This window comes from Petromyzon marinus, unplaced genomic scaffold (genome assembly GCF_048934315.1).
Source record: "Petromyzon marinus isolate PM22_M1 ecotype Great Lakes invasive population unplaced genomic scaffold, UKy_Petmar_22M1.pri1.0 PM_G_Scaffold_34, whole genome shotgun sequence".
Lineage (NCBI taxonomy): Eukaryota > Metazoa > Chordata > Hyperoartia > Petromyzontiformes > Petromyzontidae > Petromyzon > Petromyzon marinus.
The window spans coordinates 1,482,013-1,554,101 of record NW_027422917.1 but is presented as its reverse complement, the minus strand read 5'-3'; the positions used below and the strand labels follow the sequence as shown (position 1 = coordinate 1,554,101).

Genomic DNA, 72,089 nt, shown 5'->3' with positions numbered 1-72,089 from the left:
TCACACTCACACACACACACTGTGACAACCTCACACACACACTGTGACAACCTCACACACACACTGTGACAACCTCACACTCATACACACTGACAACCTCACACACACTGACAACCTCACACTCACACACACTGACAACCTCACACACACACTGACAACCTCACACACACACTGACAACCTCACACTCACACACACTGTGACAACCTCACACACACACACACTGACAACCTCACACACACACTGACAACCTCACACTCACACACACTGTGACAACCTCACACTCACACACACTGTGACAACCTCACACTCACACACTGTGACAACCTCACACACACACACACTGACAACCTCACACTCACACACACTGTGACAACCTCACACTCACACACTGACAACCTCACACTCACACACTGACAACCTCACACTCACACACACTGTGACAACCTCACACTCACACACTGACAACCTCACCCTCACACACTGACAACCTCACACTCACACACACTGTTGTTGTATACGGCCCTTTTTCCACAATTAATATCCATAAGAATATTTACGGATGCATACACCTAGATTTCTTTTTCCTTTCTTTCGTGACAAACAATATATATTTTTTTAATAATGAATCAAATCCGTAAGCCAGAAACACGAAAAACCAGATGTCGGTCATAAACAGACCATTAAGAAATAAAGAAATAATAAAACTCTCGAGGCGAGGATGTAACAGCTATCGGCGAAAATCTCCAGATGAACAAGAGTTGATGGGCCCCTTAGGAAAGGTCCCTCCGAGGTCAGAACACCAAGAGAGCAGACACCAGACGCCAACAGGGTAAATCGTATACATATTCTTTTCCTTATTTTCCAGTAAAACAACAACAAAAAAATTAAAAGGCAACAACAAGAATAAGATAAAAGTAGCGAGCCTAACGCTCACTCCAATTAAGAACAGGCCACCAGACACATCAGTGAATTATTATCCAATGATTAATTCGCTATCAAATGATTTTCACCTTTAATACCTTTACTGTTAAAACAAAGCTTGGAGCAAGAATACCGAGTCACATCAAAGGTTATCGAGAAGGAATGAGACAACGAGCAAACTTGCGAAAGAGTTTAAACAATATTCCAAGCAACCCCGACCACATTTGTCTCTCTCACAGCGCGGAGAAGCAGGAATTACACCTTATCACAAGGGGCCATCTGGAAAAGCCAGCCGGGTTTGATGAGGAGACACACCCCACCCCACACACGGCAACCAGACAAACAAGTTTTAAAGAAATTGCAAAATAACATTAATAATAATGTGTTAACCTTAAACGATATTCCATTATAGAACCTTACAGAACCAAGGGATATGGACTCCAACAATCTGGAAACGGACCTCTTAAACTCAGGATGAAAATTATTTTTCTTTTTAATAATTCCATCATAACAATTCGAACCTCGGTAAAACCGAGAGGTGTCGGGAGGACGCAGTTACAAACACGAGTCTTGGCGAACATGGGACCAAATGGTATTTGAGCAATATAAGTCAAAAGTATAAAGAGGTGCTCCCGGCCACCTTTGTCTTTCCCTGCAGAACGTGATAAAATGCATACGCTCGGAAGAGCATCTTCACTTGGAAATAAATCAAATACTATGAATCACAAGCAGGATCATAACTGTGTATGATAAGATACCAACTGTGATGTGAAATGTTAAACTTAAAAAAAAATCTTAACCATTTCTTTGTGCGTCGGAACGCGTACGGAAAAGGGGGGGGGAACCCGCCCCTCTCTCTGGGTGGAGGGATTAGACAACCAGACGCCACCAAGATGAATCGAGGTGTCTGTTGTCTTGATGTTTATGGCTTGAGGAAAGACCCGAACAGGGCCATGTCATAAATGACACACACACAAACATACACACTGACACACGAACCCCCCCACCACCGACACACGAACCCCCCCCACCGACATACGATCAGATCAAAGATAGCTCCACCTCGTGAGGGGGAGCCGAGAAGGGGAGAGATTTTTGGCATAAAAAGGAGCCGTTTCAGCATTGAAACCAGCTCGTCAGCCCTCGGGGCCAACTCGTCAGCCCTCGGGGGCAGCTCAACAGAAGAAGACTCATCTCAACTCAGCTCAACAGAAGAAGACTCATCTCAACTCAGCTCAACAGAAGAAGACTCATCTCAACTCAGCTCAACAGAAGAAGACTCATCTCAACTCAACTCAGCAGAAGAAAACTTGACCTGTCGCTCGCGAGCGCAGCGTCAGCTACTACAGCAGCGGAAAGAGCGCGCGCCGGCGTAGCTCATCCAGCAGTGGAGGAAACTGCTGTCAGCGAATCAGCACGGGCGCGTTCGCGCATCTTCAAGGAGAAAGAGCGCGGCCAGCAACGCCAAGCAAGAGCGTGCAGCAGCTCAGCCAGCAGTGGAGAGAAACTGCTATCAGCGAACCAGCACGGGCGCGTTCGCGCGTCTTCAAGGAGAGGAAGCGCGCGCCACCAGCGTGCCATCAGCACCAGCCATCAGCACCAGCGCGCCGCTGCGGGCGTGCTTCTAACGCCGTCTACTAGACGGTCATCTCAGCTACAACAACGCATCTACTCGTTCACCAACGTCCGTCGAGTCCGAACCAACTACTGAAAGAAGAATCAACTGATACGTATGATACACTGCCCCCCACTACACACAAACCAGACGTCTGCTTGACGCAAAGAATCGATTCCGAACATTGGCCTACTCTTTCACCACTTACACCATTCAACACACACACACACGGGTCATTAACAAAGCCTAAAAACCTCAAGCCATTGAACCATCCGTGATTGTGGAAACATCGCAACGACCGAGTGAATAATCTATCGTTTTTAAGAGTGTTCATAATTTTCTCTGTAATGTTGTGCTGGGGCTGTACTTCTAACCGCATAAATCACCAACTGACCCATTAACAAGGATTCATTCTTGGCACCTCACCACGGAGCGCCGCTCGCGGGGTTGAAGAGCGGGTTCAACCGGTTCCCTGTCAGGGGTCTGGCCACAATCAATTAAAAGATTGGCCCGAGATAAGGATCTCAAAAGGAAACATCGCCACCCATTGAGTCGCGTTGAGAAGTTGATTAGGAATACTTGAGTCGTTCGTTAATATTTGTCTTTCTGCATAATCTTGCCGGTATCCACGAATGAAATAACGAATTCAGACGCATATTTGTGCCTCCAAGAATAATACTGGTTGGAGTGCCCTGTCAACGAGTAGCATTGCATAATAATCAGTCATCCTATTGTTAACAACGTGACAATAATTGCATTAAGGGCCGCGCATGATCAGTGACCGAATGCTGTTTTGTGTGACAATTCAAGTAACGAAGCATTGCGGCCATCGAGTGGTGTCGATAAGGCAATTAGAAGTATTCCAGTCGAACGCTTTAAATTCATAATCGTTATGAATCAATGAACGAACATCAACGTGGTACTGTGCTGACGATTTCAAGCATAATAACTTCGCATATCAGAATGTATTAAGGATTGGATACGAATCAAAGACCAAGTGCCGTGTTGTGTAACAATTCAAGCATACGAGTTTGCATATTATAAAGTTAAGGTTTGATAGAATAGTTCGCATGTTTTAATCTCTCTCTCAACAACCGATCGATTGCGTTACGCGTCGGGAATTAACCACAGGTGCCGCTATCGAGGTGAAACAACGCAATCGTGATGGTATCATGTTAACGCTGTGTTGAAATTCCAAAATCCCGAGATTGAGTTTTTCATATTATCCAAAAATTAAAGTTAGCTAGGAATAAAATTGATTAAAGCAGAAGGTTTGTGTGTGATTCTTCCTGAAATTCTGCGTAATATTGTTCTGCGTATGAGATCTGAATCCTGGGGACCTATCATAAGCACACTATCACCACACATAATCCATAACACACATAATTCGTAATGTTCAATCGAGAGTAATCGTATCCTTATCGATAATACGGAATTAAAGAGCAGAGTCGAATCGACTCTCTCTCATTCACGCTCACAACGCCTGCGTCACTGCATACGATTAATTGCGTCATTCCAATTCATAACACAATCCTCGTCACCGAGGCTCGACCTTATAATCCATAACGACCTGCATCATCATAACCACGCCCACTCGCATAAATTAATACGATTATCTCTCGAATCAGCATAATTTATGCGCATAATTACACTGATTAACATAATTTCAGATAAATTATGCAAATCTCAAATTTCATTTAATTTTCATTATTTTCATCAATTTTCATAACACCTATATATACAACATATTGGGCGCGTCGTCCGGGATCTCTCGCAGACAGTTTATGCTTGAATTAAGGAACAAATCACTGTTGTATTAACCAAGGTTTTATGATCTAACGTTACCCTGTGACTGTAACGGGTGTAAAGCAAACAAAAAAACGCACTCTGAAGGGAAATTCCAGAGTAGCAGGGTATAACAAAGACAATTGAAGTAAGATTATTTGCTCGAGTCAAACTGACCACATCCTGTGATACAAGTGTTTTTATACGTGCTCTGAAGGGAATACCAGAGTCACATGAGTCGAACTGATGCATTCTGGATACAACTGTTTTGATATGCACTCTGAAGTGAAATTCCAGAGATGCTCGTATTAAGAGTAATTTTTGAGTGGATTGCGGGATATTGGGAACTTGTACCAAAATGGTCAGGCCGATCTGCTACAGAGCAAACAAATCAGGGAGACACATGGAAGGTGAGCTGTATTGATGACATTGGGACACTGCTTAAGAACTGGATAAAATGGGAGAAAAGCGAACACGATGTAAAAACATCAGGAATAGCTACGCTGAACTCAGACCCTCTCGCACAGACAGACAAACAGAGATTATGGGATGAGGAAAATTTCGGAAAAGAAACAGGTGGGACTGATAACCCCGAAGTCAGAGTGAGACAGAATATTAAAACTAAATCACCAGGAGATTATGTACTAATAACGCGAGAAAGGGCGGAGCCGAAGCTCCGAGGCAACTCTCCAGGAAAACGCACACCACGCACAGACGGCCGACACAAACATCGCGACAGGCACGACGCACCAGACAAATATAAATCAAACACCCCACAAAAACCACATAAGTATGAGCCATGGGACAAACATGAGTCACCGAGCAAAGTTGACCCACGTTACAGGCGCAAAATACACTACAAAAATCATGTTAAGCAACGCCACCGTGATGTTAATGACTCATCCGAATCTGACTCGGATGACGATGATCAACTTTCCGAATACTCGTTCAGTAGTAACACTCTGAGATTGATGGACAAAGCTCTCGTCCGAATTCCCTATTTTGATCCACACAATAAGAACAGGGACATTCACACTCACATCGTAACGGTAGAAGCAGAAGCAATGATCAGGGGTCTGAGGAAAACGGATGAAAAAGCGAGTTTGCTGAAACGCAGCTTGCATGGACAGTCCATATCATGGGTAAAGTCGCTACCATACGAGGTTCGGAACGATTTTAAAAAGCTGAGCCTGGCAGTGATTCGGAAGTTTGGAGAATATCTAACACTGTCTGAGGGATTTAACGCTGCAAAATCTATGACCCAGTGTGCAGACGAGGATCCTCGGGATTACCTCATGCGATTTAAAAGAGCGTACTACGCAGGCGATGTGGATCAGTATCACGAAGGTGACAAAAGGTTCAAAATTATGTTTTTTGGATCTTTGAGTCCAGAGATTACAGAAATTGTGGGAATGGTCTTGAGTCCAGAGACAGCCTCCTTGGACCACATAGTGGATCGGGCACACATGGCTTGGCAGTACCGGACTAAAAACAATGATTCCACAGCACACAGAGAATGGGGCAAGGTAACCAGCCTATCAGAGGAAAAGAAAAAACATGTGAGGCATTTGATGCACGCAGGCCCACAGTGCAGAAAACAAAAAGCACCCACGGATTACCAACATAATTACATACACGGGTGGTCAGATAACAATTACACGAGACAATGGCACGCAGACCGGGAGCGATCGCAGCGTGCAGGGACGCGTATTTGCGACAATCGCAACGTGTGGAGACCACGAGCAAAGTCGGACCAGTGCCCAATTCCACGGCACACAGAGCAGGAGCGATCGCAGCATGTAGGGACGCGTATTTGCGAGAATCGCAACGCGTGGAAACCACGAGCAAAGTCAGACCAGTGCTCAATTCCACGGCACACAGACCGAGAGCGTTCGCAGCGTGCAGAGACGCGTATTTGCGACAATCGCCACGGGTGGAAGCAAAGAGCAGGACCATATCTTCACCCAATGCAGCGGCACACAGCCGGCCAAAATTACCCACACAGATGGCGAGATAACAATTACGGTCGACAGTGGCACATAGAGAATGGGCGGCCACGACACACAAAGACACATAATCGCGAGAATCACGGCGTGTATAGGCCAAGAGCAGAATCACGCCGATTCCCCATTCCACGATACACAAGGGGCACACATGGCTTGGCTGTAACAAAGAGGGTGACATGGGCACGTGATAAATCGCTCACACTGGTTGAGAGGAAAATGACAGGGAAAGAGGTGTCCGCTGATCTGAAAAAAAAATCACAGCCCTTGGAAAAAATCAAGCAGGCTGGAGGTTACAAACAGAACCAAGAGGGGAACCATGATTGTGGAAAACTAAATGCGCCATGCACACGCTTTGATGTGGTGGGGAACGCGAGAGTCGCTCCCGTGGTGAACACACCTATTGAACAAGGAAAATTAACCATGAAGCGTGATCTAACAGGAAATGATAACCAACAGGATCGGGAGGAGAAACATGCTTGTTTGGTAAATGGAAACGCGATCAATTGTGTCGCAAAATTGCGTGAGAGTACAGTAAAAGTGCCAGGGAAACGCGTTACGGAGACAAAAATCCATGATGGATTGGGGAATGTGTGGAAATCCAGCACACGCAAAAACATGGAATCGAATCGAGGCACGGAATCGGATCGTGGTACGGAGTCAGCAAATCTGCACATGGCTGCGGAGAAGGCAAATGACCCCAACAGTCGAGCACGAAAACTCGTGTTGTGTACTAATCCTGGTGGCGCTCGACATGGCTTCACGCCACATAAACCCACAGGGAAGGCGAGGGATAAAAAAAATTACCGATACGAACCAAGGAACCGTGCTCATTTGGCTAAAGCCATACCGACGATGAACCAAAACGACGATGTGATGATGTTGCATGGAAAGGTCACAGGTTACTCGAAAATACCTGGTCATGAGAAAAATTATTCTGTACTTTTGACCAAACGTGGCAGTAAGGTTGCCAATAACTTGGTAAACATTAAACAAAGAGATGCCAGGAGGGAAACGGTGTACCACCGGGCTCGAAACCGCTATCCAGTGTTTCCCAGGAACTGAAACAAAAATCAAAGCAATAATTGATAAGACCCGATGTAACATGTTGCCTTAATTTCTCTTTTTCCTGTTCTTTTATTTTCTTATTTCAAATGTAATCATGCTAAGTTGTGACACGTACGCGCGCGTTGTAAGGAAAAATCACAAACTTGAAGACAATCGATAGTTCATGGTGGAAAAAGGCATTTTTCTTTAATATTAAAAATAACCGGTGGCAGACCACCGATCATTTTTAAAAGGGCGGAATGTTGTATACGGCCCTTTTCCCACAATTAATATCCATAAGAATATTTACGGATGCATACACCTAGATTTCTTTTTCCTTTCTTTCGTGACAAACAATATATATATTTTTTTAATAATGAATCAAACCCGTAAGCCAGAAACACGAAAAACCAGATGTCGGTCATAAACAGACCATTAAGAAATAAAGAAATAATAAAACTCTCGAGGTGAGGATGTAACAGCTATCGGCGAAAATCTCCAGATGAACAAGAGTTGATGGGCCCCTTAGGAAAGGTCCCTCCGAGGTCAGAACACCAAGAGAGCAGACACCAGACGCCAACAGGGTAAATCGTATACATATTCTTTTCCTTATTTTCCAGTAAAACAACAACAAAAAAATTAAAAGGCAACAACAAGAATAAGATAAAAGTAGCGAGCCTAACGCTCACTCCAATTAAGAACAGGCCACCAGACACATCAGTGAATTATTATCCAATGATTAATTCGCTATCAAATGATTTTCACCTTTAATACCTTTACTGTTAAAACAAAGCTTGGAGCAAGAATACCGAGTCACATCAAAGGTTATCGAGAAGGAATGAGACAACGAGCAAACTTGCGAAAGAGTTTAAACAATATTCCAAGCAACCCCGACCACATTTGTCTCTCTCACAGCGCGGAGAAGCAGGAATTACACCTTATCACAAGGGGCCATCTGGAAAAGCCAGCCGGGTTTGATGAGGAGACACACCCCACCCCACACACGGCAACCAGACAAACAAGTTTTAAAGAAATTGCAAAATAACATTAATAATAATGTGTTAACCTTAAACGATATTCCATTATAGAACCTTACAGAACCAAGGGATATGGACTCCAACAATCTGGAAACGGACCTCTTAAACTCAGGATGAAAATTATTTTTCTTTTTAATAATTCCATCATAACAATTCGAACCTCGGTAAAACCGAGAGGTGTCGGGAGGACGCAGTTACAAACACGAGTCTTGGCGAACATGGGACCAAATGGTATTTGAGCAATATAAGTCAAAAGTATAAAGAGGTGCTCCCGGCCACCTTTGTCTTTCCCTGCAGAACGTGATAAAATGCATACGCTCGGAAGAGCATCTTCACTTGGAAATAAATCAAATACTATGAATCACAAGCAGGATCATAACTGTGTATGATAAGATACCAACTGTGATGTGAAATGTTAAACTTAAAAAAAAATCTTAACCATTTCTTTGTGCGTCGGAACGCGTACGGAAAAGGGGGGGGGAACCCGCCCCTCTCTCTGGGTGGAGGGATTAGACAACCAGACGCCACCAAGATGAATCGAGGTGTCTGTTGTCTTGATGTTTATGGCTTGAGGAAAGACCCGAACAGGGCCATGTCATAAATGACACACACACAAACATACACACTGACACACGAACCCCCCCACCACCGACACACGAACCCCCCCCACCGACATACGATCAGATCAAAGATAGCTCCACCTCGTGAGGGGGAGCCGAGAAGGGGAGAGATTTTTGGCATAAAAAGGAGCCGTTTCAGCATTGAAACCAGCTCGTCAGCCCTCGGGGCCAACTCGTCAGCCCTCGGGGGCAGCTCAACAGAAGAAGACTCATCTCAACTCAGCTCAACAGAAGAAGACTCATCTCAACTCAGCTCAACAGAAGAAGACTCATCTCAACTCAGCTCAACAGAAGAAGACTCATCTCAACTCAACTCAGCAGAAGAAAACTTGACCTGTCGCTCGCGAGCGCAGCGTCAGCTACTACAGCAGCGGAAAGAGCGCGCGCCGGCGTAGCTCATCCAGCAGTGGAGGAAACTGCTGTCAGCGAATCAGCACGGGCACGATCGCGCATCTTCAAGGAGAAAGAGCGCGGCCAGCAACGCCAAGCAAGAGCGTGCAGCAGCTCAGCCAGCAGTGGAGAGAAACTGCTATCAGCGAACCAGCACGGGCGCGTTCGCGCGTCTTCAAGGAGAGGAAGCGCGCGCCACCAGCGTGCCATCAGCACCAGCGCGCCGCTGCGGGCGTGCTTCTAACGCCGTCCACCAGACGGTCATCTCAGCTACAACAACGCATCTACTCGTTCACCAACGTCCGTCGAGTCCGAACCAACTACTGAAAGAAGAATCAACTGATACGTATGATACACTGCCCCCCACTACACACAAACCAGACGTCTGCTTGACGCAAAGAATCGATTCCGAACATTGGCCTACTCTTTCACCACTCACACCATTCAACACACACACACACACACGGGTCATTAACAAAGCCTAAAAACCTCAAGCCATTGAACCATCCGTGATTGTGGAAACATCGCAACGACCGAGTGAATAATCCATCGTTTTTAAGAGTGTTCATAATTTTCCTCTGTAATATTGTGCTGGGGCTGTACTTCTAACCGCATAAATTACCAACTGACCCATTAACAAGGATTAATTCTTGGCACCTCACCACGGAGCGCCGCTCGCGGGGTTGAAGAGCGGGTTCAACCGGTTCCCTGTCAGGGGTCTGGCCACAATCAATTAAAAGATTGGCCCGAGATAAGGATCTCAAAAGGAAACATCGCCACCCATTGAGTCGCGTTGAGAAGTTGATTAGGAATACTTGAGTCGTTCGTTAATATTTGTCTTTCTGCATAATCTTGCCGGTATCCACGAATGAAATAACGAATTCAAACGCATATTTGTGCCTCCAAGAATAATACTGGTTGGAGTGCCCTGTCAACGAGTAGCGTTGCATAATAATCAGTCATCCTATTGTTAACAACGTGACAATAATTGCATTACGTGCCGCGCATGATCAGTGACCGAATGCTGTTTTGTGTGACAATTCAAGTAACGAAGCATTGTGGCCATCGAGTGGTGTTGATAAGGCAATTAGAAGTATTACAGTCGAACGCTTTAAATTCATAATCGTTATGAATCAATGAACGAACATCAATGTGGTACTGTGCTGACGATTTCAAGCATAATAACTTCGCATATCAGAATGTATTAAGGATTGGATACGAATCAAAGACCAAGTGCCGTGTTGTGTAACAATTCAAGCATACGAGTTTGCATATCATAAAGTTAAGGTTTGATAGAATAGTTCGCATGTTTTTAATCTCTCTCTCAACAACCGATCGATTGCGTTACGCGTCGGGAATTAACCACAGGTGCCGCTATCGAGGTGAAACAACGCAATCGTGATGGTATCATGTTAACGCTGTGTTGAAATTCCAAAATCCCGAGATTGAGTTTTTCATATTATCCAAAAATTAAAGTTAGCTAGAAATAAAATTGATTAAAGCAGAAGGTTTGTGTGTGATTCTTCCTGAAATTCTGCATAATATTGTTCTGCGTATGAGATCTGAATCCTGGGGACCTATCATAAGCACACTATCACCACACATAATCCATAACACGCATAATTCGTAATGTTCAATCGAGAGTAATCGTATCCTTATCGATAATACGGAATTAAAGAGCAGAGTCGAATCGACTCTCTCTCATTCACGATCACAACGCCTGCGTCACTGCATACGACTAATTGCGTCATTCCAATTCATAACACAATCCTGGTCACCGAGGCTCGACCTGATAATCCATAACGACCTGCATTATCCTAACCACGCCCACTCGCATAAATTAATACAATTATCTCTCGAATCAGCATAATTTATGCGCATAATTACACTGATTAACATAATTTCGGATAAATTATGCAAATCTCAAATTTCATTTAATTTTCATTATTTTCATCAATTTTCATAACACCTATATATACAACAGGACGATGGTCTGGGAAAAAACAGACCGGAGCGGCGCCCAACGGAAGATACTCGGCCGAGGCCGCGCCAACCGAGGAGACGGAGCGACGAGTTGAGCCCCGCGTGCACAGGCGCTAAGTGTGGATCGTTATAGATCTGCAGGATCGCGAGAGAGGTGGCGATTGCGCGGGGAGGCCTCCGTCCGGAAAGTGGAATGATTACGGCCGACGGGAGTCTCCATGCCACAAAAACAAGAATGTAGAAGCGTGAAAACGAGGGCTCCAAACGTCTGACACGAACACAATATTATTGCAAACATTAAACAGCGTTTACATAAAAGAGGGGGGGAGGGGGAGCACTCAAAAGCTCCACACTTGATAGATTCAAGAATCCATGGCTGCACTGCCATCTCCTGACCACCTCGTAGGCCAAGCCTGGTAGTCCCCGGCAGTCTCCCATGCAAGTATTGCACCGGCTAAACCCTGCTTGGCGTCTGAGATTTGACAAGAGTGGGCCCTTTTAAAGATCGGTAAAAATTGTTGGCTTGAATTGGGTGGGTGACCGATCGGGTGACCGGCATTGACGCTGCAATACGCGGACTAGGAATGGGAGCGACCATCTAGAAGCAATGCAATGAGATAAGCAGACAATAGAAGTGACGCTGCTATACGTGGACTGGGAATGAGACGCCTAGAAGCAATGCAATGAGATAAGCAGACAATAGAAGTGACGCTGCTATACGCGGACTGGGAATGAGACGCCTAGAAGCAATGCAATGAGACAAGTGGACAATAGAAGAAATAAAACAAACTTTCGTGTTGTTTTATTTTTACCGAAAGAACCAAGAATATGAATCCAATACTATGCAGGCATATCCTCGGCAACTTCGCAGCAACACCTGATATCGTTAGCAGACCCCCGCAAGGTATATTCAACATTTGCCACGAACAATTTTGCCAAAAATTTAAAGTGTAGTGGTAAAGCCTCACTCGGATTGTGTCCGTGTCATCGTCATCGGAGTCACCTGACCCCTCGGCATCACCAAGGTTCTGAGGGAAATGTAAACAGTGATTAGAAACAAATTAACTTGGGCAGCTTCAGAGGTCAAATAAATTTCTAGGTTCACCTCCTCCAACCACATTTTGCCACACCGCGTGCACTCCAGCCACGACCAATTTCATTCCACAAATGCCTCAATGACGTAGCTGCTGCAACTTGGCACAGCCACGTTTCAAAGCTTGCCTGAGTCGTTTCAAGGCCCCGGTTACGGATATTCAGTTGAGGAAATTGTTTCCATTAAAAGTGAAGTCACTTGAAGTAATCAATCCCATTCATTAAAACAGCTCATTCGGGGGGGGGGGGGCGACGGAGCCGGGGGGGGGCGACGTTTCGGCCACAACACAAGCAGCCGTCCTCAGGTGAAGCAACAGAACTGTCGGGAAGACGGCGCTCCAGTGAACACCGCTAAGCTTGGCAGCGTCTTTTAAGCTGGGAGGGAGGAGTAGAGCACCTTGACAAAGGAGTTTACATATCAACAGAAGGATTTAGCATTGAAGTAGCTGTGTTAATGTGTTGGATTAGCAGGGTGTTAAAGTGACAAATTAGCATGTAACTGGGAGATTAGCATGATGTTAATGTGAGGAATTAGCATGTAACTGGGAGATTAGCATGATGTTAATGTGATGAATTAGCATGTAACTGGGAGATTAGCATGATGTTAATGTGAGGAATTAGCATGTAACTGGGAGATTAGCATGATGTTAACGTGAGGGACTAGCATGTAACTGGGAGATTAACATGTTATTGTGAGGAATTAGCATGTAACTGGGAGATTAGCAGGATGTTAATGTGAGGGACTAACATGTAACTGGGAGATTAGTAGGATGTTAAAGTCATAAATTAGCATGTAACTGGGAGATTAGCAGGATGTTAGTGTGAAGAATTAGCATGTAACTGGGAGATTAACAGGATGTTAATGTGATGAATTAGCATGTAACTGGGAGATTAGCATGATGCTAACGTAAGGGACTAGCATGTAACTGGGAGATTAGCATGATGCTAATGTGAGGGACTAACATGTAACTGGGAGATTAGTAGGATGTTAAAGTCATAAATTAGCATGTAACTGGGAGATTAGCAGGATGTTAGTGTGAAGAATTAGCATGTAACTGGGAGATTAACAGGATGTTAATGTGATGAATTAGCATGTAACTGGGAGATTAGCATGATGCTAACGTAAGGGACTAGCATGTAACTGGGAGATTAGCATGATGTTAACGTGAGGGACTAGCATGTGACATAAACAGTTCAGGTTGAACCTGGTCCAGGCACCATTAGTGCCGCATCAGCGAAACCTCGACATCCACATGAGGAAGACGTCGGAGACTCTCACCTTGCCTGCTGCCCTGGCCTTGCCGGTTCGCTTGGACGGCATCGCGCCAGACGCACTTTCTCTCAACTGTTCATCCGCCTAACGAGCATTCGTAAATATCGACGACGATAAATCTTGATGTAAAGCTTTCGTGACTGCAGCGATTCATACCCTTAGCTCTTTCGGTGAAGTCACGTTGAAGGGAAACGATAAAATATACGTAAAACAATAAAAAAAATTCTCACAACGTTTCGACCGTAACGCAAACGGTCGTCATCAGGTATGAAAAAACCAATGGCAAGAAACATTTGAAAGAAGTGGCGGTTTGTATTTATTTATTTATAAACGGTGCTTGCATTTATTTATTTTTAAAACGTTAGCGCCACGGAAAAAAGCGATTTGGCAGTTTGTTTATAAGGAAGAGTCAATCCATGTTCGTAAAAGATCCTACAATTTAACAAAACATATTCGGCCTTGCTGGAATACGGCGTTAAGACAAAAGGCTTCCTGAAATTTTTTTTACGTAATTTACTTTACAAAAAAAAAAATCAGTTCTCCCGTCTGCGCATCGCACGGGCAAATCTGAAATCTGCGTCGAGGTGTTGCACGTTGAGATGTTTGAGAATTCAGAAACCCGTCCCCCTGGTCACGGGCATGCTTTGTGAGCGCTCCGTCTCTGGCACATCCATCCTACGGTTATTTAACAAAATGCTTCAAGCTCGCCACGATGTTTATTCCACCTCCACGCACCCAGTGACCTCAGCCTTTCGTTCCGCTTCATGGTGATGGAGACTAGCATTAAACTGCAGAGTAGAGATTGTTTGTTTTATTAAAAATTTATATTTTAATGCCAATTGTCAAATTAATGCCTTAAGATTCCAATTACACAGCCATGCAATTATCAAGCAACTATTTTCATTAGATTATAGCAAATGTTTAATTATCTGCGGCATGCCAGTCAGCCCCCATAACGGGAAAGGCTCTCCCCCCAGTTGTTCCGGCGTTGAGTGTTTTGACTGCGCGCCGTACATTAGGAGGAATGCCTCGAATCAGCACGAACATCCACAAGTGACCCTGGCATGAGGCGAATCATCCGTGGGGTCAAGCGAGCCGCTCCTTCCCCTACGAGAGTGGATCGAGTCCCATTGCGGCGTCCAAAGAATCTCGATCAAAGCGGTCGCGTTAACTCACCGTCAAATCCATGCCTTCCGAGCTCTCAAAGTCCGACCTGTAGGGTGACTTTCGCTTTTTATTCACCATCTTCGCCGTGGCAAGGGGCTCGCGAACGCCCTTGGAAGCCGAATTGGCCACTGTTGCTGGTGCGGGCAAAGGTGGAGTCTTGCAGATCACACGATACACAGACAAAGATCCCCCATTTAGGTCTCGCAGGCTGTAGGAGTGAAGTCTTGTAGATCACACGACACACAGACAAAGATCCCACATTTAGGTCTCGCAGGCTGTAGGAGTGAAGTCTTGAAGGTCACACGACACACGGACAAAGATCCCACATTTAGGTCTCGCAGGCTGTAGGAGTGAATTCTTGCAGATCACACGACACACAGACAAAGATCCCACATTTAGGTCTCGCAGGCTGTAGGAGTGAAGTCTTGCAGATCACAGGACACACAGACAAAGATCCCACATTTAGGTCTCGCAGGCTACAGGAGTGAAGTCTTGTAGGTCACACGACACACAGACAAAGATCCCACATTTAGGTCTCGCAGGCTACAGGAGTGGAGTCTTGTAGGTCACACGACACACGGACAAAGATCCCCCATTTAGGTCTCGCAGGCTGTAGGAGTGAAGTATTGTAGGTCACACGACACACAGACAAAGATCCCACATATAGGTCTCGCAGGCTGTAGGAGTGAAGTCTTGTAGATCACACGACACACGGACAAAGATCCCACATTTAGGTCTCGCAGGCTGTAGGAGTGAAGTCTTGTAGATCACACGACACACAGACAAAGATCCCACATTTAGGTCTCGCAGGCTACAGGAGTGAAGTCTTGTAGATCACACGACACACAGACAAAGATCCCACATTTAGGTCTCGCAGGCTACAGGAGTGAAGTCTTGTAGATCACACGACACACAGACAAAGATCCCACATTTAGGTCTCGCAGGCTACAGGAGTGAAGTCTTGAAGGTCACACGACACACAGACAAAGATCCCACATTTAGGTCTCGCAGGCTGTAGGAGTGAAGTATTGTAGATCACACGACACACAGACAAAGATCCCACATTTAGGTCTCGCAGGCTACAGGAGTGAAGTCTTGTAGATCACACAACACACAAAGATCCCACATTTAGGTCTCGCAGGCTGTAGGAGTGAAGTCTTGTAGATCACACGACACACAGACAAAGATCCCACATTTAGGTCTCGCAGGCTGTAGGAGTGAAGTCTTGTAGATCACACGACACACGGACAAAGATCCCACATTTAGGTCTCGCAGGCTGTAGGAGTGAAGTCTTGTAGATCACACGACACACAGACAAAGATCCCACATTTAGGTCTCGCAGGCTACAGGAGTGAAGTCTTGTAGATCACACGACACACAGACAAAGATCCCACATTTAGGTCTCGCAGGCTACAGGAGTGAAGTCTTGTAGATCACACGACACACAGACAAAGATCCCACATTTAGGTCTCGCAGGCTACAGGAGTGAAGTCTTGAAGGTCACACGACACACAGACAAAGATCCCACATTTAGGTCTCGCAGGCTGTAGGAGTGAAGTCTTGTAGATCACACGACACACAGACAAAGATCCCACATTTAGGTCTCGCAGGCTACAGGAGTGAAGTCTTGTAGATCACACAACACACAAAGATCCCACATTTAGGTCTCGCAGGCTGTAGGAGTGACGTCTTGTAGATCACACGACACACAGACAAAGATCCCACATTTAGGTCTCGCAGGCTGTAGGAGTGAAGTCTTGTAGATCACACGACACACAGACAAAGATCCCACATTTAGGTCTCGCAGGCTACAGGAGTGAAGTCTTGTAGATCACACAACACACAAAGATCCCACATTTAGGTCTCGCAGGCTGTAGGAGTGAAGTCTTGTAGATCACACGACACACAGACAAAGATCCCACATTTAGGTCTCGCAGGCTGTAGGAGTGAAGTCTTGTAGATCACACGACACATAAAGATCCCACATTTAGGTCTCGCAGGCTACAGGAGTGAAGTCTTGAAGGTCACACGACACACAGACAATGATCCCACATTTAGGTATCGCAGGCTGTAGGAGTGAAGTCTTGCAGATCACAGGACACACAGACAAAGATCCCACATTTAGGTCTCGCAGGCTGTAGGAGTGAAGTCTTGAAGGTCACACGACACACAGAGATCCCACATTTAGGTCTCGCAGGCTGTAGGAGTGAAGTCTTGCAGATCACACGGGCACACAGACAAAGATCCCACATTTAGGTCTCGCAGGCTGTAGAAGTGAAGTCTTGTAGATCACACGACACACAGACAGAGATCCCACATTTAGGTCTCGCAGGCTACAGGGGTGAAGTCTTGTAGATCACACGACACACAGACAAAGATCCCACATTTAGGTCTCGCAGGCTACAGGAGTGAAGTCTTGCAGGTCACACGACACACAAAGATCCCACATTTAGGTCTCGCAGGCTGTAGGAGTGAAGTCTTGCAGATCACACGACACACAGACAAAGATCCCACATTTAGGTCTCGCAGGCTGTAGGGGTGAAGTCTTGTAGATCACACAACACACAGACGAAGATCCCACATTTAGGTCTCGCAGGCTACAGGAGTGATTGTAGGTCACACGGACACACAGACAAAGATCCCACATTTAGGTCTCGCAGGCTGTAGGAGTGGAGTCTTGCAGATCACACGACACACAGACAAAGATCCCACATTTAGGTATCGCAGGCTGTAGGAGTGAAGTCTTGAAGGTCACACGACACACAAAGATCCCACATTTAGGACTCGCAGGCAGTAGGGGTGAAGTCTTGAAGATCACACGGACACACAGACAAAGATCCCACATTTAAGTCTCGCAGGCTGTAGGAGTGAAGTCTTGTAGGTCACACGGACACACAGACAAAGATCCCACATTTAGGTCTCCCAGGCTACAGGGGTGAAGTCTTGAAGATCACACGACACACAGACAAAGATCCCACATTTAGGTCTCGCAGGCTGTAGGGGTGAAGTCTTGTAGATCACACGACACACAGACAAAGATCCCACATTTAGGTCTCGCAGGCTGTAGGAGTGAAGTCTTGAAGGTCACACGACACACAAAGATCCCACATTTAGGTCTCGCAGGCTGTAGGAGTGAAGTCTTGTAGATCACACGACACACGGACAAAGATTCCACATTTAGGTCTCGCAGGCTGTAGGAGTGAAGTCTTGAAGGTCACACGACACACGGACAAAGATCCCACATTTAGGTCTCCCAGGCTACAGGGGTGAAGTCTTGAAGATCACACGACACAGACAAAGATCCCACATTTAGGTCTCGCAGGCTGTAGGGGTGAAGTCTTGTAGATCACACGACACACAGAGAAAGATCCCACATTTAGGTCTTGCAGGCTGTAGGAGTGAAGTCTTGTAGGTCACACAGACAAAGATCCCACATTTAGGTCTCGCAGGCTGTAGGAGTGAAGTCTTGAAGGTCACACGACACACAGACAAAGATCCCACATTTAGGTCTCGCAGGCTACAGGAGTGATTGTAGGTCACACGGACACACAGACAAAGATCCCACATTTAGGTCTCGCAGGCTGTAGGAGTGGAGTCTTGCAGATCACACGACACACAGACAAAGATCCCACATTTAGGTCTCGCAGGCTACAGGGGTGCTGTGCCGATCGCAAACGCCGAACATCGGCGCCTAACGCAGCGGGATTTATTTAACGAGCCCGACTCATCGAGTAGAGACCCAGAAAAATCTGGACTTGAAGTTGTCGCGACCGCAGGGACCCACGCTCTTTGGTTCTTTGGGTAAAAGTCACGCGGTAGGAAGAAAACAAAATAAATTAAATCACGACGTTTCGGGCGCGCGACGCCGGCGACTTCGGGTCGGCTGCGACACGTCAATGTTGGCTTCCCCACGGGGATGAACGCGAGAAATCAAATCGCCACGGCGAAGCTGCGGGCTCATTTGAGGGGCGAGTTCCATCGGCAAGCGGGAGCCAGTATATTTTTTCAAGTAGTGGTACCCCAAACTTTTGCGGCTTCTTAAAAAAATCCATTTTCACACCACCACCAGCATGTGGACTCCACCTTGCCCCCTCGCCAGCCTGCACAGGTTGACCCTCTGCCCACCTTTCATCATGCTAAGTCCGCCTATTAAATGCTAATTTTTACGCTAATTCCTTTGTCAAGGCACCTTAATTACTCTCACACAGCTTAAAGGTCCGCGGTCTGAGCGTGGCTGTGTTTCACTCCAGCGCTGTCCTCGAGACAGTCTGGACCCTTCACCTGATGAAGGCCGCTTGTGTTGTGGCCGAAACGTCGTGATTTTTGATGTTTTATTTTTTTACCTATGTGACTTTACCGAATAGAACCAAAGAGTATGGATCCTTGCAGTCACGAAAGATTCAAATCTAGAAGGGAGCCAGACTCTTTGTGACTTTCGGTAAAGTCACGTGGTGGGTGATAAAAATATGAAATAAAAACATTGAAATAAATCACGACGTTTCGATTGCAACACAAGCAATCATCATCAGGTGTGACAACCACAGCAAGGACATTGTTTACTCAAGTGGGAGAGAGACCAGGGGTTAGTTAACTGCCCGAACCCTGGTCACTCTGTCTCTCTGTATCTGTGTCTCTGTCTCCGTGTCTCTGTGGCTGTCTCTCTGTCTCCGTGTCTCTGTGGCTGTCTCTCTGTCTCTGTGGTTGTCTCTCTGTGTCTCCGTGTCTCTGTCTCCGTGTCTCTGTGGCTGTCTTCTCTATCTCCGTGTCTCTGTCTCTGTGGTTGTCTCTCTGTGAGTGTCTCCGTGTCTCTGTGGCTGTCTCTCTGTCTCTGTCTCTGTGGTTGTCTCTCTGTGAGTGTCTCAGTGTCTCTGTGGTTGTCTCTCTGAGTGTCTCAGTGTCTCTGTCTCAGTGTCTCTGTGGCTGTCTCTCTGTGAGTGTCCGTGTCTCTGTCTCTGTGTGTGGTTGTCTCTCTGTCTCAGTGTCTCTGTGGTTGTCTCTCTGTGAGTGTCTCAGTGTCTCTGTGGTTGTCTGTCTCCGTGTCTCTGTGGTTGTCTCTCTGTGAGTGTCTCCGTGTCTCTTTGGTTGTCTCTCTGTCTCCGTGTCTCTGTCTCTGTGGTTGTCTCTCTGTGAGTGTCTCCGTGTCTCTGTGGTTGTCTCTCTGTGAGTGTATCAGTGTCTCTGTGGCTGTCTCTCTGTCTCCGTCTTTGTCTCTGTGGCTGTCTCTCTGTCTCTGTGGTTGTCTCTCTGTCTAAGTGTCTCTGTGGTTGTCTCTCTCTCTTTGGTTGTCTCTGTCTCCGTGTCTCTGTGGTTTTCTCTGTGATTGTCTCTGTCTCTGTGTCTGTCTCAGTGTCTCTGTCTGTCTCTCTGTCTCCGTGTCTCTGTGGTTGTCTCTCTGTGTCTCCGTGTCTCTGTGTGTCTCCGTGTCTCTCTGTGTGTCTCCCTGTGAGTGTCTCCGTGTCTGTGTCTCCCTGTGTGTCTCCATGTCTCTCTGTGTCTCCCTGTGTGTCTCCATGTGAGTGTCTCCGTGTCTCTCTGTCTCCCTGTGTCTCCGTGTCTCTGTCTCTGTGTCTCCCTGTGTGTCTCCGTGTCTCTCTGTGTCTCCCTGTGTGAGTGTCTCCCCAACTGCGGTTACAAGTTACCTTCCGCTTCAACTCTTCCTTTAACTTCGCTATCTCTGCTCTCATTTCATCAGACTGAGCCTTGTTCTGTTTTTCGTACACAAACAAAAAACGTCACGGTGATTGACATCGCACGCTTGAGTTTTGTACACACGCCAAGAGCCTCGTCTGTAACGCAGGCGCCACTGGGGATATGAACGACACACACATTATAAGCTACACTATGAGACCTCCTTTGCCAGTAGCAAGATATAGTAATAGGTTTTTACCCTTTTATCTGGCACAAAAAACTGACACCTTTATACAAGGCATCATGTTTGCAATAACCACAACACAATCAGTCAAAATGCAAACAAAAAGAGACAACTCTGATAATGATATTGGCACTGTCCTTGAAATTGATTGGTCCACACCCGAAACGGCTTTTCATAGAGCCTAGTCTCCACTGGTGTTGGACCAGATGACGCCTTTTGGCCCTTAGTCTCCACGAAAAGCCGTTTTGGGTGTGGACCAATCAAATTCAAGGACAGTGCATATTATTATCAGAGTTGTCTCTTTTGTTTGCATTTTGACTGCTTGTGTTGTGGTTATTGCAAACATGATCCCTTGTATAAAGGTGTCAGTTTTGGTGCCAGACAAAAGGGTAAAAATCTATTACATTATAAGCTACTCAAGGAAACTTCACGTGCATCTCTGTACGTGTTTCTGTGCCTCCCTATCTGTGTGTCTGTCACGTGGCTCAGTATCTCAGAAGAGTGGGGAGCGGTAGCGTAGCGGTTAGTGCGTCGCGCTACGAACCCCGCGGCCAACACCGTCAGTGACGATTATCTGAACCGGTCCTGGGTCTCCCCTAGGTCGACTCAAGCTCAAATGAGTACCTGGTGTAGCGGTGTGTAGTAAACATCGCGAGCACTGGGGAGACAAAGGCGGTCGGGCGTGGCGCCGGTCACCCACCCCCTCGTGTGCCGTTCCGGCCTTCATAGGTGCTGCTACTCGCTAACAGCACTTGCCCCTGCAGTCTGTTAAGGCTACACGGTGGGGAATCTCTGTCTCTGTGTCTCTGCGTGCATCTCAGTGTCGACTACTTTCACGATAATTGAACTGCAGATCCGTGGAGTGTTTCACGGGTAACGCAACTGAGCGGACCGTCTCTCGGTTAGATTTGTACGCGGTGTGCGACCGTGCAAAACGGAGCGCTCGCTCTGCCTTCACCAAATTGTCACCGTTCTGATTTAAAGCTTTCGTGACTGCAGTGATTCACATTCTTGGTTCTTTCGGAAAAGTCACCACGTAGAAGGGAAACAATAAAAAATATATAAAAAACAAAATTATTATTTTATTGTTTCCCTTCAACGTGACTTTACCGAAAGAACCAAGAATATGTCACCGTTGTGTTTCTACGATGAGTCTTTAATCTGCTGCGTGACTTGGCAACGTGGCTCGCCTGCCACAGCGTCACCGGGGATCGTGAGGCTGGGGTGAACGTGAGCGCGGCGACTCCCAACGACGATTCACCGAATGGGGAAGATCCAAGCAAATGGTGCAACAAACGGGAAACTTACCGACGTTCGCGCACGTTCAAGTGCTTCCTGATATTTGTGGTCGAGAGAAGAATAGTCTTTGTCTTTAGCTTCCAGCTTCCGGTCACACTCGCGCTTTACGTCAGGGATCGCCGCGAAAAACAAAAAAAATAATCGCGAAACATTTTAACGGCATTTACCAACTGCACAAAACACTCAGGAAATGCTTGTAGATGTGTGTGTAACACTTGTAGATGTGTGTGTAACACTTGTAGATGTAACACTTGTAGATGTAACACTTGTAGATGTAACACTTGTAGATGTAACACTTGTAGATGTGTGTGTGTGCTTGGGCTACGGTTAAAATTGCGTCTCGATGTTATCTTGCTAACATGTCGCGAACACTGTAGGGGCGGAAGACGGCGCTTCGAAAATTCTAAGACGGACTCGCCGCTGAAAATAAATAAATAAACCTGCAAGATAAGTAAGTTGAAACATAAACACCGGCGAATGTACGTTCACAGAGCTCCAACGCATCTGTCAATAAAACCGCCCCAAAGAGGAACAAGATAAGACACGAAGGGGCCGTCTAGAACGCTCTCCCTTTTGATATTAGGAAGCTACCGGAGCGACTCACTTTGAAATCTAGATTCGAGGAAAAACTAATTTCTACCGGACATCTTTGAAAAAGAGCTTTACGGCTCATCTGATTCCTCCTGGAGTATAAAGAAATATTCAAATTGTTGCTGCTTAGTCTGTTGTCCTCCCACCTACGCCTGCGGTAAACACGGGTTGGCTACGTACGGTGCAAAAGATGTTCAGCATTAATCGGATGGTAACACCGGCATATAATATATATAAATATCGATTTAAAGCTTTCGTGACTGCAGGGATTCATATTCTTGGTTCTTTCGGTAAAGTCACCACCACGTAGAAGGGAAACAATAAAATAATAAAAAATATAAAACAATAAAATTCTCACGACGTTTCGACTGCAACACAAGACGCAATCATCATCAGGTGTGAAAACCACAGCAAGAACAATTTGAAATTTTCTTGCTGTGGTTTTCAAATGTTCTTGCTGTGGTTTTCACACCTGATGATGATTGCTTCTTGTGTTGCAGTCGAAACGTCGTGATATATTTTATCGTTTTATATTTTTATTATTTTATTGTTTCCCTTCTACGTGGTGGTGACTTTACTGAAAGAACCAAGATTATGTTCCTGTTGCTGTTAAGAAGAGGGCCATTGCAGAGCGTGCTAAGTTATTTTACAATCCACCACTGCCGATGAACTATCAGAAGACAAAAAGGCATTTCCTTATTTTCCTTTTACAAACTTTGCAGTTATTTTGAAGCAGCTTAAAAACACACGTGAGGGCGTATCCAGGACGAAGTGCCAACTTCCGCACGTTACCTTCCACTCTTCCACCACCGCAGTCATTTCTGTGATTTTGAACTGTGCGGTTTCTTCCGCTCTGATTTTCGCCTCCTCAATCTCAGCTGAAATGTTCCGGGATCTTATCTGGAAGAGGGAGATTTCAACAACGGTCACGCTATGCGCCTCGGATTTTGACTCGGTTAAGAAATTCATTACGAAATGCCGTGAAGGCAAAATCTTTGCCGCTTTTTTATATATATAACATCGACGCAAGTTGACGCTCCGCGTGTAGAAACGTAACATCTGCCACGGCACCATTAGGCTCCACCGCACTTGTGTAAATCACAGCTCGCACGCGACAACACGCAGCATCCTCTTCGTCATGAGCGGTGGGTTTGGCTGTCTGCGAATCCGGCACCCTTCGAAGCAAGGCCAAGGTCGTTGATCGTTTGCAGAAACCCCCCGAACCCAACTTCTGTTGATAAGGAGGGGTCAAGAAAATACACGGAAATCAGGTTGCGCAAACCTGCGAATGAATTGCCCTCATGTGAGCGGCGAATCTTTGGCCGGACGCTCCGGTTTTGATATACCGGACGCAAAACGCTCACGGATGATGGGGACGTGGCCAACGATCTCCAAGCAGAACTCTTACGTGATCGGTGAAAAGAGCTCGAGACTTGGTGAGGTTTTTACTTAATAAATGGCACTCTTATTAGTTTTAGCATTAACTGCTTTTTGTTGTGTTTAGGGTTGTTGTCCTGTCCCCCCCCCCGCACCTCCGATCAGCACGGTTGGCTACGTACGGCGCGGAAGAAGTTCAACGTACATACGAAGACTCGCACGTAAACCCATAGACTCACACAGAAATCCACAGACTCACACATAAACCCATAGGCTCACACAGAAATCCACAGACTCACACATAAACTCATAGACTCACACATAAACCCATAGACTCACACAGAAATCCACAGACTCACACAGAAACCCATAGACTCACACAGAAATCCACAGACTCACACATAAACCCATAGACTCACACAGAAATCCACAGACTCACACAGAAATCCACAGACTCACACAGAAACCCATAGACTCACACAGAAATCCTCAGACTCACACATAAACCCATAGACTCACACAGAAATCCACAGACTCACATAAACACACAGACTCACACAGAAATCCACAGACTCACACAGAAATCCACAGACTCACACAGAAATCCACAGACTCACACAGAAATCCACAGACTTGCACATAAACCCATAGACTCACACATAAACCCACAGACTCACACATAAACCCACAGACTCACATAAACCCACAGACTCACACATAAACCCATAGACTCACACATAAACCCACAGACTCACACATAAACCTATAGACTCACACATAAACCCACAGACTCACATAAACCCATAGACTCACACAGAAACCAACAGACTCACACAGAAATCCACAGACTCACACAGAAACCCATAGACTCACACATAAACCCACAGACTCACACATAAACCCATAGACTCACACAGAAACCCATAGACTCACACATAAACCCATAGACTCACACATAAACCCACAGACTCACACATAAACCCACAGACTCACACATAAACCCATAGACTCACACATAAACCCACAGACTCACACATAAACCCACAGACTCACACATAAACCCATAGACTCACACATAAACCCACAGACTCACACATAAACCCACAGACTCACACAGAAATCCAGACTCACAGAAACGCATCATTTGCTGTCTTTCCCCCGCACCTCCGATCAGCACGGTTGGCTACGTACGGCACGGAAGAAGTCCAACGTACTATACATTATACTCGATGCGATTTTTTTTACCAAGACTAAAACTGGAGGTAAACAACATTTGTCAATATACATTATTGGAAACCTCATTTGCCAGTAACAAAATATGATAATTGTTTTTTTACCCTTTTATCTGGCAACAAAACTGACACCTTTTTTACAAGGAGTCATGTTCACATTGACCACAATACCTGCGGTCGGAACGCGTCTTCTGGTCCAACACCAATGTGAGACGAGGCTCTAAAGAAAGCTGTCTCGAGTGTGGACCAATCAATTTCAAGGACAGTGCCACATACATTATCAGAGTTGTTGTTTGGTGTTTGCGTTCCGACCGCAGGTATTGTGGTCAATGTAAACATGACTCCTTGTAAAAAAAAAGGTGTCAGTTTTGTTGCCAGATAAAAGGGTAAAAAAACAATTATCACAACAACATTTGTCAAGTTCATTTCGCAAACCTCCTCCAAGTGTCTTATCTGCTCCATGTAGTCCGCTAACTCCGCGATCGCGTTGTCGCGTGCTCGGTCGTCCTGCCGCTGCCGCTCAAGCGAGTCGATCTCAGACTCCAAATCCTTGATCTGCAAAGTGAAGTGAACTCGGTCAGGGCGAACATTTGCAGTCACGGTAACGACTGCTTAGGTTTTTAGATGTTAAAAAGGGGGTTGTTTTAGAAGTGCTGTCAACGTTAATAGGTCACCACGCCCTGTCTGCTCTTTATAAAGTCAACAACAACAACAACAACGCCGGACTTACACATTCTGCGCCTACAGTATCGCACGTAAACCGGCTTCAGACATTGACTCACAACGGCACACGTCACACAAAAACCCCTGCCACCTTCGGCATGAACCACTAACAACTTACTGTTAAATTTTGATTTAAAGCTTTCGTGACTGCAGTGATTCATATTCTTAGCTCTTTCGGTTAAAGTCACGTTGAAGGGAAACAATAAAATAATAAAATATATATAACAATAAAAAAATTCTCACGACGTTTCGACCATGACACAAACGGTCGTCACCAGGTGTGTCGGTTTGCATAAATTTATTTATTTTTAAACGGTGTATTTATTTATAAAAAAACGTCAGCACCACGCGCAGCGATTTGACAATTTATTTAGAAGGACTAGTCCATCTATGTTCTGCAAAGAGGAGGGGGGAGACGAAAAATTAATGAATGCTGTCTGAAAGCCACCATAAGCGTGAACAATCAATTAAGACCTGAAATGGTTTATCAAATCCTTCCAATGATTGCTAAGCCAGAATCCATCTTCTCGGTTGAACTTGTCTCTGTGCTTGTATATGTGGATAGCCTCATGAACGAATCTCTCATGGCAGCCAGATGGCTTAAATAAATAAAACACCGTCCGGAGATAAATAAATAAATGCGGACCACCACTTCCTTCAAATGTTTCTTGCCGTTGCTTTTCACACCTGATGACGACCGTTTGTGTTATGGTCGAAACGTCGTGAGAATTTTTTTATTGTTTTATATATTTTTTATTATTTTATTGTTTCCCTTTAACGTGACTTTAACCGAAAGAGCTAAGAATATGAACTTACTGTTAAATGAAATACAGTAAGCTTTATCCACGGTTGTCCTTAGCCTCCCCCGCACCTCCGATTAAGAACGGTTGGCTATGTGCGGTGGGAAAGAAGTTCAATATACGGGTGGAGGAGTCCATGTTATAATCCGGGAAATACGATATACAATTTTTTTTATCAGCCGGTGTTAGTGAAATAAGAAAGTTGGTGTCTTTTTTTGGTATGAAAAATAACAAGAATAGGTTTTACCTTTTCTGGGTATATACAACAGGAGGTGTTTTTTATTGTTTGCATTTTTACTGCAGGTATTGTGGTTAATGCAGCGACATGAAAGCTCGTAAAAAGGTTTCAGTTTTGTTGCCAGAAAAAAGGGGGAAAATCCCTCTTATTATATTTTGGTACTGGCAAAGGAGGTCTAATGATGATGTAGATGCTCACCCCGAGCCCTCATTACTTTGATAGTGGCATTGTCTTTGAGCTGTGTGACGCCTTTTGGCGTCATCTGGTCGAGCACCAAATGGGTCGAGGCTCAAAAGAAAGCCGTCCCTTGGTGTGGACCAATCAGTTTCAAGGACAATGCATCATATTATCATAGTGTGTGTTTTAATAATGATGATGATGAAGTATGTGTTTTGTTTGCATTTCGACTGCAAGTATTGTGGTTAATGCAGCGACATGAATCCTTAATAATAGGGTTTTTCCCCTTTTATCTGGCAACAAAACTAAAACCTTTTTACAAGGATCCATGTCGCTGCATTAACCACAATACGTGCAGTCAAAATGTTTGCATTTTGTGTTATGGTCGAAAAATGTTTGCATTTTGACTGCAGGTATTGTGGTTAATGCAGCGACATGAATCCTCGTAAAAAGGTTTCAGTTTTGTTGCCAGAAAAAAGAGGAAAAACCCCTATTATTATTACAGCAGCAGGTGTTTAAGATGTTCCAACTCCAAGTAGACACCTTCTGCAAGGTCTCAAGCACCGCATTAACCACCATGTACCTGCGGCGAACACATCGAACGCAAAAACGCTCCGGTAATGATACATGCGTTGCCACGGAAACGTTTTGGCGCTCACCTTGTTTTCATTGCGGCTGTCCTTCCGGCGGTGCGCCTCCCGCTGCTCGTCCAGCTCGTGAACCTGTTGCGGTTCGCGTGCAACAGACGTGTTGGGGGTTGATGACCCTCACCTCCTGATTGAAACGAGGCTCGCAAACTTCTTCTTAAAACAGACCGCGCGGCAAAACACTCCCACGGACTGCGTTCATCGCCACCGTGCGGCCGCTTTGCCACCGACCAACGAGCGTAACTGTCCGAGGTGACCGACCGGTACTATTCAAGCGCGGCGTCTTTAAACGTTGAATGTGTCAGGTGACACAATTAGTGCTGGAAATGTGCACCGGTCAAGCCCTTATCAGTGTATACCTTATCACAGACCAATTCAGACCTTATCGGTCACCCTGTGCCTTTATACATCTCAATGTTCATCCTATACACTACACACGACACAATACACTACACACCAGTCAAGCCCTTATCAGTGTCTACCTTATCACGGACCAATTCAGACCTTATCGGTCACCCCGTGCCTTTATAAATCTCAATGTTCATCCTATACACTACACTACACACTATACACAACACCTTACACTACACACCAGTCAACCCCTTATCAGTGTCTACCTTATCACAGACCAATTCAGACCTTATCGGTCACCCCGTGCCTTTATAAATCTCAATGTTCATCCTTTACACTACACTACACACTATACACAACACTATACACTACATACCAGTCAACCCCTTATCAGTGTCTACCTTATCACAGACCAATTCAGACCTTATTGGTCACCACGTGCCTTTATAAATCTCAATGTTTGTCCTATACACTACACTACACACTATACACTACATACCAGTCAAGCCCTTATCAGTGTCTACCTTATCACACACCAATTCAGACCTTGTCGGTCACCCCGTGCCTTTATAAATCTCAATGTTCATCCTGTACACTACACACTATACACAACACTATACACTACACTACACACTATACACTACACTACACACTATACACTACACACCAGTCAACCCCTTATCAGTGTCTACCTTATCACAGACCAATTCAGACCTTATCGGTCACCCCGTGTCTTTATAAATCTCAATGTTCATCCTATACACTACACACTATACACGACACCTTACACTACACACCAGTCAACCCCTTATCAGTGTCTACCTTATCACGGACCAATTCAGACCTTATCGGTCACCCCGTGCCTTTATAAATCTCAATGTTCATCCCATACACTACACACTATACACGACACTATACACTACATACCAGTCAAGCCCTTATCAGTGTCTACCTTATCACAGACCAATTCAGACCTTATTGGTCACCACGTGCCTTTATAAATCTCAATGTTCATCCTATACACTACACTACACACTATACACGACACTATACACTACACACCAGTCAAGCCCTTATCAGTGTCTACCTTATCACAGACCAATTCAGACCTTATCGGTCACCCAGTGCCTTTATAAATCTAAATGTTCATTCAATACACAGCACTACACACTATACACTACACTATACACTACACACCAGTCAACCCCTTATCAGTGTCTACCTTATCACGGACCAATTCAGACCTTATTGGTCACCACGTGCCTTTATAAATCTCAATGTTTATCCTATACACTACACTACACACTATACACTACATACCAGTCAAGCCCTTATCAGTGTCTACCTTATCACACACCAATTCAGACCTTGTCGGTCACCCCGTGCCTTTATAAATCTCAATGTTCATCCTGTACACTACACTACACACTATACACAACACTATACACTACACTACACACTATACACTACACTACACACTATACACTACACACCAGTCAACCCCTTATCAGTGTCTACCTTATCACAGACCAATTCAGACCTTATCGGTCACCCCGTGCCTTTATACATCTCAATGTTCATCCCATACACTACACACTATACACGACACTATACACTACATACCAGTCAACCCCTTATCAGTGTCTACCTTATCACAGACCAATTCAGACCTTATCGGTCACCCCGTGTCTTTATAAATCTCAATGTTCATCCTATACACTACACTACACACTCTACACGACACTATACACTACATACCAGTCAAGCCCTTATCAGTGTCTACCTTATCACAGACCAATTCAGACCTTATGGGTCACCACGTGCCTTTATAAATCTCAATGTTCATCCTATACACTACACTACACACTATACACGACACTATACACTACAAATCCTCGACTCACTGAGAACGAGGTAATGCCCCCCATTAAAGAACTAGAGGAATCATAAATTGATCAGAATAGACTACGTGGCAGTCTGCGTAACAAAAATATACAGGGTGCGTATCTTAAAACTATACTCAAGTTTACTGAGACGCAAAACTTGGGTACACTTTTAAGACGAATTTCAGAATAGTCCTCATTGTTTCAACTGTCACACCAGAGGATTGATCCGTCTACTTCTGGATTGGAAACCTAGTGTGCTAACCAATACATTATGATAATCAATGATTTAAAGCACTTCGTAGAGTACTGTTTTATGTTTCGTATTTACCAAGTTTGTATATTTCTGTACGTGGGCTTCAAGCTGTGCATGATGTTGCGTTTTGGCAGATTCCAACTCTTCCCTGGATTAAAAGAAAAAAAAACATCATTGCAGGCGTAGTGATCGTCCCACACGATTCCCCGGAACAGAGTAATCAAGAAGGCGGGAGCAAACACATCCACGCGACGATTGGTTAGGGAACGGGGAGCCAAGAGGATTGGCCCGGAACATTCAAAAGGTAAAAGAGCGAGAGGGTTGGGTGGGCGTCAGGTGGGACGGTTAGGCCAGGTTCCATAGTTCCATTTGCATTTATTTGGTATAGCCCTGTGAGCCATTCGGCTCTTGAATCAGGTGCAACCACAACAAACAAAAAACATGAACAAGAAAACATCTTAAAGTGATTATGTGACTGTGCAAACAGAAAATCCAGGAAAAAAAACATCAAAATATTCCTGAAATAGCACCGTACACCAACTCTGTGTGCAAAAATCCCAGTGGGATGCAAGTCAAACAACAACAACCACAATACAACTTAGATTAAGGCCATCAGTCTAACTCCGTACTACAATAAACAAAAACATGGCCAAACCAAATAAACTTTTCAAAATCACCAAAATAAAAGCCATAAATGCAATGTAACAGTGATCATAGGGACTGTGACCGAATTTTTTACAATAAACTACATAAATAACATGCAACACCAAACCCTAGAGCCATATTTTAGGCCACTGAATAGCAGTGGCAGCTAGAGGTGTACAACTCCTCCAGAGCAGTTTTGAGTGAAGATCTCATAGGTAGTGATGGAAGTTGCAGGTGAGGGTGAGAGAGAGGTGACGATTGGTGGAGTGCAACGAGGGGCGGAGCCAGGAAGAGGTTAAAAGAGGGGGCGGGAGGCGGAGTTGGGGTCGTTGCGGGAGAGAGAGAGCGGGGATGAAGGTGTGGACCCATGCCGTGAAATAAAGACCTTACCATGTGGATAAAGGGCCAGAGTCTTCTTTCACAGAGATGGGAGTTGTGTTTGTAACAAAAGTATGTCATCCACAAAAAGGAAAATATTGTGAATTGAAAAGCCCCCCCAAAAAAATAGGCAGGAACAACTTACTTTAATATTATTATTTGGTTCTTTCGGTAAAGTCACCACGTAGAAATAGAAAATAATAAATTACATAATATCATACGACGTTTCGATTGCAAAGCAAGCAATCATCATCAGGTACAAATGAAAGAGAAACAATTCCTAGTAAACTTAGAAATATAATGCAATACAGCGCAGAATGTCGGCTGACATAACAGTCAACACCCTACCTGGTTGATTACGTTTAAGAGAGAGATAAGACACAGAACCGGAGACACATACATATACAGACGCATAAGCGGAAAGAGTTAACACAGAGACAGAGAGAGAGACACATGTATGGGCATGGTTCTTTGCGGTAAAGTCACCACGTAGAAGGGAAACAATAAAATAATAAAAATATAAAACAATATAATTCTCACGACGTTTCGACTGCAACGCAAGAAGCAATCGTCGTCAGGTGTGAAAACCACAGCTGGAAATTTTCAACGAAGTTTATGAATCAGAACTTACGTTAGGTTTTTATTAATCGATTCCAACTTTTGAACTTTGACCTGTAACGCAGCTTCGTTGCGCTTTGTCGTCTGAAAACGAGAGCGTGGATCATTTTGTAAAAACAGTTTTGCGGTCTGCAATGTCCCACAAAGATGTGCATCGTGCGTACGTCCGAGCCAGAATACCTCAATGATGTCGGTAAGTTCCTCGTTTTGTTTCGCCACGCGAGAGAACAGCTCGGTCAGTTTCTCGTTTTCCAAAATAACCAGCCCCAACCTGTTTCTGATGTCAAGGCTGCATATTCTGTTAAAAATTTAAGATCGTTCGGGTACTTTTATTTCACACGCGGTTACTTAGCTCCAGGATATAAAAAAAAACCATAAGCAACAGTTGTGTAAATCCAAGAGAGGAGCAATTTATTCTCTGCATTGTACGATGCTGTGGAATGTTTGATGCACCATAAACCTTGGCCCAGTGTCAATAAAGCTAACAAACACACACATCGATATTGGGTAACATTATACTATAATCAGTAAGAACTTGTTTGCGATATCTACTATTTTCAGGTTTTATTTTATCTATCGTTTGAGTCAATTGACAAGCATTCATCCGAGAAAAAATAAAACCATGATTTTTAAACACACTGCCAAACTGTCTCAAAGCTTCACGATTTTTTGTCCGAAAGCTATTTATGGAACCAACGCTTAAGCTACACACACACACAGACAGACGACATTGCCTGGGACTTGACACCTGTCAAGCACGCCGATTATTCACCGGCGTTTTATATCTTTAACCCGTCGATGCCATGCGTTTCAATAAACTCTACTTCCCTGGTGTCTACTTCCTGAACTCGGATAACCCTGTAGGGCAGTGGCTCTTCACAACCTGAGGGTGCGAGATTCCCTTTCTGGGGGGGTGCGAGACACGGCCAGATTTGTTTTCTTTAGAAGGTGAAAAAACAAAACGCAAATTTAGCGCGGATACGTTAGTACAACTACTTTGTTTCATCAACCCCTGTGTATTTATTGTGGCCTTACGTCCCACAGCGGGTGCAGAGGAGTTGCTGTGTACAGTAAAACCTTGGATTGCGAGTAACTTGGCCTGCGAGTGTTTGGCGAGACGGGCTACATTTGTAAATAAATATTAACTTGATAAACGAGCGAGGTTCTCGCAATACGCGCAGCGCACGTGTAGACACGCTTTGTACTGCCGGGCGTCACGTGATCACAACTGATGTACCGAGTGCTCTGATTATACGCGAGTGCTTTGGATTACAAAACACCTTTCCGGAACGAATCGTGCTCGCGATCCCACGGTTTCTACCGTATCGACGTCGTACGACGTTGTTAACGGCTGAGAGCCACAGGGGGTGGCAGGCTGCGGTCAAGGTGAAGAGACACCGCTCTCGGGGGAAGGACGGCCGGGGGTCGAAACGATAAAAGGGAGAGAGGGCGAAGGGGGAGGAGGAGGGGAACGCCTAAATGCGCCCGAATGAGCGAGCTGAAAAATAACGCTCCAACATTTACCTCTCCTGAGACAGCTCTGATTCCAGGACGTTCGCCGCGTTCAAGGCGTCTCTGAGGTCATTCTCCAAGACGCGCTCTTTTGCTTTCGCTCCGTTGAGTTCGCTCTGGAAGTTAAACGACGCCCCAAGATGCGGCGCCGGGCGACGCGAATTGCCACATTTGTGCGCGCAAAAAAGAGCATCCGCAGCGACGACAATTGACGCAATTCTACACGCGTTTGCAAACGATAACGCTCACAGGGAAGTGTTGCGCGGGTTATTATTTTACCCGTAGATTTAAGAAACGTTCGAAATACCTTGCTTTCGTTTTTCAGCGTTTCCATGGCGGCTATCCGCTGTTCCATTTGACAGACGGCTTCTTGGAGTGAAGCTCTCTCTCGTTTGAACGCGTCTAAGGATTCCTTCACGCAAGACACGACACGAGACCAACACCTCCTACGATACCCCAAGATGTGTTTATTGCACCACGGTGGGCGTAAGCTCTCGGATGCCGTAGCAATAGGTTTTACCCTTTTAACTGGCACCAAAAACTGACACCTTTATTCAAAGCATCATGTCTGCAATAACCGCAACACAAGCAGTCAAAATGCAAACAAAAAGACAACTCTGATAATGATATTGGCACTGTCCTTGAATTTGATTGGTCCACACCCGAGACGGCTTTTCTTAGAGCCTAGTCTCCACTGGTGTTGGACCAGAAGACGCCAAAAGGCGTACAACTCAAAAACAACGCACTATCAGAGTATTGAAGGCTCGGGGTGAGCATTTACATTATGAGACCTCCTTTGCCAGTAACAAGATATAGTAATAGGTTTTTACCCTTTTAACTGGCACAAAAAACTCAAATTCAAGGACAGTGCCAATATTATTATCAGAGTTGTCTCTTTTGTTTGCATTTTGACTGCTTGTGTTGTGGTTATTGCAGACATGATGCCTTGAATAAAGGTGTCAGTTTTTCGTGCCAGTTTGAAAGGGTAGAACCTATTACTATATCTTGTTACTGGCAAAGGAGGTCTCATAATGTAAATGCTCTCGGATGCCGTCTGAACGTTCCCTTTCTCTCCCCCCTCCCCCCCCCACGTGCTCCCCGAGCCTCTCGGGAGCCCAACGTGAAACGCCTTGCCAAGCAAAACAAAAAATATTGGGACGCGACCCAAAGGCCGTTGTGAGCACAGCGACGGAGACCGACGCAGTGGCCGGCGTTCCGTGTTTGATAAAATCGAAAAGCATCGTTAGACCTCCTTTGCCAGTGCCAAAATATAATAATATAATAGGGGTTTTCCCCCTTTTTTCTGGCAACGAAACTGAAACCTTTTTTTACAAGGATTCATGTCGCTGCATCGACCACAATACCTGCAGTCAAAACGCAAACAAAAAAACCTACTATGATAATATATATGTGGCATTGTCCTTGAAACTGATTGGTCCACACCTAGGGATGGCTTTCTTTTGAGCCTCGACCCAATTGGTGCTAGACCACATGACACCAAAAGGCGTCACACAGCTCAAAGACAATGCACTATCAAGGTAATGAGGGCTCGGGGTGAGCATCTACATCATTGGACCTCCTTTGCCAGTGCCAAAATATAATAATATAGGGGTTTTCCCCCTTTTTTCTGGCAACAAAACTGAAACCTTTTTTTACGAGGAGTCACGTCGCTGCATTGACCACAATATACCTGCAGTCAAAATTCAAACAAAAAACCTACTATGATAATATATGTGGCATTGTCCTTGAAACTGATTGGTCCACGCCAAAAGGCGTCACACAGCTCAAAAACAATGTACGCCTTTTGGCGTCATCTTGTCGAGCACCAATTGGGTCGAGGCTCAAAAGAAAGCCGTCCCTTGGTGTGGACCAATGAGTTTCAAGGACAATGCCACATATATATTATCATAGTAGGTTTTTTGTTTGCATTTTGACTGCAGGTGTTGTGGTTAATGCAGTGACGTGAATCCTCGTAAAAAGATTTCAGTTTTATTGCCAGAAAAAAGGGGAAAAACCCTATTATTATTATAAATCGAAAAGCGATTGTTTTTTTTTTTGGGTAACAAAGTGCGAGCCCCAATACGGCAACGCTGCATAGCTTGCTCAAGCAGGTGACTTCGCTGGCGGAAAACAATCCCAACGAAATTGAACCATTTCAGAGAAGTGGGGCGGGTGGGAAGATAAATCTAAATCATTTAATGTAGCTGCTACAAAGCTTTGGAACCATCTAGCATCGTCTCTTAGCACCTTCACTCTGTCATCTCTGTCCTCACCTAAACCGACTGTTAAGATCACAAAAGTTTCAAATGTGAATGTAAATAGTACAATCTAATTGATTTATTTTAAAAATGTAAACCTGTGTAATTGTTCAAATAGAATGATTTGCTGAGCCACCATTGACAAAGGAGCTTTTTTGGCTCATTGGGCTTTACTTGGCTAATGAACTTGTGAACTACAATCGCGACGTTGAACGTCGTCCGCTCTTCTGGCTGATATTGCGATAGACGACATTGAAATGTGCTCACCAGCGTTTCGCGATGTTTCACGTCGTTATTGTCGCTTGCAATCTTCAAATTATCTAAAAATAATAATCGAGTGATAATATTAATTAAGGATTACCAATAAACGTTGGACAACGATGAAAATATATTAAACAGACGTTAACAATGTACACTCCTGATAGAGGTCAAATGTCGCACGTGCGATAAATAATTAACACTCGCAATGGTCACTGACACTCTCAAAACGTTGCCTACCTATTTCTGTATTTTTTTCACGAATATTTCTTTCAAGCCTGCTACGAATCTCAGCTTCTTCGCTGCGCCTGATAAAAAAAAACATAACAAGACATCTGCCTCATTTAATTGTTTAAAAAAATGTCATACGCAACGCAGCACACAATCAATGCAAGACGAAAATCGTCCCCGTGTAGCCTTAACAGACTGTTGGGTCAAGTGCTGCTCGCGAGCATCATTGAAGGCCGGCACGGTACACGAGGGGGTGGGTGGCCAGCACCACGCCCGGCCGCCTTTGTCTCCCCAGTGGCGATGTTCACACACCGCACCAGGGTACTCATTTGAGGCCGAGTTGAGTGGAGGCCCGGGACCGGTTCGGATAATCGTCACGCGGACGTTGTGTTCGTGATGTGCGGCAGAAGCCAGATTAAACGATGCAGAAAACTGCATCGGTGAACAAACTGTACTCTATTATTGGTTCTTTTGGTAAAGTCACCACGTAGAAGGGAAACAATAAAATAATAAAAATATAAAACGATAAAATTCTCACGTGTGAAAACCACATATCAAGAAAATTTTCTTGCAGTGGTTTTCACACCTGAAGACGACCGTTTGGGTAATGGTCGAAACGTCGTGAGAATTTTTAATTGTTTTATATATATTTTATTATTTTGTTGTTTCCCTTCAACGTGACTTTACCGAAAAAACTAAGAATATGTACTGTATTTGTTTTGCTTTACAGATACAACAACAGTCAGAGATGTTCTACGCAATGCAGCGCCTTCCCCTTAGTAGCTCCCAACGTCTGAAATTCACAAACTTGAAAACTCGCTAATAACTTAATTGGGAGAAACACGAAGCAACTGTCGCCCCCTACTGCAAAATAATTGCAGACCCAGCGCATCGTGGCTGCTTCTCCCTCTCCCCCCTCCTCCGTTCCGAACAATGATGGACTCGTCCGTCTGAACAAAGCTCGTCGCTTTCCGTGGTGCTAACGTTGAAACAAGGAAAAAATAAACCGGCATGCTAATCCCTCACACTAACATTCTGCCTTTAACATTCTGCTAATCCAACACATTAACACAGCTATTTCAATGCTAAATTGTTCTGTTGATATGTAAACTCGGACTTTAACACCCTGCTAATCCAACACATTAACACAGCTACTTCAATGCTAAATCCTTCTGTTGATATGTAAACTCTGATTTTAACATAGCTACTTCCGTGACCAGTCACATGCTGATCCCTCACACTAACATCATGCTAATCTCCCAGTTACATGCTAATTTCTGACTTTAACATCTTGCTAATCCAACACATTAACACAGCTACATCAATGCTAAATCCTTCTGTTGATATGTAAACTCGGACTTTAACATAGCTACTACCGTGACCAGTTACATGTTAATTCCTCACATTAACATCCTGCTAATCTCCCAGTTACATGCTAATTCCTCACATCAACATCATGCTAATCTCCCAGTTACATGCTAATTCCTCACATTAACATCCTGCTAATCTCCCAGTTACATGCTAATTCCTCACATTAACATCATGCTAATCCAACACATTAACTTAGCTACTTCAATGCTAAATCCTTCTGTTGATATGTAAACTCCTTCGTCAAGGGGCTCTGCTCCTCCCACCCAGCTTAAAAGACACTGCCAAGCTTAGCAGTGTTCACTCGAGCGCCGTCTTCCCGACAGTTCTGTTCCTTCACCTAAGGAAGGCTACTTGTGTTGTGGCCGAAACGTCATGAGAATTTTATTTTATGTTTTATTTTTATTATTTTATTTCCATTCTACGTGGTGGTGACTTTACCGAAAGAACCAAGAATATGAATCCCTGCAGTCACGAAAGCTTTAAATGGAAATTTAAACTGTACTGTATTTGTTTTGCTTTACAGATACCACAACAGTCAGAGATGTTCTACGCAATGCAGCGCCTTCTCCTTAGTAGCTCCCAACGTCTGCAATTCACAAACTTGAAAACTCGCTAATAACTTAATTGGGGGAAACACGAAGCAATTGTCGCCCCCTACTGCAAAACAATTGCAGACCCCCTTCTAAACGTGAACACTGTGGGGCAGTGTCCTTCACTGCAAGGCCGGCGGGCCACGAGCGGCCCCTGGTGGCCTCTTGTGCGGCCCCTGACAATACCCAGATCTGAAATCACCTCCCCATCGTCGTCGTCGTCGTCGTCCTCGTGTGCTGCTGTCAAACCCAGCGGTGTTAAAACGTGTGGCGGCCCTCACGCTGTACCGTGTCTTATCGGCGGACGTGCCCCACCCCCCCCGACCCGCCCTCGCCCTCCGCCACCTCTGAAAATGAGTGAAGAACACCGCCGTGGGGCTTTCCTGCATCAACCAGCGTAGTACGTGACAATAGCGACGCAACGATAATTAATGTCTTCTTTGGTTCTTTCGGTAAAGTCACCACCACGTAGAATGATAATAAAATAATAAATTGATAAAATGACACGATAAAATTCTCACGACGTTTCGGGCCACGACACAAGCGGCCTTCATCAGGTGAAGGGACGAGAATGTCTGGAGGACAGCGCTGGAGCGCTGAGGCAGTCTCGTCCCTTCACCTGATGAAGGCCGCTTGTGTTGTGGCCGAAACGTCGTGAGAATTTTATCGTGTTATTTTATTTTATTATTTAATACAATTAATCCTTGCAGTCACGAACGCTTTAAATCGATGAATAACGTCTCGGCACGCGACACGTGCCGTGTTGTAAAAGTTCACCACTTGCCTCTGGCTGGCTGCTGCTGTCAACTCTTCGTTTGCCTTCTCCAGGTTTTGCACAATCACGTTCAGGTCCCGACGTTCGTGCTGCAGCTTGTCGCACGACAGCCGCAGCTCCGCGGTGCTTGCGGTGAACTCTCGCTCCTTCTCCACAAAACTTCTCTCCGCGTTTTGCATCCCAGCCTGCATTCAGACCGTACGATGATGAAATCGATGAGGCGGGTGACCCGCTGCATTTGTTCAGATACAGTGAAAAAAGCTTGAGACTTTTCCAAAAAGGCTAAGAGAAAACCATTCCTTATTCGTGGTTCTTTCGGTAAAGTCGCCACGTAGAAGGGAAACTATAAAATGATTAAAATATTAAACAATTAAATTCTCACGACGTTTCGACGGCAACACAAGCAATCATCATCAGGTGTGAAAACCACAGCAAGAACATTTGGAATAAGTGGCGGTGAAAATTTTTTCTTGCTGTGGTGTTCACACCTGATGATGATTGCTTGAGTTGCCGTCGAAACGTCGTGAGAATTTTATTGTTGCATATTTTTATTATTTTATTGTTTCCCTTCTACGTGGCGACTTTACCCGAAAGAACCAAGAATATGAATCCCTGCAGTGACCAAAGCTTTAAATCAAAAAGAAAACCATTCCGTTAAAAATATCCAGTTAAGGAATGCAGACAATATTAGCGATGTAATAAATATGAACGGATACATATTCTTAGCTTTTTCGGTAAAGTCACGTTGAAAGGAAACAATAAAAATAATAAAATATATAAAACAATAAAAATTCTCACGACGTTTCGACCATAACACAAACGGTCATCATCAGGTGTGTCGGTTTGCATTAATGTATTTATTTTTAAAACACCGTTTAAACACCGTTTAAAAATAAATTAATTAATGCAAACCGACACACCTGATAACGACCGTTTGTGTTATGGTCGAAACGTCGTGAGAATTTTTATTGTTTTAAATATATTTTATTATTTTGTTTCCCTTCAACGTGGTGACTTTACCGAAAGAGCTAAGAATATGAATCGCTGCAGTCACGAAAGCTTTAAATAAAAAAAAATGAACGGATAGGTCACCTGCAGCGTGCTTTCAACTTCCCGACGGCGATTTACTTCGAGTTTCAGGGTACCACTTTCTTTCTGCGTTTGCTCAAGCCGTGCTTGAAAGTTGCCTGTTAATTCATGCAAAACAAACGAAATCGGGATCGACTTTCACGGTCGGGACGTGCAGACATTTGCCCACCGCGCACACGCACAAACACATCCGGGCTCGTTGGCAATAAAAAGCGGGCAACTTGAAGTGTGCTCTCACGCTCTGTTTCTTCGAGTCGAGCGCAGCTTTCAATGGAATCTTGCAGCTTTTGCGAGGCCGTTTTGAGCTCTTCATTTTTTAACTCCAACAGCTCGGACATTTCTTTGGCCTAAGAGCGATGAGACGGAACTCTCTGTTTGCTAACTACTGAACGACAATGATAATAATACGACTTTACGCACGGATCTATGAAATGACCTACTGCTGGGCAAGGCGAGTTTTCTGGTTTGCAAGTCATCATTGAAGTCAGATAAGTTGTGTTTACCAGACTGAAATGAACTTGAGAAATCAAGACAAAGAGGTAGAAATGTGCACATCCCATATATTTCGTTGAACAAATGCGTTTAGGGCACTGAATACGTTCTAAAGTGGAAATAATTCACATTTTAAGCATTATATTGTTATACAGACGTTTGTAAATTGTAAAAGCAATGTATGAACACTGTACACAATGGCAATAGTAGGCATTAAAGGCAATAGTTTGGGATAGGAACATTAATATATCAGTTTTTATTTGAAGGTGATCTTGATCTTCAAAGGATATTTTATGATTGAGACAGGCATGCCTTTAGGAGCTACATTTCTTACATTTGAAATCAACAAAAATGTATGAGCCTGAATTATAAAAGACCCTTGGGGTTTGAGCTATATATACACACTGGTTTGTAAAAGGTAATGCGTGGTCGTTTAATCCAATATTTTTTTTATCCCAACGTGCATTTAAAATGTGAGCAAAAGCGATCAGCTCATGAATTCACACGAACCTGGCTTTCTTTAATCGTCAACTTGTTTACAAAGTCCCACCGCGCTCTTCCCATCGCGTCCACAGCTGCTTCCACTGCGTACGACACACGCGTCGTACGTTCAACAAAGTGGCTGAGCGCGTCAATATTCATCCAGTAAAAACCACAACGGTCATCGATCATCATCGACGGTGCTCTGCGTATCACTGAGCAGCCGTGCATTGCGTCACCCGGCACGAGACTCACCTTTGCCCAACGCAATATTCTTGTCATTTTGAGACTTTAAATTCAATTCGCTGAAAGTCACCGCAAACGTCTTTAAGAGAGGATGACAGCGGGGATCCAGCATCAATGTTAAATGTGCACGTGCGTACGTTTATACCGTTACACGTTTCTCAAGAAATACAATTAAATGAAAACAAAATTTAAAAAGCATCACACATTTTACCTTCAGTTCTGCTTTCAGCGACGAATGAACAGCTTCCACTTGTTCCTGTTCTGTTTCAGCTGCCATTATCACCGTGCAGACGTGACCCACGTGAGTCAACGACAAGCAAGTTTAATCACTAAACGTGTTACACCGTCAACGTCCATTATCACCGTACGCACGTGACCCACGTGAGTCAACGACAAGCAAGTTTAATCACTAAACGTGTTACACCGTCAATGTCCATTATCACCGTACGCACGTGACCCACGTGAGTCAACAATAAGCAAGTTTAATCGCTAAACATGTCACACCGTTAATGTCATTATCACCGTGCGGACGTGACCCACGTGAGTCAACGACAATCAAGTTTAATCACTAAACGTGTTACACCGTCAATGTCATTATCACCCATAATAAAGGTTTTTGGGTTAGATCGCGTTTATTTATAAATGTGTCGTAACCCTCCACCACCCGACACGACCAATCAGCAAAGAAAAGTGTCACGTTGACAAAAGACAAATAATTCACTACTTCAGCCCACCGGTGTGTTGAAGAGTTAATCCACATTTACAGTTTGAGTACGACGTTTCGCTGGTAAATACTTCCAGCATCATCGGGCAATTCGCCAGAATGGTAAAGCCCTCGCTTGCTCCCGGTTTTATATAGAGCAGAAGAGTGACGTCATCACTTAACTCATCAGGTGCAGTGATTAGAGGCGGAGGGGGGGGTAATGTAATTATATAATCGATTAGTAATCAGTCATTGGTTATGATTAGTAATGAGTTGTAGATTAGTAATTCTTTAAATCAAAATGTAATGTGTATTATTTAATAATACGCTTCCAGGCCGCACTGAGCCGGTAGCTGTCAGAGCGATTAAAGTTATTCTTGTTCCTCTCAATTTCAATGGATTCTCTAATTAGTCTTTGCCAGTAATAATTAGTTTTACACACCACTGCAACATTGTCAAAATCAATTGAGTGTCCTTGTTGACAAGCATGTTCTGCCACTGCCGACAGTTGTGTTTGAGATAATTTAATATTTCTCTGATGTTCTTTTAGTCTTACGCTGATGTTACGTCCCGTCTGCCCAATGTAGCAGCTGCCACATGAACAATTAATCCGATATACACCTTCTGTTGATAGTTTAGGTAATGCGTCTTTAGTGCAAGATACTAGTTTTTGAATTTTGTGTACTGTACCAAATCTTACTGTAATGTTTTGCTTTTGCAAAACGCGGGCTAATTTGTCAGTTACTCCTGAGATATATGGAATTTTTATTGTTTTAACAATCTGGTCGCTTTCAGTAGTATTGCTTTGCGATCGTGATTTGGCATTCAGTGCTCTGTTAATAATGAGGCAGAGATGACTAGACATGAGGTTGCTAAAATAATTGAGAATAGCAAAGTTCCAAAAGTAAATATTAGCTCTAACGAGGCAAAAGCCTTAAGAGAGCTGCGTGTAAATAAGGATATCCAAATCCTAGCAGCTGATAAAGGCCGCACTACTGTACTGATGTCACGAGCCGATTATGATAATAAAATTAGAAATTTACTAGAGGAAAGTACCTACATTAAAATTAAACGAGATCCAACTAATACTTTAGAACGTAAGACCACTGCAATAATTGCAAATTCATTAATCCCTAAAAATGAGCAATACCTAATTAAGCCAAGGGCCTCAAAACCACCTAGACTCTATGGGCTACCAAAGATTCATAAAATCGGCATCCCATTACGACCCATAGTCAGTACAATTGGCTCTGCCACATATCAATTAGCAAAATATATAACCAAACAAATACAGCCCTACATCGGTAAGACATCTTCATTCATAAAAAATTCAGAACATCTTGTGAATGTGATTAAAGATATTAAACTTACTCCTGATGATATTCTGGTAAGCTTTGATGTGATTTCTCTATTCACTAAGGTTCCAGTGGACGAATCGCTTAAATTACTTGATACACTAGTAAAGAATACCGGTTTACAAAAAGATATTCCGAAACTTGCTGGCCATTGCTTAAATAACACTTACTTCTTATGGAGAGGGGATTTCTTTAAACAAAAGGAAGGAGCAGCAATGGGTTCTCCTTTATCCCCTGCTATAGCAAATTTGTACATGGAAAACTTTGAAATAAGAGCACTTGCCTCGAGCACATTAAAACCATCCTTTTGGTTTAGGTATGTGGATGACACTTTGGTTGTCTGGCCACATGGTAAAGATACACTTAATGATTTTCTAAATCATCTCAATGCACAAAACCCGGCCATCCAGTTCACCATGGAAATGGAGGTGAATAATACACTCCCATTCCTAGATATTTTGCTTGGACATGGCCTAAATGGTAAAATAACACACAGCGTTTACAGAAAGCAAACGCACACTGATGCCTATCTGAATGCAGAATCACATCATCATCCAGCTCAAAAATCCTCTCTTATTAAGACGCTCGTGCATCGGGCGAAAACAGTGTCAGATGGTGAGAGTCTAGTGAGAGAGATTAAACACGTTAAAGACGCACTACGACAGAATGGCTACAATAATGCTCAAATTAACAGAGCACTGAATGCCAAATCACGATCGCAAAGCAATACTACTGAAAGCGACCAGATTGTTAAAACAATAAAAATTCCATATATCTCAGGAGTAACTGACAAATTAGCCCGCGTTTTGCAAAAGCAAAACATTACAGTAAGATTTGGTACAGTACACAAAATTCAAAAACTAGTATCTTGCACTAAAGACGCATTACCTAAACTATCAACAGAAGGTGTATATCGGATTAATTGTTCATGTGGCAGCTGCTACATTGGGCAGACGGGACGTAACATCAGCGTAAGACTAAAAGAACATCAGAGAAATATTAAATTATCTCAAACACAACTGTCGGCAGTGGCAGAACATGCTTGTCAACAAGGACACTCAATTGATTTTGACAATGTTGCAGTGGTGTGTAAAACTAATTATTACTGGCAAAGACTAATTAGAGAATCCATTGAAATTGAGAGGAACAAGAATAACTTTAATCGCTCTGACAGCTACCGGCTCAGTGCGGCCTGGAAGCGTATTATTAAATAATACACATTACATTTTGATTTAAAGAATTACTAATCTACAACTCATTACTAATCATAACCAATGACTGATTACTAATCGATTATATAATTACATTACCCCCCCCTCCGCCTCTAATCACTGCACCTGATGAGTTAAGTGATGACGTCACTCTTCTGCTCTATATAAAACCGGGAGCAAGCGAGGGCTTTACCATTCTGGCGAATTGCCCGATGATGCTGGAAGTATTTACCAGCGAAACGTCGTACTCAAACTGTAAATGTGGATTAACTCTTCAACACACCGGTGGGCTGAAGTAGTGAATTATTTGTCTTTTGTCAACGTGACACTTTTCTTTGCTGATTGGCCGTGTCGGGTGGTGGAGGGTTACGACACATTTATAAATAAACGCGATCTAACCCAAAAACCTTTATTATGAATAATATTGGTCGCGAAAGCCTACGTGTTAAACTGTCATTATCACCGTACGCACGTGACCCACGTGAGTCAACGACAAGCAAGTTTAATCACTAAACGTGTAACACCGGCAACGTCCAATGGTCGGCGAATGTTGAGAATGTACCTCTGGTTAATGTTTGTTGCACTGAAGAGGACTGGCCCTTCAGATCGTCACACATCTGCCTGGTGGCACGGATCCTTACGGACACGGGCACATTGCAAGGACGGCGGGTCAGAAAACCTTCGTAGGAACGTATCCGCCATTTTAAGGCAAAGCGCATTGCAGATGAAGATATTCTTGGTTCTTTCGGTGAAGTCACGTAGAAGGGAAACAACAAAATAAAAACTCACCGTGATTTTGTTGTTTTCTGTGACTTTACCGAAAGAACCAAAGAACGTGAATTCCTGCAGTCGCGAAAGTTTTTAAAATGAAAATGCAGAGAGGATGTTGGTGTCATCAACAAGTCGCTCGTTTGTTCTGCCGGCGTGACCTCTGACCTCCACCCAGTAGTCCACTCAGGGGCGGAGCAACAGGGGGGAATGGGGGGGGGGTCAGCCCCCCCCCTGAAAATTTGGGGAAGTCGGTAAATCGGGATAACCGGATATCCGGCTGCTGCAAAATGCCGCAGGCTGCCACCTTGTGATGCCACCTTGTGTGCTGCCCTGCAGGCTGTCACCTTGTGCTGCCCTGCAGGCTGTCACCTTGTGCTGCCCTGCAGGCTGCCACCTCGTGTGCTGCCCTGCAGGCTACCACCTTGTGTGCTGCCCTGCAGGCTACCACCTCGTGTGCTGCCCTGCAGGCTACCACCTTATGATGTCACCTTGTGCTGCCCTGCAGACTGCCACCTTGTGCTGCTGCCCTGCAGGCTGCCACCTTGTGATGTCACCTTGTGTGCTGCCACCTCGTGCTGCCCTACAGGCTGCCACCTTGTGCTGCCCTGCAGGCTGCCACCTTGTGTGCTGCCCTGCAGGCTGTCACCTTGTGCTGCCCTGCAGGCTACCACCTTGTGCTGCCACCTTGTGATGTCACCTTGTGATGTCACCTCGTGCTGCCCTGCAGGCTGCCACCTTGTGCTGCCCTGCAGGCTGCCACCTTGTGCTGCTGCCCTGCAGGCTGCCACCTTGTGTGCTGCCCTGCAGGCTGCCACCTTGTGTGCTGCCCTGCAGGCTGCTTGAGCGGCAGCCTTGCGAACTTATCGAACTTACTGGCCACGTCGGCGGCTCCGACCTATTAATAAACTCCGCAGCTCAAATCCAATAATAAGTTTTATACATTTGTGGTGCCCATTGGAAAACACAAACACACTGAGATATCTCAGAATGTTGAAGTCAGCAACCCCCCCAAAGTCAAAATCCTGGCTCCTCGCCCCTGAGTCCACCGGACATCTCTGAAATCTACCGGACATTTGTTACAAAAAAAAGAGCTTCATTGCTCTTCGGGTTTCTCCAGTAAGTTGAGGAACCTAAACAGAGGACAGAGATGAAATTCGAGGGAAATTAATAACTTCTTACTTCTCCATTAAATCTCCTTTGATGTCAATCACGTCTTGAAGTTGCGCGCTGAGGTGTACATTTTCAAGCTGAAAGGAAACACGACACACACACTTCGCTGAGGTGACGCATACCGCTTCAACACAGTTGTCTGATAATTGTTATCTGACACACAGCACTGATAATGATGTTCGGGTTTCATAAAGCATCGTCAATCATGCAGACAAAGCGATCGCTGAGGAACCACAGACACGAATCTTATTGCTGTCCAGTTGAAGCTACAAACAGATCAGAAGCACCTTTAAATCATTGTCTTGGCAAACCAAGTGTTTCTCTATTTTAGTTAACAATGACGAATGATGAGTGGACACAATTACCAATCATAATGATGACTATGGGGAATCCACAAAAACAACCTAATCGTGATTATAACCAGACGAAATTAATGAGTTTGAAACAATATGCAGACTAAGATAATGTAGCAACGTTATTTGAGATGCCACTGCATCTCCCATTGAGCACGGTTGGCTACGTACGGTGTGAAAGAAGTTCAACATACACACACGCAGCACGGTTGGCTACGTACGGTGTGAAAGAAGTTCAACAAACACACACGTAGCACGGTTGGCTACGTACGGTGTGAAAGAAGTTCAACATACACACACGTAGCACGGTTGGCTACGTACGGTGTGAAAGAAGTTCAACATACACACACGTAGCACGGTTGGCTACGTACGGTGTGAAAGAAGTTCAACATACACACACGTAGCACGGTTGGCTACATACGGTGTGAAAGAAGTTCAACATACACACACGTAGCACGGTTGGCTACGTACGGTATGAAAGAAGTTCAACATACACACACGTAGCACGGTTGGCTACGTACGGTGTGAAAGAAGTTCAACATACACACACACATAGCACGGTTGGCTACGTACGGTGTGAAAGATGTTCAACAAACATACACATAGCACGGTTGGCTACGTACGGTGTGAAAGAAGTTCAACATACACACACGTAGCACGGTTGGCTACGTACGGTGTGAAAGATGTTAAACATACACACACGTAGCACGGTTGGCTACGTACGGTGTGAAAGAAGTTCAACATACACACACACATAGCACGGTTGGCTACGTACGGTGTGAAAGAAGTTCAACATACACACACATAGCACGGTTGGCTACGTACGGTGTGAAAGAAGTTCAACATACACACAGTGCACTGAGGAAAACCAAACCTGATCATTGGCTACGTGTCTACGTCAAAAGATTGATGAAGTTTACCGATTAGCTGACAATAAATGTTTGGGTTTGGAGAAATGAGGAGCCACTCACACCAACATTGAATGAAAGCGTTCCACTGCTTTAGTCGACAAGACTAAGAGATATATTTTTGGTTCTTTCGGTAAAGTCACCACGTAGAAGGGAAACAATAAAGTAATAAAAATATAAACAATAAAATTATCACGACGTTTCGACGGCAACACAAGCAATCATCGTCAGGTGTGAAAACCACAGCAAGAAAATTTTTAAAAAGTGGCGGTGACATTTTTTTCTTGCGGTGGTTTTCACACCTGATGATGATCGCTTGCGTTGCAGTCGAAACGTCGTGAGAATTTTATTGTTTTAAATTTTTATTATTTTATTTTTTCCCTTCTACGTGGCGACTTTACCGAAAGAATCAAGAAGAAGACGAAGAAGAGATTTGAAGTTTACGTCACTGCAGGAATCCATAATCGTTGGTTCATTCGGTAAAGTCACCACCACGTAGAAGGGAAACAATAAAATAATAAAAAATATAAAACAATAAAAGTCTCACGACGTTTCGACTGCAACACAAGCAATCATCATCAGGTGTGAAAACCACAGCAAGAATTTTTTTTAAAGAGCGGCGGTGAAAATTGTTTTCTTGCTGTGGTTTTCACACCTGACGATGATCGCTTGCGTTGCAGTCGAAACGTCGTGATAATTTGATCGTTTTACATTTTTATTATTTTATTGTTTCCCTTCTACGTGGCGGTGACTTTACCGAAAGAACCAAGAATATGAATCCCTGCAGTCACGAAATATTTAAATAAAAATTTAATAAGACTAAGAGATTTGAAGTTTTTCGTCACCGCAGGAATCCACAGTCTTTGCTTTCATTCAAGTAAAGTCGCGTAGCGCGTATAAAAATACAACACAAAATAATGAATCAAATCACGACGTTTCCATCGCGACACCACAGGCGGCGGTCGTCCTCAGGCGAAAATAAAAAATAAAAATTAAACCTCTTGCTGCTGCTGCTGCTGCTGTTGTTGTTGTTGTGACAGGACTCTCTCGCTGGTTCAGCAGTTCCACTGCAGGGATTACTTTTTTTACCGCCCGAGGACAAAGCGCTTGAGGTGTTGCGATCGAAACGTCGTGGACATTTTATCATCTTTATACCTACCACGTGACTTTACCGAAGTAACCAAAGATTAAAGGCCAAGAGAATGACCGCGCGCAATGCACAAATACTCCGCGGAAACTCGACAAGTCGTCGGCCCGCAAACCAACTCAGCCACCCCTAGCGACAAAATGCATTTGCTTGTTTCTCTAAATAGCAGTAACACTAAATCACTCATATTACGGGAATACAAACGCTTTATTTTTTTAAACGCAGCTACGAGGTTTTTTTTTAGGGGGGGCGCATTTAGACCCGAGGGTTAAGGTCGTTTTTCCTCACCTAATTTTTGAATATCACGAGTTTAATTTAATAATTATAATGACGTACATTGTAATTACTCTCCGGATCAGCCTGCATCACAACCCCGCGAACCACCCGGAGGAGCGTGGAGGACCACCGGTGGTACGGGGGAGGGAGGGAAGGTGACCACACTGTGAGAAGCACTGCTTTAGAGAAATGAGACCACTTACTGCTGCTGCTGTTGCCCACCTGTGTTACTCACAGCCCTGAGGACCACCCGGAGGAGCGTGGTGGACCACCGGCGATACCGGGGGTGAGTGACCACACTGAGAAGCACTGCTTTAGAGAAATGAGACCACTTACTGCTGCTGCTACCCACCTGTGTTTGTCGAGTTGATTTCTGCAGAGCGTCGGCCGTCTCCTGGGCCATTCTGACAGCTTCCTCCTTTTTGCTGAGCTCAGAGTGAACTCTGACCTTCCACATGTTCAACTTGTTCATTTCACAGCGCAAATAATTGTACGTCCTTGACACGTGATCTTTATTCTGCGAAGAAAAAAAACCAACCAAACACAACACACGGCATGAGGAGCGTGTGTCAGCAGCTTCCCAAGCCGTAGTGTCGTGAACACATCAAGATTTTCCGCTGCCCGATGACCGATTATTCGCGATAAACGTTCTTGGGTTGGCTCGCGTAAGTGTGTGTCGTTACCCTCCACCACCCGACCCAGCCAGTGAGGTTTGTCACGTAAACAAAACGCGCCAGTGAATTACTACTCCGGCCCACCGGTGTGTCGGAGAGTAAATCCACAACATTTACACATTCATACTTTACGCGATATAACCAAAAAAACATTTATTATACGAATATAATTGGTCGCGAAAGCCTACGTGTTGAACTGATTATTATTACTCCATTTCAACCGAAAACTCGATCAAGTCATGTACAAGCACAAATACACGGTTTTTTATTTTTTAAATATACTTTCCCTCAAAACGTCTTTGCCAAGTGCTGTGAACGTAAAAAGGTTTAAGGCACAGATCTGAAATTGTTTGATCGTAATCACTGCTGGCAAAAGGGCCTCCACTAGAGGGCGCTCAGTAGAGGCTGAACTCTTCCACGCTGTTCAAGACGTCTTGGAAGAGAAACCCTCACTAGGGGCTGAACTCTTCCACGCTGGGGAGACGTCTTGGTAGAGAAACCCTCACTAGGGGCTGAACTCTTCCACGCTGTTCAAGACGTTTTGGAAGTGAAACCCTCACTAGGGGCTGAACTCTTCCACGCTGTTCAAGACGTCTTGGAAGAGAAACCCTCACTAGGGGCTGAACTCTTCCACGCTGTTCAAGACGTCTTGGAAGTGAAACCCTCACTAGGGGCTGAACTCTTCCACGCTGTTCAAGACGTCTTGGAAGTGAAACCCTCACTAGGGGCTGAACTCTTCCACGCTGTTCAAGACGTCTTGGAAGAGAAACCCTCACTAGGGGCTGAACTCTTCCACGCTGTTCAAGACGTCTTGGTAGAGAAACCCTCACTAGGGGCTGAACTCTTCCACGCTGTTCAAGACGTCTTGGTAGAGAAACCCTCACTAGGGGCTGAACTGTTCCACGCTGTTCAAGACGTCTTGGAAGAGAAACCCTCACTAGGGGCTGAACTCTTCCACGCTGTTCAAGACGTCTTGGTAGAGGAACCCTCACTAGGGGCTGAACTCTTCCACGCTGTTCAAGACGTCTTGGAAGAGAAACCCTCACTAGGGGCTGAACTCTTCCACGCTGTTCAAGACGTCTTGGTAGAGAAACCCTCACTAGAGACTGAACTCTTTCACGCTGTTCAAGATGTCTTGGTAGAGAAGCCCTCACTAGGGGCTGAACTCTTCCACGCTGTTCAAGACGTCTTGGTAAAGACACCCTCACTAGGGGCTGAACTCTTCCACGCTGTTCAAGACGTCTTGGTAGAGAAACCATCACTAGGGGCTGAACTCCTCCATGCTGGGGAGACGTCTTGGAAGTGATGGTAGTACCCACACTTTACCCCACCACATGCGGCCTGCCATTCAACTGCGGTGTACCAATATATACTGCAGAGTGGACAGAGGTGGGACATTGTAGACACGTGCCTATTAAACCTGGCACGCCTGGACATCACGACCTTGTGGACCGCAAGTCCAACGTGCTGAACCATTGCGCACCGTGGCAGCAGCCCCAAGCTTCGTGAAACTAAATAAATTTTCACTTGAAGCTTTCGTGACTGCAGTGATTCACATTCTCGGTTCTTTCGGTAAAGTCACCGCCACGTAGAAAGGGAAACAATAAAATAATAAAAATATAAAACAATTGAATTATCACGACGTTTCGACTGCAACACAAGCAGCGATCATCGTCAGGTGTGAAAACCACAGCAAGAAAATTTGAAAAAAGTTTTTTTTAAACGTCAGTACCACGGAGAGCGATTTGGCAGCTTGTTCAGATGTCTGAAACGTCGCGAGAATTTTATTGTTTTATATTTTTATTATTGTATTGTTTCCCTTCTACGTGGTGACTTTACCGAAAGAACCGAGAATATGAAACTAGATGAATCGGTATTTTCTTAGAATGACCGTATTATTAATGTGAAATAACGATGCACATCTGTGGGCACGTTTCAATGTGATCAGCGAGTCATCTTGCCTCTTGCCAATCAAGCGGCACCGGCGGCAGCGGCGGCGGCGGCGTGCTCTGCCGAGGTTGATGCTGCTCAGTGATGTTTGCTTGAGCTGCGAACAAAAATTGCGCACAATTAAGTTAAAGTACATCCTAGATTTAAAGTTTTCGTGACTGCTAGGATCCATACTCTTTGGTTCTATTGGGTTTATTTTCACCTACGTGACTTTACCCAATAGAACCAAAGAGTATTAAAGTACATCGTTCATAATAGCACCGCACGAGATGTACATTGGTACACGTTGACACACGTATCGCTTTTTAGAACTTTCCAACTGAGGTTTAGTGCTCAGCTCAGTCGGGGTGTCTGTCGGCAATGAGAGGTTATGATGAGCATCATAAATATGAATAAATCTTCAGTAAAATTGCGTTCTGATATAAAGTGCTTGCCCTGTAGAAAAATCGGCGAACTGACCAAAAGTTTTTTTCCAATGTATATCAGCCGTTTTTTTCCAAAAAAACTTTGGAGACAAAAGCCAGCGTTAAAGGAACCCATCAACTAAACGAAACTAAACTTGTTATTTTACCACGTAAGAGCCTGCTCAGATACGTAGCTCTTGTTCAGAAGCGACCTGGCCACAGTTGATAAGCTCAACAAAGTGGTTCCTCACCACGTGTCAATGTATATCAGCCGCATTACTCTTAAACGTCACGTTTTTCTAAATGCGCGGGGAAACAATGCAGGGCATGGAGCAACATCAACACCGCCGTGGGGAGAACGCGCAAACTTTCAAACGCACGGGCGTCAGGGGTCGGGATCGAACCCACGACCCTCCTGCGTACCAGGCGAGGTAGTTAACATCTCCTAGCCACCGTGATGATGATGATGATGAGAGAGAGACACGCAAACTCCAAATACACAGCAACAGGCGTCAGGGGTCGGGATCGAACCCACGACCCTCCTGCGTACCGGGCGAGGTAGTTAACATCTCCTAGCCACCGTGATGATGATGATGATGAGAGAGAGACACGCAAACTCCAAATACACAGCAACAGGCGTCAGGGTTGGGATCGAACCCACGACCTCCTGCGTACCGGGCGAGGTAGCTAACGTCTCCTAGCCACCGTGATGATGATGATGATGAGAGAGAGACACACAAACTCCAAATACACAGCAACAGGCGTCAGGGGTCGGGATCGAACCCCCGACCCTCCTGTGTACCAGGCGAGGTAGTTAACGTCTCCTAGCCAACGCGGTCCACCTGCCCTAGGCACGCACACCTAGGACGAGCCGCTTTTCATCGCGACGTGACGGACGTACCGCCTCTTGCGTTCCTGGGGCAAGCGCTGCCTAACCATCGTTATCGTCAATGACTAAGCAGAGCGCCGCACCGTACTTCTGACGTCAAACGCCGGTTGAAAAGCGCAAGCGGAATTCGTGCTCGGCGATCAATGTGGACATCGGAGGATTGAGATCGTTTTAAGTAAAATAAGCGGCGCGATTGGTTTACAGATCGGAGCCAGGCGATACACGGGGCCATGATCCACAGCTGAAACGAATACCTTGACCTTGGCGGTGTCACTTGACCATGACCAAGTTGACTGACCTTGCAATAGCATCCTCTATGCTTGACCTTGTTGAACCTGTCCAGTTTCACCACGACCCACTTGACCTTGTCCAAGTTGACCCCAAGCGTGACCCAATGGCTCCTGGACTTGGCCCAGTGGACAGAGAGATTGCCTTGGCTGACTCAGGCCCTGATTAGGTTGACCTCGGCCTTGCCCCAGCAGACCATGGGCGTGCCCTGACAGTCCCTGGCCCTGCTCGGGTTGATGCTGACCCTGTTTTGGCTGAGTCTGACCTCGGCCCAATTGGGGTTTTTTTTTCCCGTCGTGATATTGGCTCTGCCCTGGCTGATTGTGGCCTTGAATTGCCACTCCGTCACCTTCCCCCGGCTGACCCTGCCCTTTATTACCCCAACCTTGAGTCGATGGCCCCTGCCCTGGCTGATTGTGGCCTTGAATTGCCACTCCGTCGCCTTCCCCCGGCTGACCCTGCCCTTTATTACCCCAACCTTGAACCGATGGCCCCTGGATTTGCCCCCTAGATTGACCTTCACCTTGTCCCATCTGACACCACCCGTGACCCAACATCACCTGGAATGGCCCCGTTTGACCGCGACCTTGCCCTGGCTGACTCTGGCCACGGCTCGATGGCTCCCGGACCTGCCTAGATTGACGGTGACCTCGTTCATTCTCTGAAACACTGCCCAAGATGCACCGTATTTTGAAGTCGGGGAGCGTGGAAAAACTGCTGCCCAAATTTCGGCCGAAGGTTTCATTGTCGTTCCCCTCCATGTTGTATTCTTTGCACACTCCTCAGATAGCCGTCTTCCTGCATGACGCACAGACACCGTGTACGTGCACGCAAGAAAAAAAACAAATGTGGAATTTATTAAGACAGCACCACTGCTGCAGAGCAATCCAGATGGCACCAGCGAGATCTCTCGGCAAAGCAACTTACAAGTTTAAATGGGAATCATTTTTTTTTTAATTGCCACCGCCCGTCTGTTTACGCTGTAGCGTTAATGGAGGTGGGGGCAAACAGCGTTGTTGCTGCAATTTTTACATTTTTTAAAAATACGAATGCAACAAGTTTCCCAATACGTCAATCGGTAATTGTATTTTCATGGTGTTACTGTATTGATTTTGTGCTTTGCTGCACTGACAATGAGAATCTAGATTCATTTGTCGATTTAAAGCTTTCGTGACTGCAAGGATTCATCTTCTTTGGTTCTTTCGGTAAAGTCACCATCACGTAGAATGAGAAAATAATAAATTGATCAAATAAAATAACACAATAAAATTCTCACGACGTTTCGGCCACAACACAAGTGGCCTTCATCAGGTGAAGGGACGAGACTGTCTGGAGGACAGCGCTGCAGCGAGCGCTGTCCCTTCACCTGATGAAGGCCACTTGTGTTGTGGCCGAAACGTCGTGAGAATTTTATCGTGTTATTTTATTTTATTAATTTATTATTTTATTCTCATTCTACGTGGTGGTGACTTTACCGAAAGAACCAAAGAAGATGAATCTAGCTTAACATCAAAGTTCTTCAACTGGAGTTCCCTCAACGTAAGGCCTACCCCGTGCTCCTGATCATTGTGACCACACAATGCTATAATTAGCTGACACGTGCCTATTGATCCAAGAGCCACATCGAGTGAAACATTTTTTTCTTAAGTGTCCTGCATTTAGTTTTTATTTTATTTTAAGATGTAATAACAGTTGTGCTTATTATTGTTATCATACACGTGTGGGAGGAAATCGCAGCACCGGGAGAAAACTCCACGTGGCGTGCGAGGGGGAAACACTCAATCCCCCCCCAAAGAGATGGAAAGTGATGGCGATTTGAATACTTGCTGCCACTGCCTTCACCTGGCGTGCCCAGGGTATGGCCATCCCCTCGACGCCCACGGGAATAGAATTTCACAACATGTTGACATGTTTACACCAAACAATAACACAAAGATCCCACACCGTGTAGCCTGTAACAGGCTGTAGGGGCAAGTGCTGTTAGCGAGCAGCAGCTATGAAGGCTACCGGCACTGTGGCACACGAGGGGGGTGGGTGGCCAGCACCACGCCCGGCCGCCTTTGTCTCCCCAGTGCTAGCGATGTTTTACTACTACACACCGCTACACCAGCTACTCATTTGAGGCTGAGTCGACCTAGGGGAGTCCCAGAACCGGTTTAGATAATCGTCGCCGGCGGTGTTGGAAGGCCCGAAGTGAATCACTCAACAACAACAACACGGTGTGGTGATTAGACCACTAAGCTAGACACATTGTCAAGGCCCCAAGGGAATCACTCAACAACAACAACAAGGTGTGGTGATTAGACCACTAAGCTAGACGCATTGTCAAGGCCCCAAGTGAATCACTCAACAACAAGGTGTGGTGATTAGACCACTAAGCTAGACACATTGTCAAGGCCCCAAGTGAATCACTCAACAACAACAACACAGTGTGGTGATTAGACCACTAAGTTAGACACATTGTCAAGGCCCCAAGTGAATCACTCAACAACAACACGGAGTGGTGATTAGACCACTAAGCTAGACACATTGTCAAGGCCCCAAGTGAATCACTCAACAACAACAACACAGTGTGGTGATTAGACCACTAAGCTAGACACATTGTCAAGGCCCCAAGTGAATCACTCAACAACACGGAGTGGTGATTAGACCACTAAGCTAGACACATTGTCAAGGCCCCAAGTGAATCACTCAACAACACGGTGTGGTGATTAGACCACTAAGCTAGACACATTGTCAAGGCCCCAAGTGAATCACTCAACAACAACAACACCACGGTGTGGTGATTAGACCACTAAGCTAGACACATTGTCAAGGCCCCAAGTGAATCACTCAACAATCTCTCTCTGTAATGATGATGATGATGATCGTGAACAATGTCTCTCTGTAATGATGATGATGATTGTGAACAATCTCTCTCTGTAATGATGATGATCGTGAACAATGTCTCTCTGTAATGATGATGATGATCGTGAACAATCTCTCTCTGTAATGATGATGATCGTGAACAATGTCTCTCTGTAATGATGATCGTGAACAATCTCTCTCTCTGTAATAATGATGATCGTGAACAATCTCTCTCTGTAATGATGATGATCGTGAACAATCTCTCTCTGTAATGATGATCGTGAACAATCTCTCTCTGTAATGATGATGATCGTGAACAATCTCTCTCTGTAATGATGATGATCGTGAACAATGTCTCTCTGTAATGATGATGATCGTGAACAATCTCTCTCTGTAATGATGATGATCGTGAACAATGTATCTCTGTAATGATGATGATCGTGAACAATGTATCTCTGTAATGATGATGATCGTGAACAATCTCTCTCTGTAATGATGATGATCGTGAACAATCTCTCTCTGTAATGATGATGATCGTAAACAATCTCTCTCTCTAATGATGATGATCGTGAACAATCTCTCTCTGTAATGATGATCGTGAACAATCTCTCTCTCTGTAATGATGATGATGATCGTGACGTCTGGCACAGATGATGATAGAGTTAGGCCCAAATCAACCTTCGGCGATGCTTTGATCCGCCGGCGATTGTAAGCGCAGGAGTCGCCTCGATTGTTGCGGCCTGTACGCCTTGCGGTATACTTCGTACAACTACAGACTCCTAAAGCAACTTAACGAGACGTGAAAGTTAAAACTTTTAAAAATAAAACCAAGCCGCGCTGCGTGAGTAGAATAGTGACGCTCGCGCGCCAAGAATCGACTCTTTAAATCGAGAGCAAAGGAATCGAAGGTTGTAGATTCCTTTAGAATCGGCCTATTCCCGTTTAATCGATGCCACAGACGCTCACTGGATATCGATTCTCGCCGGTCGTGCACCGTGCGATAAAGGTCCGTTACCCGAAACGTCGCCTATTAAATATTATTCCCCCCCTTTTTAAAGCCGGAGTTAACGACGACTGACGCCGTTGAGTTCGGGTTTGGCTAATTGTGTTGTGTGCCCGTTGCCCCACTGCCAAACGCAGCGCCACCAAATCACGTGGTTAAGTAATCGATTTCAAATCGATAATCGCAAATCGAAACGACGATTTTCCAGCAGCGGCTTGGGGGCCATCGACTGAGGCGAACGTCACCGGTGGCGTTCACGTTCTGTGTGTGTGTCTGTGTGTATGTATGTGTGTATGTGTGTATGTATGTGTGTGTCTGTGTGTGTGTCTGTGTGTATGTATGTGTCTGTGTGTGTGTGTCTGTGTGTGTGTGTCTGTGTGTATGTGTGTGTCTGTGTGCGGTAGTGTAGCGGTTAGCGCGCTGCGCTATGAACCTGGCGACCCGGGTTCGATTCCCGCTCACGGCCAACACCAGTGACGATTATCTGAACCGGTCCCGGGCCTCCCCTAGGTCGACTCAGCCTCAAATGAGTACCTGGTGCGGTGTGTAAACATCGCGACTGGGGAGACAAAGGCGGTCGGGCGTGGTGCTGGCCACCCACCCCCTCGTGTACCGTTCCGGCCTTCATAGGTGCTCGCTAACAGCACTTGCCCCTACAGTCTGTTGAGGCTATACGGGGGATCTTTGTCTTTGTTTGTGTGTCTGTGTGTGTGTGTCTGTGTGTATGTATGTGTGTGTGTCTGTGTGTGTCTGTGTGTGTGTATGTGTGTGTGTATGTGTGTCTGTATGTGTGTCTGTGTGTGTGTATGTGTGTGTCTGTGTGTGTGTGTCTGTGTGTGTGTGTATGTCTGTGTGTGTGTGTGTGGTTAGTGCGCTGCTCTACCAACATAACGACCCGAGTTTGATTCCCGCTCACAGCCAACACCCAGTGACGATTATTTGAACCGGTTCTGGGCCTCCCCTAGGTCGACTCAGCCTCAAGAGAGTACCCGGTGTGATGTGCAAACATCATTACTGGGGAGACAAAGGCGGTCGGGCGCGGTGCTGGCCACCCACCCCCTCGTGTACCGTTCCGGCCTTCATAGGTGGTGCTGCTACTTGCTAACAGCACTTGCCCCAACAGTCTGTTAAGGCTACACGGGGGACCTTTGTCTTTGTATTACCACCCGGAAGTCACGGAGCTTTTGAGGCTCCGAGCCACGTGGGGATCCACAACAGCGTCAGGTGGTGCCACTCACAGGTGAGACTCGGGGATATGTGATTTCTAATCGATAGCCATCCGTCGGTTAACCCATCGCAACTGCTGAGTCTGTCACGCGACTTCCTCCTTCCAGCGAGCCTTTGACGCTTCACGTGGCCTCAAAGTGTACACAGTGTGTACGTATACACAATAATGTCCACGTTGTTGTTGCTGAGTTCACGCACTCAAGGGAGGGGGGAATGGAAAATGAATCTAAATCAACTTAAACTCCATCCCCATGACCTCATCGGCATGAAGTGCCAGCGGGAGGTGTACCTCGCTAGTGACGTCATGTCACCAAGGTATTCACACTCCCCCAACCCCGTCCACGGCGCTCTTGAGCGTGACGTCACCTCCGCTTGGGTCACTGCCGATATTAATCCAGTGGCAATCCTTATTTGGGCAAAGCTACGCCCAGTGACTGGCGGTTCATTAACATAATGTGTTCGTTGAAGCCGTCGAGAGTTGATTGGGAGGCGTTCAGCACCCACGCCCCATCCCTCGACATATGGGCTGGGCTCATTAACATAATTTATTCAATTACAGCGCTGCTCATGGGAGGGGCGTGTCTCTTACCCTGGAAGGACGTCATGTTACCTGTTTACCCGCGTGACGTCGCGAAGTAAGAGGAGGCTGCCGATCCGCGCTTGCACTGAAATCCGAGGTCAGAAATTATCATGGTGGTGGTGGAGGTGGTTGTTGTTTACCAAGGTAGAGCCTCTCTCTCTCTCGTAGGGATGTCAGTTGAGTAGCAGCGAGCATGGGAATCGATGTCCAGGTTGGAACTTTACAACGCGGGGCCTAGCCACGCGGGGCCTTGCCTCCTGCCCTCGCCTGATTGCATTCACTTTAATTATCTGGCTTAAGTTTAATTTGTCTTCACCCGGCTCGCCACTTTGTAACTTTGTTTTATTGTAAATATTCACGCAGTTTTTATTTTCTTTTGTTAGCAGGCCAAGCCCGCTTGAGCTGCTATACCGCTCTTGTTATCAGAAGCGACCTGCCCACAACAACACAAGGTGAGGCTTTGTCAACGTGTGTGAATGTTTTGACTTAAAACTTTGGTGACTGCAGGAATTAATATTCTTGCTTCTTTCGGTAAAGTCACGTAGATAGAAAATAAGATAAAAATAACGGATACTAAATTAAATGAAAAATCATTTTTTTAAATTAAGCAAAAACCCACGAGGTTTCGATCGCAACACAAGTGGTCTTTATCTTATTAAATTTAATCTGTTATTTTTATTTTCTATCTACGTCACTTTACCGAAAAAACCAACAATACAATGTATCTATCGGTCAAAGACGCTAAGCGCGTGCCGCTGTTGACTCTGAATGTGTGGAGGGGAACACCTTCACCACGGGGAGAGAGAGACAGAGACACGGATAGCCTCGGCTGTGTTGATTGATCCTCGATTCATTACTTGGTGGAGTGAGGAAGAATTAATGCTGAGCAGATGAAGGTGGCCAGGCATGGTTCTGGTCACACCACCACCTGTTTACTCATGGCAGTGTGTGATACTGTCAAGTTTGTGTTTGCAGTAAAGTCTATTAACTCTGTTGAACACGGAGGTTATATCAAAACAATAGTTTATTTTTGTTTTCCTCTGGAACTCTTACTAAGAATGGAAACAGGAGGTGAACACAGCACACACATGCAGCTGAATTCGGAACTGTTCATCCCAGCATTCAAGGACATCTGAGCCTGGATTCACACCTCTAAGTTGCGATTGAACATTAATTCATGCATTTCTGCAAAACACAAATAGTATTGTTTTCAACACCCTTTGCTATGTCAGCTGAATTTAGCTTTCATAAATATTCCTTTTGTAGTCAGACAGCCGAAATTGTGTGCTTAGAGTTTTTGGTTAACATTCATCTTGAAGATATGAAGGCTTCCAGGCATATTAATGACATTTTCCCTCTCAATGCGTGCCATAACAGCCCGTTGAGAGAAACCCTTCAGGTGCACTCTGTACGTGAAGGCGTTTTCACGTTCATCAAATCTGATGAATTTGGGAAACTTTTTCACTACATCATGAATATATTAATAAGTATAGACGTGTAAGTCACGTGTGCATTCCTCTGTGCCTGACGTGTAGATGGTGTGGATATTCTTTTTTTTCTGTCTGCAGCTGACGCTTCCTCTGCAGAATTGGTCTGATGGAGCAAAGGCACTCAGCGCAGCTCGGTACGACAAGTCAACAATGCGACCAGCATGCATACGGCACGGATCGGACTGGAAATTTGACACGGCACCAGAGAAGACACACAGGAGAGAAACCCTTCAAATGTACTGTGTGTGGGAAGGCATTTTCATGGTCATCTGCTCTTAAAAAACACCAGAGAACACACACGGGAGAGAAACTCTTCAAGTGCACTGTGTGTGGGAAGGCATTTTCAGATTTATCTACTCTTAAAAAACACCAGAGAACACACACAGGAGAGAAACCCTTCAAGTGCAGTGTGTGCGTGAAGGGATTTGCACAGTCATCTGATCTTGTAAAACACCAGAGAACACACACAGGAGAGAAACCCTTCAGGTGCACGATGTGCGGAATGGCGTTTAAACAGTCATGTAATCTTGTAACACACCAGAGAACACACACGGGAGAGAAACCCTTCAAGTGCAGTGTGTGTGGGATGGCATTTTCATGGTCATCTGCTCTTAAAAAACACCAGAGAACACACACGGGAGAGAAACCCTTCAAGTGCAGTGTGTGCATGAAGGCGTTTGCACAGTCATCTGCTCTTGTAACACACCAGAGAACACACACGGGAGAGAAACCCTTCAGGTGCACGATGTGCGGGATGGCATTTACACAGTCATATAATCTCGTATTACACCAGAGAACACACACGGGAGAGAAACCCTTCAGGTGCACGATGTGCGGGATGGCGTTTACACAGTCATATAATCTCGTATTACACCAGAGAACACACACGGGAGAGAAACCCTTCAAGTGCAGTGTTTGTGGGAAGGCATTTGCACGTTCATCAAATCTTGAAGTACACCAGAGAACACAGAAGCATCAGAAGATCTGCAAGGAGTGGAGTCTGAAATCAGCTTGTGAAAGTCAAAGTGCCGCAATGAGCCCATCCCTCATGAAACAAGAACCGGAAGAAAATCCCAGCTTGGACACTTTTAAAGTTATCGAGGTGATATATGAAGAGGTGATGGTGAAATATGAAGAGGTGATTGTGAAATGTGAAGAAGTGATGGTGAAATGCGAAGAGGTGAAGGTAAAATGTGAAGGTGAAGATTCAACTCCAAAATGGGACCTTCACATCGTGAATCAGGAGGAGAATTCTGACTGTGAGGCAGAGCGAGGCAACTCCCAGCAGTTTCTGGAAGTGGAGGTGTGGGTGGACTTCCTCCTAGACAATACAAAGTCAAGTGGAGACCCGGTAGATGTGTAAGCCAGAGACGATGTCACTACAATAGATGCACCTTTGTCACAGGCCTTTAATGACAAGAATGTGAAGTTGAACACTTTGTGGGCCCGTGGGTTGGGTCGATCTCTAACCAGGAACAAGAGCCAATAAGCTCCCAAGCATTCACTATCTTATCATAATAATTGCTTTTACATGGTGCTTGCTTAATCGCCTCCGCAACTCAGAGTTTTGTGTCGTACCTCGTCTGAAACACTCGAAGAGCATCCCCAAGTAGCAGCTGCCCCTGTGTGGCACAAGGTGGTGGCCCTGCACCGGCCTGCATGTGGACAAGAGCCTGTCAGTAGGGGGCGATGATTGATGTGTCATCTCAGTTGTGTAGTTTGTAGGTAATGTTTAGAATTTGCTACATTTTCACTCAGACGCCAGCATGCAATGGCCTACTCGTTTTGAATGACACAATAGTATGTTTTACATACACTGTGAAGCAGACTGTGCAACTTTTTTGTAAAAGCTTCTTGTTAATACGATGTAACGTGATGCAGTATATTTCACTGCAGTAATCCAATTTTGTTAATATGGCTGGCAATAATTTAGAATGTATACTTGTCTGGTTGTGTGCATACTTGTAACATTTTATCTGTAAGGGTCAAACATTGAATAAGTGATGTTAGGACAAAGTGTGTGTGCGTGTTTGAAAGTAACCTGTACAGAGAACTCAGGTGAGACCCGTTGTACTTGTGATACAGGTCAAACGGTATTTTTGTGTTCCACGAAGCATCTGGAGCAAATCATTGTCTTTGAAATAGGTAGCACACTCGGATCATTCATCAGTTACAAGGCATACCACTTAAAAGTTACACGTATAGGAGGAGGTACATTCTCTACAACACGAATTATAGTTTTGTCTTACGTGTTGAGGCCACGTGATGTGTCGAAGGCTCTCTGCCAGCTCACAGGACAGACCCAAGTTGCCATGTGCTCAATAAGATGACTGACAGAGGCACCACTGCACCGACTTGGTGTGGCTGACGCTCCGCTCGTCGTGAGCGTCGCTCATCCGCCCTCCGTTGTTACTGGAGGGCGACTGCCTCCAATTGCCCAGCAGCGTGCTTCACGAGCCTCCTCCACAGAGGCCGATCTTGACACCGCTGGTACCGGTCATCGGCAAGTCCACTCAGCTCCACATCCTGTACAGCATCAGTCCATACATCTTTAAGAGGGTTATCGAAATGCCATGCTACAGACAGATGGGCAGATATGAACGAACAGAGCTAATGCATTAACATCTCAACCTTGGAAGGAATGTCTTGACCTGAACTGCATATTGTTTGATTTGAGTTAAGGACAATAAAAAAAACATACAGAGATCGTGCACTCATACCAGTCTGGGTTAGCGCATGAGAGGACCTCCTGTAATACTATGATCTTACCAGAAACGGAGACAAATTGGCATTAATGCAGATTTGAGGCTATGCGGATGGCTTTGAACCCAATGCACCCTTCTTTGGTAATGCACATAATAGAGACATGCTTTGTTCACTTTTCTAAACCCATGCTTTTAAAATAATCTCAAGCAATTTTCTCTGCCAGTCATTGCCTGATCTTATTGCACACAAACACACTCACACACACTCACACACACACACCCACACACAAAGATCCCCCGTACAGCCTTCAACAGACTGCTGGGGCAAGTGCTGTTGGTGAGCTATAAACGCCGGCACGCACGGCACTCGAGGGGGAGGGTGGCCAACACCGCACCGGGCCACCTTTGTCTCCCCTGATATTTACACACCACACTAGGAAGTAATTCAAGACTACATCAATGTAGGGAAAACCCAGGACTGGTTTAAATATCTGCCACTGTTGTGTGTCATGAGCAGGAATCCAATTTGGGTCACCGGGTTACGGAGTGCAGTGCGATAGCCACTAAATTACCGCTCCCCACTCGTACACAACAACAAGAACAAAGATCCCCGGTAGAGCATTAACAGACTCTAGGGGCAAGTGCTGTTAGCGAGCACCTATGAAGGCTGGCACGGCACACGAGGGGGGTGGGTAGCCAGCACCGCGCCCGGCCGCCTTTGTATCCCGAGCGGCGATGCTCACATCACACTGGGTACTCATTTTTAGGCTGAGTCGACCTAGGGACGGCCCAGGACCGGTTCAGATAATCGTCACTGGCTGTGTTGGCCGTGAGCGGGAAACGAACCTGGGTCTCCGGGTTCGTAGCGCAGCGTAGCGCTAACCGCTGCCCTACCGCTCGTACAAAGATACGTTTAAACGCGCACGCAAATACACATTCTGTTTGACTAACACTTCTTTCAAACCAAACGTAGCCAAACATTTCCGTTGTAGAGTTTCTGGATAATGTTTGGAATTACCACAATTTTGACCGTGACACCAGCATGCAATGACCTGTGCGTTGTGAGTGACACAATACTCTGTTTTACATCCGCCGTGAAGCTGAACAGCGCATATTGTGGTGAATGTTACTGGGGTGGCCAGGTGTGCCTGTCGGATTTGAACTTTGAACCTCTGCAACAAATAGAGAATGCGCTACCATATTCCTGGTTCTTTCGGTAAAGTCACGTAGATAGAATACAAAAAATAAACAAAATAAAATAAAATTAAAAAATACGAATAAATAAAAATAATACAATTTTTAAAATAAATTGATAAGATGCCATGGGTCGACTGACTCAGATGACTGGCTAATGCACCACCTTTGCCCCCCACTACCCCCACACACACAGTGTGTATGTACACACACTGTATGTGTGTACGTACACACATACAGTGTGTACATACACACACACAGTGTGTGTATGTACACACACAATGTCCACGTTGTTGTTGCTGCGTTCACGCACCCAAGGGAGGGGGCAATGGAAAATGAAGCTAAATCAACTTAAACTCCATCCCCGCTCTGCGACGTCACCACTCAGCATGACCTCATCGGCATGAAGTGCCATCGGGAGGTGTACTTCGCTAGTGACGTCATGTCACCAAGGTATTCACACTCTGCCAACCTCGTCCACAGCGCTCTTGAGCGTGATGTCACCGCTTGGGTCACTGCCGATGTCAATCCAGTGCCAATCCTTATTTGGGCAAAGCTACACCCAGTGACTGGCGGTTCATTAACATAATGTGTCCGTTGAAGCCGTCGAGTTCAGCAGCCACGCCCCATCCCTCGAGATATGGCCAGTTCACATTAACATAATATATTCAGTTGCCGAGCCGCTTATTATGGGAGGGGCGTGTCTCTTACCCCAGAAGTGACGTCATGTTACCTGCTTACTCGCGTGACGTCGCGAGGTAACAGGAGGCTGCCGATCCGCGCTTGCACTGAAATCCGAGGTGAGAAATTCTCATGGTGGTGGTTGTTGTTGTTGTTTACCAAGGTAGAGCCTCTCTCTCGTAGGGATGTCAGTTGAGTAGCAGCGAGCATGGGAATCGATGTCCAGGTTGGAACTTTACAACGCGGGGCCTAGCCACGCGTGGCCTTGCCTCCTGCCCTCGCCTGATTGCGTTCACTTTAATTATCTCGCTTAAGTTTAATTTGTCTTCACCCGGCTCGTCACTTTGTAACTTTGTTTTATTGTCAATATTCACGCAGTTTTTATTTTCTTTTGTTACCAGGCCAAGCCCGCTTGAGCTGCTATACCGCTCTTGTTATCAGAAGCCACCTGCCCACAACAACACAAGGTGAGGCTTTGTCAACGTGTGTGAATGTTTTGACTTTAAACTTTGGTGACTGCAGGAATTAATATTCTTGGTTCTTTCGGTAAAGTCACGTAGATAGAAAATAAAATTAAAATAACAGATAATAATTTTTTTAATGAAGCAAAAAACCCCACGTTTCTATGGCAACATTAATGTTGAAGATGCGAGGGCTTACAGGAATATTTATGACATTTGCCCTCTCATTGCGTGCCATGACAGTGCTGTTTGCACAGTCACACATAGTCACTGTAAGATGTTTTTCTTGGTCGTGTTTTTGTTGTGTTGCTTGTTGTGGTTGCACCCGATTCAAGAGCCGAATGACTCACGGGACTATAACCAAAATAAATCAAACTGAAAATCAAAAAACTGAAACCGCGTGATGAATTTGGGAAAGTTTTTCACTGCATCTCCAAATATATATAAAAGGCAAAGTTGTGATTGTGTGTGTTGTATGTTCAAAATGTTTAGCGTACTTCCCGACATGCAACAAACTGGAAGTTTGCCATGTGGGTACTTTCCAGACTGTACACCGTGCAAACATTATACAAATACACTTTTGGTTTTTTTAGGGGGGGGGAGCTCAATAATGTATAGATTTTTTGCACAGCAAGTGAGCTGTGACGTCAAATCTGTCACGTGACCCTCGCATGTGGAAGCGTCACGCATTGTAGTGTAGCCGTTAGCGTTGTCTGTGTGTATGTCTGTGTTTTTGTGTCTGTGTGTCTGTGTGTGTCTGTCTGTGTGTTTGTGTTTTTGTGTCTGTGTGTGTGTGGAAGCGTAACGCATTGTAGTGTAGTGGTTAGCGCTACGCTACGAACCCGGCGACCCGAGTTCGATTCCCGCTCACGGCCACCACCGGCGACGATTATTTAAACCGCTTCTGGGCCTCCCCTAGGTCGACTCAGCCTAAAACGAGTAACTGTTGAGGTGTGAACATCGCCACTGGGGAGACAAAGGCGGTCGGACGTGGTGGATGAAAGTCCCGGGCGAAGCCGGGTAGTACAGCTAGTCGTGAATACATGAATGAATATAGACGTCTAAGTCACGTGTGACTGTATATATTAATTGCTCCATGGCTCGATACTGACGTGTAGATGGTGTGGATATTCTTTTTTTCTGTCTGCAGCTGATGCTGGTCTGATGGAGCAAAGGCCCTCAGCACAGCAGCTTGGTACAACAAGCCAACAATGCGACCAGCGTGCATACAGCACGGATCGGACTGGAAATTTGACACAGCACCAGAGAACTCGCACAGGAGAGAAACCCTTCAAGTGCACTGTGTGTGACAAGGCATTTGCATGGCCATCAGTTCTTGAGACCCACCAGAGAACACACACAGGAGAGAAACCCTTCAAGTGCACTGTGTGTGGGAAGGCATTTTCAGATTCATCTGCTCTTAAAAAAACACCAGAGAACACACACGGGAGAGAAACCCTTCAAGTGCACTGTGTGTGGGAAGACATTTTCAGATTCATCTGCTCTTAAAACACCAGAGAACACACACGGGAGAGAAACCCTTCAAGTGCACTGTGTGTGGGAAGGCATTTGCACAGTCATCTGCTCTTAAAATACACCAGAGAACACACACGGGAGAGAAACCCTTCAAGTGCACTGTGTGTGGGAAGACATTTTCAGATTCATCTGCTCTTAAAACACACCAGAGAACACACACGGGAGAGAAACCCTTCAAGTGCACTGTGTGTGGGAAGACATTTTCAGATTCATCTACTCTTAAAACACACCAGAGAACACACACGGGAGAGAAACCCTTCAGGTGCAGTGTGTGTGGGAAGACATTTTCAGATTCATCTACTCTTAAAACACACCGGAGAACACACACAGGAGAGAAACCCTTCAAGTGCAGTGTGTGTGGAAAGGCATTTTCAGATTCATCTCATCTTCAAAGACACCAGAGAACACGCACGGGAGAGAAACCCTTCAAGTGCACTGTGTGTGGGAAGACTTTTTCAGATTCATCTACTCTTAAAACACACCAGAGAACACACACGGGAGAGAAACCCTTCAAGTGCACTGTGTGTGGGAAGGCATTTACACAGTCATCTGCTCTTAAAAAACACTAGAGAACACACACGGGAGAGAAACCCTTCAAGTGCAGTGTGTGTGGGAGGACATTTTCAGATTCATCTACTCTTAAAAAACACCAGAGAACACACACGGGAGAGAAACCCTTCAAGTGCACTGTGTGTGGGAAGGCATTTTCAGATTCATCTCATCTTCAAAGACACCAGAGAACACACACGGGAGAGAAACCCTTCAAGTGCAGTGTGTGTGGGAAGACATTTTCAGATTCATCTGCTCTTAAAACACACCAGAGAACACACACGGGAGAGAAACCCTTCAAGTGCAGTGTGTGTGGGAAGGCATTTTCACGGTCATCTGCTCTTAAAAAACACCAGAGAACACACATGGGAGAGAACCCCTTCAAGTGCAGTGTGTGTGGGAAGGCATTTGCAAATTCATCAAATCTTCAAGTACACCAGAGAACACAGAAGCATCAGAAGATCCACAAGGAGTGCAGTCTGAAATCAGCTTGTGAAAGTCAAAGTGCCGCAATGAGCCCATCCCTCATGAAACACGAACCGGAGGAAAATCCCAGCTTGGACACTTTTAAAGGTATCGAGGTGACATATGAAGAGGTGATGGTGAAATGTGAAGAAGTGAAGGTGAAATGTGAAGAAGTGATGGTGAAGAGTGAAGAAGTGAAGGTGAAATGTGAAGATGAAGATTCAAATCCAAAATGGGACCTTCACATCGATGGAGGCAACGTGAAGCAGGAGGAGAATTCTGACTGTGAGGTAGAGCGATGCAACTCCCAGCAGTTTGTGGAAGTGGAGGTGTGGGTGGACTTCCTCCGAGACAATACAAAGTCAAGTGGAGACCCGGTAGATGTGTAAGCTTGAGTCAATGTCGCTTCAATAGATGCACCTTTGTCACAGGCCTTTAATGACAAGACCGTGAAGTTGGACACTCAGTTCCTTGGTTCAACCTGCAGGGTAAGAGCGGCCAGTCTTTGTGGACCTGTGGGTTGGGTAGATCTTTAACCAGGAGCGAGAGACAATAAGCCCCCAAGCATTCACTATGTTATAATAATTGCATTTACACGGTGCTTGCTTAACCGCCTCAGCAACTCAGAGTTTTTTGTCGTACCTCGTCTGAAACATCCCCAAGTAGCAGCTGCCCCTGTGTGGCACAAGGTGGTGGCCCTGCACTGGCAAGAGCCTGTCAGTAGGGGGCGATGATTGATGCGTCATCTCATTTGTGTAGTTTGTAGGCAATCTTGATTCGAAGCTTTCGTGACTGCAGGAATCCACACTCTTGAATTCTTTCAGTAAAGTCATCACGTAGTAGAAACATAACAGATCACGGCGTTTAGATCACAACACAAGCAATCGTCATCAGGTGGGACAACCACAGCAAGAGAAACTGCTGAAGTAGTAGGCGCCTACTCCAGCAGTTTCTTCTTCTTGCTGCTGTGCTTGTCCCACCTGATGACGATTGCTTGTGTTGCCATCGAAGTGCCGTGATGTATTATTTGTAGCGTAATGGTTTGAATTTGCTACATTTTGACCCAGGCGCCAGCATGCAACGGCCTACTCGTTTTGAATGACGCAACAATAGTACGTTGTACATACACGGTTAAGCAGACGGTGCGTATTTGTAAAATAACTTCTTGTTAATACGATGTAATGTGATGCAGTCAATTTCGCTGCAGAAATTCAATTTTGTTAATATGCCCGTCAATGATTTAGAATGAATACTTGTCTGATTGTGCGCGTGCATGTAACATTTTGTCTGAGGGTCAAACATTGAATAAGTGATGTTAGGACAAAGTGTGTGTGTGTTTTGGAAGTAACCTGTACAGAGAACTCAGTTGAGATCCGTTGTTCTTGTGATACAGGTCAAAGGGTATTTTTGTGTTCCACGAAACGTCTGCCTCTGGAGCAACTCATTGTCTTTGAAATAGGGAGCACGCTCGGATCATTCATCAGTTACAAGGCATACCACTTAAAAGTTACACGTATAGGAGGAGGTACATTCTCTATAACACGAATTGTAGTTTTGTCTTAAGTGTAGACATAGATTTTGTCTAACTAGGACTAGAAGTGCTCCTTGCTGATTGATGTCTGGATGTTCGTACCTATCGGTTGAAGCAAACCCCACTGCTGTTGTTGAGACGCTGTCCACCAATAAGGGTCCAACACATTGACGGCTTTCAGGCCAGGAAAGTCACAACATTTGCACACGAAGGACGCATTCACGCAAGTACCCCATGCTCCATTTTGAAGTTTTAAAATGAAACATCTTTGAATTGTGTTGTGTTTTGAATTAGATGATTTTATTTCTTCATTAAAAGCTTGTCTCAATTTACATCAGTAGACGGCCTTGCCGGGGGTTCGGTTCGATGCGGACTTTCACCTGTTTGGGATTGCGGGATCGAGATAAGGCGACACGGAGCTGCTGGCCGTGCGAGAAGACCGCCGTCTGCAGATCGATTCCAACGTAATCGAACGTCTGTCCCTGCGCCTCCGTCGTCCATGCAGGGGGTGCGTAGGTTTGCAGCGCCCCCTGCATGAAAACAACGGAAAGTGCAGCGCTCATCACAGATAGATAAAGTTGTGCGCTTATATTTAAAATGTTATTTTATAAAGTGATGTTGAAATCGAAAAGTGTTTGGCCAGTTCATGATTGCAATCAGATTGATTCATTTATTATGAACCACATATTTGAGCTTTTGTGGTCCTGTAGAGCTAAAGTTGTAAAAAGTCCGTGACTATAACTTCGCTCAATATTGTAAACGTGTTTCTATTATTTAGTTATTGTTTAATACAAACTACTTCAGATAATGGGTTTCAAGATGTACTTGAATGGCACGTTCATTGTTCCGGTGTTTAATGGCTTGGACGTCATGGCAAATGGTGTATGATGTCACAAAGCAGTCCTTACAAGGGCCTCAATGCACGTTGGTGTGTGACGTCTCAAAGCAGTCCTTACAAGGGCCTCAATGCACGTTGGTGTATGACGTCACAAAGCAGTCCTTATAAGGGCCTCAATGCACGTTGGTGTATGACGTCACAAAGCAGTCCTTACAAGGGCCTCAATGCACGTTGGTGTATGATGTCGCAAAGCAGTCCTTATAAGGGCCTCAATGCACGTTAGTGTATGATGTCACAAAGCAGTCCTTATAAGGGCCTCAATGCACGTTGGTGTAGGACGTCACAAAGCAGTCCTTACAAGGGCCTCAATGCACGTTGGTGTATGACGTCACAAAGCAGTCCTTATAAGGGCCTCAATGCACGTTGGTGTATGACGTCACAAAGAAGTCACGAGGCCGTCCCACAGCGCGACAAATGCGGTTTCCTCCTCCACCCCCCCTCCCCACCGAAATCTTTGGCCTTTCCGCGGTGAGAGCGTGGAGCGGTTTTGCAATTTTTGCAAAATTTGGGCACAAAGCGGCGGTATTACGACAAAGCTGCAAACGTCACCCACCGACGTGGGGGTTGGCCATGTTGCGCACGCACGCAGTTTTGTTGGGGTCCGTGGCTATCCCGGACTCGCTGACGATGTGCCCCAAGTAGCGAACCGATGTCTGCAGGAGATGACACTCCTGTGGTTTATACGTAAGATTGGCCGCCCGAACGTTTAACAAACACCGATCGCGACCGCTGCAGCTGCTCCTGGAACATGCATCCGAAGACGATCACGTGGTCCAAATAAATAAGGCACGAGTCCCATTGGAGGCCTGCTAGGACCAGCTGCGTGAGTCGCTGGAACGTGACCGGAGCCGAGTGGAGTCCCATCGGGAGACAATTAAACTGGAACAGAGCCCGAGGTGTTCAGAAGGCAGGATTTGGTTTAGAGCTCTCATCAAGAGGCAACTGCCAACACCCCGACGACAAGTCAAGTGTGGTAGAAAACCCACACGGCCGACAGGGCATCCAATGAATCGTCCATCCGTGGGAGCAGGTGTGCATCTGCCACGGAGACCCTGTTCAATTGGTGGAAATCCACGCAAAGCCGCAGACTCCCATCATGTTTCTTAACGGGAACAACGAGAGCTCCCCTCGTCGACCGCAGTGGCGAACGTGGTCCTCTTCCTGACGACTGAGCCCGTGTGAATTCTGGCGTACGGAAGCGGCGTTGCCCGTGACAATGCGGTGCTGCCATCAGGGACGTGCGCCCAAAGTGTCATATTTACCCTGACTGAAAATGTTTTGAAAATTCGCCCCGCTGCTCGCCGGATAAAATCGGAATTCTTGCAGCGCAGCGCGTCCATCCATGATTCGTCCGGCTCGCTCCTCCGCTTCACCATGGCCACGAGACATCTGTGGTCGCCTTGCCGGCCTCCCCACGACACGCGGCCACTGCGTGGGCCAGAACGGTGCCCGCCTGGACGACCACAGCACCCAGGCCGACGTTGAACACTCTGAACGGCT

General features: G+C 45.4%; 1 protein-coding gene and 1 long non-coding RNA gene across 2 annotated transcripts; both read right to left on the bottom strand.

The window, feature by feature from the left end:
- Nucleotides 1–12,175: 12,175 nt before the first annotated feature.
- Nucleotides 12,176–14,283, bottom strand: LOC142915742 (uncharacterized). Its single transcript, XR_012936076.1, has 2 exons — nucleotides 13,774–14,283; nucleotides 12,176–12,430 (listed from the first exon to the last, which is right to left on the bottom strand). It is a non-coding gene; the product is annotated as an uncharacterized LOC142915742 (long non-coding RNA).
- A 58-nt stretch (nucleotides 14,284–14,341) lies between these two features.
- On the bottom strand, nucleotides 14,342–57,038 carry LOC142915741 (uncharacterized). The gene is made up of 25 exons (XM_076061443.1): nucleotides 56,948–57,038; nucleotides 54,107–54,220; nucleotides 51,853–51,938; nucleotides 49,570–49,734; nucleotides 46,543–46,610; nucleotides 45,155–45,228; nucleotides 41,535–41,593; nucleotides 41,333–41,402; nucleotides 41,108–41,181; nucleotides 40,344–40,452; nucleotides 40,109–40,203; nucleotides 39,026–39,201; nucleotides 36,290–36,357; nucleotides 36,059–36,111; nucleotides 33,841–33,945; nucleotides 33,546–33,649; nucleotides 32,202–32,319; nucleotides 32,035–32,105; nucleotides 30,456–30,528; nucleotides 27,903–27,965; nucleotides 25,741–25,860; nucleotides 23,489–23,596; nucleotides 22,115–22,207; nucleotides 20,574–20,639; nucleotides 14,342–15,090 (listed from the first exon to the last, which is right to left on the bottom strand). Exons 2-25 carry the CDS (start codon nucleotides 54,165–54,167, stop codon nucleotides 14,935–14,937), a joined length of 2,235 nt encoding a protein of 744 aa, XP_075917558.1. The 5' UTR covers nucleotides 54,168–54,220; nucleotides 56,948–57,038; the 3' UTR covers nucleotides 14,342–14,934.
- Between the last annotated feature and the right edge of the window lie 15,051 nt (nucleotides 57,039–72,089).

Excerpts from the sequence above, each read along its gene's own strand:
- LOC142915741 (XM_076061443.1), bottom strand. The coding sequence starts at position 54,167 with ATGAAACCTTCGGCCGAAATTTGGGCAGCAGTTTTTCCACGCTCCCCG. Across the intron at positions 36,112-36,289 it reads TGAAAAAAATACAGAAATAG|ATAATTTGAAGATTGCAAGC; the intron begins GTAGGCAACGTT and ends TATTATTTTTAG. Across the intron at positions 33,650-33,840 it reads CGCTGAAAAACGAAAGCAAG|AGCGAACTCAACGGAGCGAA; the intron begins GTATTTCGAACG and ends TTTAACTTCCAG.